At 47.9% G+C, this 72,089-nt stretch overlaps 1 protein-coding gene across 1 annotated transcript; it reads left to right on the top strand.

Moving 5' to 3' along the window:
* Positions 1–14,539: 14,539 nt before the first annotated feature.
* LOC310823786 (regulator of G-protein signaling 17-like) lies at positions 14,540–44,799 on the top strand (the record flags this gene model as incomplete). The annotated part of the gene is made up of 4 exons (XM_083696639.1): positions 14,540–14,646; positions 34,848–34,922; positions 44,277–44,508; positions 44,641–44,799. 4 exons carry the CDS (start codon positions 14,540–14,542, stop codon positions 44,797–44,799), a joined length of 573 nt encoding a protein of 190 aa, XP_083552765.1.
* Between the last annotated feature and the right edge of the window lie 27,290 nt (positions 44,800–72,089).

The following is a 72,089-nucleotide window of genomic DNA, read 5'->3' as shown; positions in this document are numbered from 1 at the left end:
TATGATTTCTATTGGAATTGTTTACTGATTATAGATAAGTACACTGAATATAGGCGAGAGTGATGATGACATTCCTGAGTTTGGCAGACAGCCAATGGTTGGCTAAGTATTAACATTTTCAATGCAAATTACACGACAACTCATCGCATTCACCCCAGTCAGAGCAAACAAAGGCCATTCAATCAATTACAGTCAAAAACATGACAAAAATGTTATTCATTCTCGAATTCTGAAACTAAACTGTTTTATCTGGTTAGGTCTGTTTTAATTTATTCTTCACTTTCAATTATTCACTTTTATTTATTGAGGGTGGTCTTATCAAGGTCAAATCTCTTTGACCTTAAACAGACGTTCAACAGAGAGTTGACCATTTAAAAAAATCAGCCCTTTATATTCAATGTGAGTCATGTTTGAATTTAAAGCAAGGTTTCCATGTGAAGGTTTAGCTGAGACTTTTGGCTATTACTGAGACTTACTATTTCTATTACAAGGCGAATACTTCATAGAAAAATGTTACATTCTAATAGAGGGAGAATAGAGAGAGACAGAGAGATGACCACAGGTCATTCAAACAATGCTACTCACAATTCATGACGTGAACCTCACAACAGGACAAAGAAAAGAGAACAAGCTATTCCCTGACCTCTGCTTTTAGATTATTTTACAACCACAGTATTTAAATTAGGAGCTGTTGTCAAGGAGACCCAACCACCAGTCATGTTATCACTCCTATACTGATGACATCACAGCTCTGATACATTCCACAGAGCTCACAGCCATTTGTCTTCTCGGGGGATGGGGCTCTCAATGTAGGGGACAGAATAGCTCCCCCACAACAATGTAGTTCAAGTGGTCTTCTTACAATGAGACCCCTATTGTGACTGGGTATAGTGACTGGGTCAACATCATTATGGACACGTCACAGAGGCACAGCTGATAAATTTTGTCCAGATGAAACACACTTAGGGTTCCACTGTATGCTTCACAAACGCATAAGTGGTTGATATGAATCTAAATGTAAATTCATGTCAGTAATTACCATGAAATTGAAGGTGCTGTATATTCAAATGGTTTATTCAATACTTCCAGTATGTAATTTTATTTGCTGAGTGGCTCAAAAGGAAGACTGCATACCGGTAGTCATCATTATACACAGGGACACCATCCATGTTAAAATATATCACTACTGCCATTCAGTGGAGGCTGGTGGATGCAGAAATCGGAGGTTGGCTAATTGTAATGCATGGACAGAATGAGACATGGTGTCAAACACACAATACCATTCTTCATTCCATTCCATGCATTATAATGAGCCCATCCTCAGGTTCATCAGTGAGAGAAGGCAACAGGGTTTTGGTGTCTCCTAGTGGACAATTAGATGAAACATTTGTTTCGCAGACTGCTCTAATTTCACTCACAACCTTCCTCCCTTCCTCACACTCTGGAGCAGAGATTATTAGACTAACATGTAGAACCATTATCAATAAATCAGTCAAACTTGTTTTGTATAGCAGCACATTCTGTACATATGAAAATAAATAAATGAAGGCACAAACATGATGGAGAAAAAGGCACAAAAAGGATGTTCTCATCTGTGGTAGATATCTGTCAGAGCTCCACTATATTTCAGATTATTTATGAGAAAAGATCTTATTGTCTTCTATCAAACTTTCATTTGTATTAAAGAGTCATACTCGATGACTGACACTGTTTTGTGATTTATTATGAGCAACTGAATGAAGGAATCATGTTTTTATGTTGGAGTTGTTTATTTTATTGTTTAAGATCAAGTTGAATTTAGTGGGCATTTTTTTACCTCCCTGCATGTGTTGCAAGCAGCAGGAATCACTTTAGGCCTATTTAAGAAAAAAGTTATACCAAAAACACTTTCAACAATAGGAGAATTTGTGATGCTCATAGTGTCATTGTAGCAATATGATTTATTTCACTCTCCACCTATCTACTTGGAATTTACTAATTACATAAGAAAGGGGTAATTCCATAATTGCCTAATTATAACTCGCCTTTTGGATTAATTGACTATTGAATTCAATTATTATTAAATTAACACATGATTTGATATTTTCAAGAATACAAAACGAATTATAAAAAAGTCAAAAGAGTAGTTTTGCCCATCATTGATCATCAGTGACCGAGTATCTATTTTTGTCAGCTTCTTGATGATGCAAACAGTTGCCAAATGTTTCCGTTAACCAAGGACGGTGGCGATCTGATGGATAAAGAAACAGTAAGTGATACAATGTTTCCCCATCTTTGAAAAATGAATGTAGCAACTGGATTCCTTACACACACTGCAGCCCCTGACCAGCGCGAGCTGACAGTGACAGCACGCCTGCGCAGTGTATCCATTAGCTCTCGCTGTCGGTGCTGAAGTTGGGCGGATGGAAGAGAAAATAACAGCGATGGAGATTATACCGCGAGATGCAGATTTATGGTGCGATAAACCAAGCATCAATATAAAACACCTATAAAGTAACCACTATAGAAGACTGACAAACTGAAATAAAACGGTAAGATGATGAATATTCGTTATTGTGTTCGCTAAATTCCCCCACAAGCTAGCATAAGCTATGCTAGTATTCAGTCTGGCAGTAGCGTCTGCCTCTTCGCAGCGAGATAACGGTCTGCAAGAAAAGTGGGTGTTTTTTCATTTTTGAACATTATTGATGCGGCAGTGAGGCTCTCCCACCGTCTTCCTATTTTTTCTTGTCTGTTTGTTTTTACATTATCCTGCGGTGTATTATGAAGACAGAATAGGTCTGTCTTTCCCCGCTGCCTGCAATGACTTAGTTCAGATGCTCACAGCTGCAAGAGAAACCATGCAAAACAGCCCGGCAGCACGGCAGCAGCAGGCAGCGACAGCTAACTGGATGGGAGCGATGTGTTTTAGTAGTAATGAAGCATGTATATAGGCCTCTAAATAGCTAAGAGCATACGGAATAGGCTAGCACGGAAGTGGCATCTGCATTTATCTTCTTAGGTTATGACTGATAGATTTTTGTGGTGGCAGTAGACTTTCCTTAATCATGTGGTGATACACGTTTTTAGCCAGTTTTTTGACAGGCGTCTGCAAATCAGAGGATTTTATTCCAGAACTTGGCACTGATTCTAGGCCCATTAAGTGGCCATCAACCAAATAATTGTATGGGGAATGATAATAATATGATTGTTTTGCCCACTGAATGAACAACGCAATTCTGACAGGCCTGACTTGAAAAAGAAATTCATATCTCAATGGGACTTACCTGGATAAATACAGAATAAATAAATAAATACTGAAGGGGTCTGTTGATCTGATTCTTATTCTGTCAAACAATTGAATACAAGCAATGGTAGAGGCTTGGGTTGAGGCACTGCAATTTATGAAAATGAGACCATATTGTTACTACTAGAGTAATTACAGTGTTTCTACACACAGGTTAAGCTCAATTTAATGTAGACTAGTGTTACCATGTAATACTCCATCCTCATTTTGTGTGATTTTACTAAACCATCAATGGCTAACACAAGGTCAAAGGATACCACTGTAGTTTTTATCCTAGTATGTGTACAACATTGACGTGCAGTATCTCTTTTCTGTTTTTCAGATGTTGTATTATTGCTCCCCTTGAGCATGACACTGCAAATGGCCCATCTGAGTACCTGAGTTCTGCTGAGGATAAGGAGAAGAGAGGAACAGAGAGAAAGAGAGGAACATAGAGAGAGAGAGAGAGAGAGAAAGACAACCTCCTCCTCAGACCTCCTAATTCCCTCATCCCCTCCTCATCCTCAGACACACTCCTACTAGCCTAGCGCTGTACTCCTGCACCCCCACTGGCGCAACCCCTGTTCAACCCCAGTCCAACTTACCTCAGCACCATGATTCTCCTTCCTGGCCTGTCTGTGGAAACTGACTAATTCACATGGTAGGTGTCACTGTCAATGCATGTGACTGTTCTGTGACCCCAACCTGTAAGGGCTGCATTACTGTAAAGGCTGCATGGGCCAAAACCACCCTTGCTCTGGTAGCCGGTTTGTGGCTAGGGCTTTGGCTAGAGGATAGCGGCCTACTCAGGACAGAGGTAACCCTGTGATGACAGGGACATGCAGGACCCGGGCCGGTCTGGGGCTTGGGCTGGAAGCATTACTGCATTACTGTAAGGGCTGCGTCGGACAAAACCACCCTTGCTGTGGTAGCTGTTTTGTGGCTAAGGTTGGGCTGGAAGCCGGTCTGGGTCTTAGGCAGTCAGTGTGGCAGGTTTCTCCCCAGCCTCATAGGTCCCCCGTGGCCCAGGAAAATTGTGGGTCATGTTGCGCTAACCAGGGGTACCCCAGTGTAAGGGGGTTCTCGGGAGCAGTGATCAACAGGAAGTTGAGGGTCTCTGAGTGCTTCTCCCCGACCTGCAGTTGGATGGATTTGGTCTGGGATTCTATTTGGCCAGAACCGATGGGGCGTCTGTCGTGGGCTTGTATCTGCAGCGGGATGAGACATTTCATGCAGGGCATTTGTAATTCTCTGGCGAGGTCCTGATCGATGAAGTTACCTGCGCCCCCGGAGTCAACAAAAGCTGGAATTTGGTGCTGACAGTTGTTCCAGCGAAGAGTCGCGGGCAGTAACAGACGGTGACTAGGTGACTTGGGAGTCAAAGCACAGCTCGTCAGGGTCTCCCTTTGTGCTGACAGGCCTCCACAGTAGAGACAGCAGCCGTCGTGCATGCGCCAGTCTCGTTCCTGTGGGCTCAGGTGTGCGCAGACTCACCGCAGCTTGGAGGTGAAAGGAGAGACGGAGCTACAGGATGGTGGCTGCTGTTCCCACACCACTGTTGCCCAAGGCTCTCCCTGAGAGCAGGGAGATGATGTAAGCGACCTTGGCCCGGTCAGTGTGGAACGAGGATGGCTGCAGGGAACACTGGGTGAGGAACCCCGGGTGGCCGCCATACTACTTGGGGGCCGAGATCTTGGGTTCACGGGGCTGGTTCACTGGAGGATCTCAGATGATGGCTGACGCACTGGGCGCTGAGGCTTTGGCATTGGCCACTCCAGGACCGGGGGTGTGGAGTTGCTGGACGGGGTGGGTAAGTGCCCGGAGTGTGTCTTATTTCTGAGAGTTGTTCCTGATTTCGCCCCAGAAGTACGATCCTGATCCGGCGACGTTCCTGATCCGGTTGATCTCTGCTGGGTCCATGTTGGGGTCTTAGCTTGCTGTGAGGTTGTGTGATGTAGGACCCAGGCGCAGAGAGGAGAGCAGACAAGGGAATGCAGTTGAAAGGCAAATAGGCCACTTTACTGGTAATCCACAGTAGTATACAAAGGAAACACTAGAGAATAACAAAAACCAGGAATACTCAAGACAGCGGAACAAAAGATACAAACTAAAGAAGACTCAAGAGGTTAGAGCACAACGTATGCGATTCCAAGCTAAGACACAGGAACAACAGAAAACGCCCTCTCTTAACCCTCTAGACCCCATAGCAGCCATCAACGGCCGTTCTATATTTTATTAGAACGCCCATGGACGGTTGTCACTTTCACTCATACAATAAAGTAATTTAAACATAAAATACTTAAACCATGGAAAAAACATATGACTCTCTATTTTAACATTTGAGTGGAAAAAACAGATTGTCATAGGAAAAAAAAAGAATCATGTAATGACGATACTGCATCAAAGTTCAAATTTGCTCAGATTCTTCTAAGTGTTTATTTCGGCTGTCGCCGGGGCTATCGTCCCTATCTTCCTGTTTTTGAGACATCAAAGCAAAAGTGAGTAACACATAAGTAAGAGGAAAAGTCAACCTTGCTATTTAAATTGTTGTTGTATGCCTCAGAAATAGCGAAATAGCTAAAATGTGTCACTACTCAAAGGCAACTAGCTACAGTGCATTCGGAAAGTATTCAGACCCCGTCACTTTTTCCACATTTTGTTATGTTACAGCCTTCAATTCATTTTTTACCTTATCAATCGACACACAATACCCCATAATGACGAAGCGAAAACAGTTTTTTAGAAATGTTTGCTAATTTATTAAAAATAAAAAACTGAAATATCACATTTATATAAGTATCCAGACCTTTTGCTATGACACTCGAAATTGAGCTCAGGTACATCCTGTTTCCATTGATCATCCATGAGATGTTTCTACGACTTGATTGGAGTCCACCTGTGGTAAATTCAATTTATTGGACATGATTTGGAACGGCACACACGTCTATATAAGGTCCCACAGTTGACAGTGCATGTCAGAGCAAAAACCAGGCCATGAGGTCGAAGGAATTGTCCGTAGACCTCTGAGACAGGATTGTGTCGAGGCACAGATCTGGGGAAAGGTACAAAAAAATGTCTGCAGTATTGAAGGTCCCCAAGAACACAGTAGCCTCCATTATTCTTAAATGGAAGAAGTTTGGAACCACCAAGACTCTTCCTAGAGCTGGCCACCTGGCCAAACTGAGCAATAGGGGGAGAAGGGCCATTGCCAGGGAGGTGACCAAAAACCCAATGGTCACTCTGACAGAGCTCCAGAGTTCCTCTGTGGAGATGGGAGAACCTTCCAGAAGAACAACCATCTCTGCGGCACTCCACCAATCAGGCCTTTATGGTAGAGTGGCCAGACGGAAGCCACTCCTCAATAAAAAGCACATGACAGCCCGCTTGGAGTTTGCCAAAAGGCACCTAAAGGATTCTCAGACCATGAGAAACAAGATTCTCTTGTCTGATGAAACCAAGATTGAACTCTGTGGCCTGAATTCCAAGCGTCACGTCTGGAGGAAACCAGGCACCACTCATCACCTGGCCAACACCATCCCTACGGTGAAGCATGGTGGTGGCAGCATCATGCTGTGGGGATGTTTTTCAGCAGCAGGGACTGGGAGAGTAGTCAGGATCGAGGGAAAGATGAACAGAGCAAAGTACGGAGAGATCCTTGATGAAAACCTGCTCCAGAGCACTCAGGACCTCAGAGTGGGGCGAAGGTTCACCTTCCAACAGGACAACGACCCTAAGCACACAGCCAAGACAACGCAGGAGTGGCTTCGGGACACAAATCGCTGAATGTCCTTGAGTGGCCCAGCCAGAGCCCGGACTTGAACCTGATCGAACATCTCTGGAGAGACCTGAAAATAGCTGTGCACTGATGCTCCCCATCCAACCTGACAGAGCTTGAGAGGATCTGCAGCGAAGAATGGGAGAAACTCCTCAAATACAGGTGTGCCAAGCTTGTAGCGTCATACCCAAGAAGACTTGAGGCTGTAATTGCTGCCAAAGGTGCTTCATCATACTTCAGTACTGAGTAAAGTGTCTGAATACTTATGTAAATGTGATATTTCAGTTTTTTATTTTTAATAAATTAGTAAACATTTCTAAAAACCTGTTTTGGCTTTGTCATTATGGGTTATTGTGTGTAGATTGATGAGGGAAAAAAAATAATTTAATCCATTTTAGAATAAGGCTGTAACATAACAAAATGTGGAAAAAGTGAAGGGGTCTGAATACTATCTGAATGCACTGTATCTAGCGCTAGCTATCTGACTGCAGAAATAACCATGCAAAAGTTACTGTAAATTAGCAAACGAAAGCAAAATGCAGGTGAAAACCATGACAAGATTACTGTACCTGTCCAGTAGTTTTTTATATTTGAGTCAATAGATTCAAGATTCAAGATTCTTTATTTGTCACGTGCATACAAGTATACAGTGAAATGCAAAAGTGACAGTGCCACAGAGTAGTGCAACAATACAATAAGTTTTAAAATACAATAAAATAAAAATAGAAGTACTAAAAAATATACAGTATGGACAGTATAAACAGTATAAACAATATGAACAGTATAACCGGTAAGCATATGAGTAAGCAATATAAATAGCAGATGGATGACTATGTGTGTGCATATGTGTTAAGATGACAGTGCATGTGTGAGTGTCTTGAGGGGGGCACTGGTGGGGTCATCGTTGACGATTCTGATGGCGTGGGGGAAGAAACTCAGCCTTAGCCTCTCTGTTCTTGCTGCATGACAGCGGAGGCGTTTTCCTGACCGCAGCGGCTGGAACAGTCCATGTTTCGGGTGGTGAGGATCCTTCATAATCCTGCAGGCTCTGGTCCTACACCTCCTGGTGTACAGAACATGGAGAGGGGGGGTTGGAGCTCCCATGGTTTTTTCCGCCAGGCGTACCACCCTTTGCAGAGCTCGCCTGTCCTGGGCCGTGCTGTTACCGTACCAGACGGTGATGTTGCCAGCCAGGATGCTCTCCACAGCTCCAGAGTAGAAGGACTGAAGGATCCTCCGGGAGACTCTGAATTTCCTCAGTTGCCTGAGATGGAACAGGCGCTGCCTTGCCTTACCCACCAGAGAACTGATGTGGGTAGTCCAGGTCAGGTCTTCTGAGATGTGGACTCCCAGGTATTTAAAACTGCTCACCCTGTCCACAGCAGTCCCTCCGATGTCCAGCGGTGTGTAGGCCCTTAGTTTTTGTGCTCTCCCGAAGTCCACAATCAGCTCTTTTGTCTTGGAGACATTCAGGATGAGACAATAATACAGTGTGGTCTGTTATCCAGGGATGTGAGTGTAGGCAGGCAATTTAGGTGAGAGCCATAATGTAGCTGGCTAGCTAGCTAATGTTTGCATCTGAACCCATTGTTAGCCATACCATCTGATAGTGTGGCTAGGATTTATGACAAATTGTGAAGGGGATTCTCATATGAAAATAAAGTTTAGCCTCTCATCTTTAAAAGTAAATTAACTTGTAATTGACATTTATCCTTACATTTTGAGTTATTCAGAAATATAATCATTGAAGGCAAAACCCCAGCAGGTATGTTCTAAAATTCTAGTGGGGGCTAGATGGTTAAGAAGAGGTTAACAATTAGTTGAGATCAGATTCAGATCTGGGGGCGATCTCTGCCGCCCTCTTCTGGCCAGACGGAACTATGACAACCATGTTATCATATGCATCCATACATTGCAGGAAATTCAACTGTCATTTTTTCATGATATTTCTGGATATACAAAAAATATTTGTTCTATTTAAGCTCTTAATTATTTCCTGTATGCCCATATTTAGCCCTCGTACAGGATGCCCTCTCCCTGGGTGAGTATTGGTGGTAGAGGCAGGAGGCGGGTCCAGGTGTGCAGTGTTACTGTTACCTGTGCTATTATCACCTGCAGCTGTCATAGAATGCATTGTTTTGTTATGTTATAGTCTCTTGTTTAGATAATTCATCCAACTAGTGGTGGTTTTGTGGACACAGAATTGTCTCCATTGAAGATACATTTTAGTTTACGATTAGCCTAGGCTTAATATAGGTCCGGGAAACCCTAAATCCTCCATCTTAAATGCCCTCTAGACATGACAACACTTTTTTAAGAATCCTTCTTAAACCCTATCATACAGAAGGGTTTTGTGACAGGTCGTTGGTGCTGAGCCAAATGGTTGAGGTTATTTGTGTTTCCATATGGAGGATCCAGTATTTGCATGTTCTTTCAGTGTTGCGACCGCGTCCCCCCTGGTAGAACAAAGGCCTTCCTCACTGTAGTTTGTATCAATGTGCATGTTTTCCACAGCTGAATAACACCGAGTAACTGGCCAGCGATGCTCAAGTGTTCCACTCACGTTTTGTTCTGTTCAGTCAGAATCTCATGGTAGTTGTGGAAGACTGCTCAGTTTCAGGAGTAGCTTGCATCGAGCATTTAAACTGTAGGTTAAATGATGACCTTGCATGTAAGATTCTTCTTCTTATTTGGCATATTGTGATTTGAGAGCAAAGTGGAGAAGTGAAAAAGTTAAGGAAAATGTAGTCACAATGGAGATTAAATGTTTTAGAGAGGGCAAAGAGGAACTTTCAGTTTCAACCTGAAGTTCAACATCTCATCTGGACTGCTCTAAAGAATCAGTTTATACACTGGGATTTGATGAACCCAGGAGAACTCTTAACTCTGGTTCAGACAAGAAGCACATTTTTTAAAACTTCAAACTTCATCGCTATTCCATCCAACCTCTGGTCTGTGGCTCACACGTTTTCAAATGAAGATTCAAATAATGTCTGGAAAAAGTCTAAGCAATGAATGACGCGTGATGGTAAACATCGACGCGGACGGCGCGGGGGTCTCCGGGCTAGGCTGCAGCGAAATCCCCATCTGCTATCGCTACCTAGCATCTTTCTCCCCATTGTACGCTCCCTAGCAAACAAAATGGATGAGCTACGACTTCGGATCACCTCACAGATAAGGTTTATGGGCTGCAGCATCATGATTTTCACAGAAACATGTCTTAACAACAGTATCCCCGACAGCGTGATTGAGCTAGAGGGACGCAACGTCTGCAGCAGCCTCTGGTAAAATGAGAGGTGGGGGACTGTGCATTTATGCCAACAAAACTTTGTGTACAGACACTGCCATTACTGAGAGTCACTGCTCTGCCAATCTGGAGTACCTGATGATCAAGTGTAGGCCGTTTTGCCTAGAGAGTTTACAGCTATTGTTGTTACTGCAGCCTATATCCCTCCGGATGCTAATGCTAAGTTAGCAATGAAAGAACTCTTTGCTGCTATTAGCAAACAACAAACTGCACACCCGGATGGAGCCTTTATTGTTGGAGGGGATTTCAACCACTCCAACCTAAGAACTATACTCCCAGAATTTCACCAACATGTCTCCTGCCCCACTAGAGGAGACAACACTCTAGATCATGTGTATACAAACATTGCTGAGGCTTACAAAGCCCTTCCCCTCCCGCACTTGGGACAGTCTGATCACCTCTCATTGTTCCTACTCCCGAAGTACACACCACTCATCAAACGTGTGAAACCAACAGTGAGGATAGCCAAAGTCTGGCCAGAGGAAGCGGACTCTACACTACAGCACCAGTTTCAACGGACATTGATTCATATGCTTCTTCTGTTCTGGATTACATCAATTGTCTCCTGGCAAAAAAGGCCCAGTACAGGGTCCCGGTTCTAGCCCTCCTCCAACAGGTAAAAACTCTTAGCCTGAAGGTCACCTACCTAACAGGATTCTAAAAATATATTTTAGGCTAGTGTCGATTAGATTCACTCCGCTGTTAACTGTCTCCGTCCTATAGTCTCCCCTGCTTCCTCTTTCCACACTATGCAAACATACATAACCCGGCAAGACTTGCATAACATGAAAAACCCCTATAGTTAACGACAGCTCTAATCTTAACAAGTGCAAGTTGTTGTGGTCGCGGATGAGTTATTTATCGGTAAGTATACTTTTACCCAAAGGAGATATTAGATATTCCACCAGATGGTAGATATCTCAGAGGCTAGAATAACCATTCAGATCCTATAATGCACTATAAGTCTAAAATATTACGTAGCAAGGAGGGTATAATATCTTAGGTGACGAAAAGGTTCTTAAATAAATTGAGTAAAACTGTTGCTTTAATTGCAGGTTAGATCTTTATTTAGGCTTAAAGCATTACAGCATAGCAAAAATCATCAAAAAGGTTACAGACAGTATGATAAAAAATGATACAAATTGTAAAAATGTAAAAAGTAGAAAATAATAAAAATCCTACCACTTTCCCTACTCTGTCTGTTCTTACTTGGATATGAATTTGGAGAGGACCCAGTGGTGTCCCGTTGAACGGAACCAGCTCCTCGATAAGCCCCGGCAGTGTTAAGGGATTGGCAGACGTGCCAATTTCTTCCCTGAGCATACAAATGAAAAATGTCTTAGTCACAACCACAGCCTCAAACAACTAAGGGCAATGCCTAGTGCTGAGAGAGGAACAGCGGCTGAGATTTCAGAGTATGTCGGGGGAGCTCCTTCCTTAACAGTCACCAGGCTGCGGGACCTTGTGCCAGGAATTAATCGGAGTGGGCTCCGGCAATGGACAATCTCTCGGAATGGACTCTAAGAGACTCAGAGACTAAGTCTGTACCCGGTCTTTGGTCTCGACATGCTCCCTTGCATAGGTCTTCAGGTTTTAACGCTCCTCAGCGGGGAATGACCAATGTAGTGCTCCGGAGAGCTCCTTATATACTTTATTCCGACCCAACTCCTCCTATGGCCTCCCCTGGACGTATCAGCATCCAATGCGGTCATGGTGGTTTAGGTACTTTCCATGCGGGGTTCTCCCTTGGACTGGTCCGAGTTCGACTGAGGACACCATGCGCTGAGTAAGTTCACTTGAGGACTCTCTGCAGAACTCTGCAGGCCCCACAGGAAATTATTATCATTCAGGGGTCGAGGGGTATTGACTTGGCAATCGGATCCATCACCTCCGCGTCCAGTTCTGGCATCTCCAGCTGCGGTAGGCTCATCTCATCAATGAGGTCAAGGATGTCGACCCCGTTGATCATGTCCACGGACGTGGGTAGGACGCTCAGTAGCATGTCCCCGTTTCTGGATCAAGGGTTGGCATTGGAACATCCTGTTGCTCGGGTACATCATCCTTTGGTTCTGCAGGGAATAGGTTGAAGATGGAATTGTGCTGAGGGGCATCTGCAGCCGCGGTGAGCCCCAGCGGGTTTGGGATGAACTGGTCAAATGCAGCCACAGCTTGGAACATTGGCTCTGGTATGGATTCCTCGGGTTGTGCGGAGGTCGCTTGGTCTACTATCTCCCAACCAGGTGGTTCTGGAAGCCCACAGCAGATGAGACAATCACACTCCACGTGTGGAGTGTCGTCAGTTGGACTGGACAGGCTGGTAAGGAAAGCTGGCCCTGTTGTGGGAGCTGAACTGGAGAGCATCACTTCAGTAATGGAAAAAAGAACTCTGAGCAAACTGCTCACCATCATGAACAATGAAGGTCACCCACTGTACCACACCATCATCCAGCAGAAGAGCTTGATCAGCTGGAGGCTACGAGCACTGACAAGCAAAACTGACAGACTGACTAAATCATTTGTCCCCAGAGCCATACAACTTTACAATATGTCAATCAAGGGCAAAGAGATGGACTTCTCTGCATAACCTCCACCCTCTGTATCACATCATCATGTCACTGTTTCACCTCATTTAACTACCTCCCTCCACCAGCCTGGACTAAATGCACTTTAAAAATAGTCCATATTTATGTAGCCCGTATTTAGTTTTTAGTATTTAATGCTATAATTGCACTGTCTGCCTTACCTTTTTGCACCTCACCTAACTGCAAAGACATTTACAACTGCACCTCGCCTGTATACAATACTGCTAATGTTGTATGTTGTATGTGTATGTTATGTGTGATACCCCTATGTCTGTACGCTACTTGGAACCTGAATTTCCCCCTGGGATAAATAAAGTTTCTATCTATCTATCTATCTATCTAACAACCTGGCCCTCAACACTAAGAAGACCAAGGAGCTCATTGTGGAATACAGGAAAGCTAAGGCCTGCAGACACACCCCCATCTACATCAATGGGATGGAGGTGGAGCGTGTCTCCAGCTTCAAGTTCCTGGGTGTCCACATCTCCGAGGACCTCTGTTGGACCCTCAACTCTTCCACCCTGGTCAAAAAAGCGCAGCAGCGTCTATACTTTCTGAGGAGACTGAAGAAAGCCCATCTGTCTCCTAGGATCCAGGTCAACTTCATCGAGAGCATTCTGACAAACTGCATCACAGTGTGGTATGGCAGCTGCTCTCTCTCCGACCGAAGGCCCTGCAACGGGTGGTGAAAACCGCCCAGTACATCACCGGTGCCCAACTCCCTGCCATCGAGGTCCTCCAGCGCAGGCGGTGTCTGCGGAGGGCGCGAGGCAACAGTAGGGACACCTCTCACCCCAGCCATGGACTGTTTGCCCTCCTCCCATCCGGGAGGCGGTACAGGAGTCTCCGTTCCCGCACCAGCAGGTTCAGGAACAGCTTCTTCCCTGCAGCTGTTACTCTGCTGAACTCAGAATCCCAGCTAATCTAATCTCATCTCATGTACTGGAAACACTGCTGTAGAACTAGTGGGTGATATCCTCCTTTCGAGTCTGAGAAATTGCACTGCAACATACAGCAAATACAGCACCTAGATATCAAACCTAAAATAACAATCGTTGTCAGTAATCCCGTAGTGGTCAGTATAATTTTAGTAGCCAGGCGGTTGTGTGCTTGGCTTGCATTGGTCCTCGTCATCATTGGGGACCAGTATGACATAATTCTCTGTATGCAGTCACATACTGTATTTGCACCTGGATGTAGAAACAATTATAGGCTATTTCAGGACATTCATTTTTGTAAGAATCCTGCCCTCGCTGTGTTCTCTATTTGTTTGTTTTTATATTGGGGCATCTTGAGGCTAGACACTCGATTCAGAGCAGCATACAGTATACCACACAACATCTTCTGCTCATGTGTGAAGACATGTGAAACCCTACACATCCCTCTGTGTGTGTGTGTTGCTCACTCACAGTAGAGAGGATTTGGCTCGTTACCTTGGAAATTACCTTCCGAACATGTCATCAGTGTTTTGACATGATGACTATGAGGAGGAGTGAGTCTGTGACCAGTGTGTCTGGGTGTTTATTCCATTCACAGCCCTGTATTATAGACCTTTATAACCAGTGTGCTATGTGTTTGTTCCATAGCCTCGAAGTCTAAGTGGAGTTGAGATGAGGAAACGGCAGCAGCCTCACATTGAAGGACCTCCCCGTGCCCCCGGCCACCCCTGGCCCAACACCTGCTGCCTCTGCTGGTGTGGCTGCTGTAAATGCCTCTGGTACGTCTCTGTAGGTCTACAACATCTTTGATATAGCTGTTATGCGCCTCTGGTACACATCTCTGTTCTGAAGGCCTCTAGTAGGTCTCACCATCTTTGGTGTGGCTGTTGGAAAAATGGTTTTAAATGCCTCTGGTGGATTCCCAAACATCTTTGGTGTAAATGCCTCTTGTCAATCCAACATCTTTGGGCCTATTGGGCCTATGCTGTTGTGAGGCTTTTGCAATGTGAACGGAACAATGTAAATTTGATCTCTATGTTCTTACTGGTTCCTGTTTGCGTATGATGTCATGAGTATTGATAACTGTTTACTGTTTATTTGCATCAGAGCAATGACGTTTAGGATTTCAGAACGGACACTGTAGCCGTTGCAAATTGTTGCAAATTCCAAACAGGAGGTACAGTGTTATTATAGTGAATTTAAATGTTCTACATAACTTGTATGTTGTCATAATTGTATTATGACAATACATTGAATTTATATAGCCCTTTTTTTAGGAACCAGTGACTAGAAGCCAATGCAAGGAGGAGAGGCTGTGAGGCCCTTGTGAATAAAACCAGGTTATGGAAGTCACCACACCACCGCCGCCACCGCCAGTGCTAGGCTCTCCCTCCTAAGCCTGGGCCAGTACTAGGCTGCCTGCTGTCCTTATCTCCTCTGTGAAGAGCCTATTTCCATGGTTTCATCACATGCAAACTGCTGTAAAGAACATGGTGTATATTTAGCATGGGGAGAGCCTGTGGCTAGCTAACTCAGCTACACCAACACAATGGAGGACTTTGATGGAGGAAGAGAGAGGAAGCTGATATCCACCACTGTGGGGTAAAAATAGACCTTCAGTAGGCCTGCAGTGGAGCTAGGAGGAAGACTTGTACTGTAGGGTTTTGGTTGAAGATATGGAGGATTATCAGGGTTGAAATGTATAGGACAGCTGTTTGAAGGGCTTAATTAAATTGATTTCTGTAAAATCAATTCTGTATGCAGTAGCATGTAATTAACAGTTTATCCTCACGACACATCAAGACAAAGAGAGCGAATCTGTCTCTAAACATTCTGTTTTATACCTGACTTCCAACTACAGTATTTAAACTAAGAGCTTTTTTCAAGGGAACCAATCAGACCTCCATCCTAGTCATATGACACCTCAGCATCAACACATTGGTGGTTGATGGATGACCTAAAGGTCACTAAGTCAATAGATCAAATTGCTGCTAGAGTGTAGCTTCTGTCACATCAAGGTTTTTTTTTTATTTGATGGACCACATATAGGTCAATAGGTTAATCTTCATGTTAGGGGGGACATCTGCATAGCAGCTCTGCCCAAGGAAGGGCTGACACAGCAGGCTGCTGCCTCCTCAGCACGATCAGCAGTTTGTGTGTGTGTGTGTGTGTGTGTTTGTGTGTGTGTGTCACAAAGGCACAGCAAACCCCCTGGGGCCATTCAATGACCACATAAGCCTAAACCATACACACAGAGCAATCTGTTTCAAGGGGTGTGTCTTCATTATCTGGGTGTTAACTTTTTTTTTTCTGGTTAGAAATAGAGGACTGTCAGAGCAAAGTCTTGTATCAAGTCTCTCTCATAGCAGTATGATACGATCTGACAGACTAGAACCTATAATGGAGTGTGCACAAAATGGCGCGAGCATTGTAATTTCCACCTCTGTGGTATCACGAGTCATTTTCCGCAACCTCGTGAAAGGCTAACTTCGTCAGAGTATTATACACAGCGTAACGTCATCAGGACTAATTTACAGAGATGTTGTTTTCCCACATGAAGTAGCGCAAGATTATCAACTCGCCTCATCCGATGATTTTCTACTCGATGGTATGGCCTGCGCTAAGTCCATTCAAGATCTGCTGTACGTTCCCAAACGGTACCGGGGAGTAACCGGTGAAGATGCTGAGGAGGGGACCGTTACATTATCAAACGCTACTGCACCGATGTCATCACCCTGTGTTAATGTGTCACCTATACATTCAGGGGATGAGAGCCCCCTGCGACATGTTGTAATTAACGAATGGGACAGCCCCGGTCATAGTTCTATGGAGAGTCTCAACATCCATGAGGAAAGCAGTTACAGCTCTGATCCCCAACCCCTCGAGTGAAGAAGAGGAACAACAGCCGAAAGAGGAGGTTGAGACGGGGGCTGCGGGAGAGGAGGCGGAGATGGGGGCTGCGGGGGAGGAGGAAGAGGAGAAAAAAGTAGAGAAGACTGTGGTGGGGGAAGAAATTATGCCGGCATCTCCATCTCCAACACGTGTGTTTCCATCGCAGCCGCTTACACCACCACCTCTACCTCCTCCTCCTCCGGTACCCACCTGCGCTTATGCGCAAGCGTAGAAAGGAGATTACACGGAGACCTCCAGGCTGGTTGAGCAAAAGGATCAGGACGGGGCCACGGACCCCCGATACAGATGAGGCTTGAGAGGTCCGTGTTTGCGTAAACAAACACTCTCATTTGGGGGCCCAATTGAGTGTGTCTGCAGATCACCGTACATAATACGTACGGGAACATTGTAAGGTTGATACCCAAGTTGCGTTCTTTTCTACCCAGGACCGGGAGATGGAACCTCAAGTGGTATGGACTCCTGCAGAACTTTACCATCTAACACTCGCAAATGCAAAAGAATTTTGTGACCTTTTCAAACTCAGAGCCACAACGCAGCAACGCAGATCCTACACAGCCAACAAATGATTACACAGACAGGTTTTTCTACTCCCAAGAAGGATACTGCATACTCTAATCAACGCAAGAGGTGTACAGTGCTGGGAGAAGATGCTGATTTGTTGCGTAAGGTTTCAATCGAAATTCTGCCCCAGCCTGTCGGTTATGCAGGTGCACCGGCACGCAACTATCCCGAAACCCGAGTGCTGAGACTCGAAGAAAACTATTATGAACGTCCAAATCTGTTATTGTATACGCCATGGCTGAGATACATGCTGCTTTTTACGGAAACATTGATAAACAACAGTTGCGAAGTGTTCTGCAGGCCCTCAGATGCCAGATTTTTCCACAGAGAACTCATTGATCTTCTCGAGCAACTTATACCGGGTATATATGGATATATTTATATGATATATTGATAATATTATTCAAGCCATTTTCATTTTTTCAATTATTCAAAATTTATATTTTTCAGATACTTCCGATAGCATGTGTACACAGTGTCTGGAGTTATACAGCAAGGCCTTGCTCGATCCAAGTCAACGGAAGAATCGGATGTGGGGACAAAGATATTGTCAAAGGGTAATTATTGAGTCCTGAGAATGATTTGATATGAAGATGAACAGGTTATGATTATTATTATTAATATTATCTTTCATTCTTATCTTTCTAATACATTTGGGATTGAGTGGTGAAGCCTGTTCTCCAGTCTAAGTAAGTTAATTGAATCTTGTTTAAAAGTAGCTGTTGTATTTTACTGTGGCTATCCTGCCTTAAGCTCTGGGACCTAGTTTCTATTGAAAGCCATCTGTTTGAAGCCAATTGCTGTCAATCTCCTGTGGGAGGGCCTGAACCTACTCTGCAAGGTATTCTAACTCCTGCTCACCTTGGACCAGGACTAATACATTTGGGATTGAGTGGTGAAACCTGTCTGGTCGTTAACTGATCGTTAGGTGGGAGGGGCTGCTACCCTGCTAGTCACCAGCAATTACAGAATCTGCATTTCTATCCTGACGGTCACAGAGCAACAGCCTCCTGACACGAAGACGAAGGAGTCAATCTGTGGAGTCCATCGAGGAAGGCCAAACTACTAAGTATTTTTATTCTATTCGTTTATTTTTTCACTACTCTGAGTGTATTGAGCGCTACCTACATCTTGGATTGCCCACAAACCCTCTCTCTATATCAGCAAATATCACACTGTGCTTTCTCCCCATTCCTGTTATTTCATCCCTCAGGAGGACACATCGACTCTACACCTCCCCTCGCAACCATTCCAATCTAATCTACCCACCATGCTCAACTGACCACGACCTCACCGTCGCAGGAGGACTTTGGAACTGCCAGTCAGCGGTCCGGAAAGCAGAGGCTATCTCAGCTTATGCCTGCTTCATGTCTCTCCACTTCCTTGCCCTCACAGAGACATGGATTACACCGGAAAACACAGCTACTCCGGCAGCCCTCTCTGATGCCTACTCCTTTTCTCATTCCCCTAGACTCTCTAGTCCTCAGCTTGGCCACTTCTTAGATGACATGGATGTCCTTCTCAGCTTCTTCCCCGAGGACGGTATACCGCTCTTACTACTGGGTGACTTCAACATCCAGTCAGAGAAGCTTCACTCGTCTGGAGTACTTGACCTCTCCTCCTTCGGCCTTACCCTATCCCACTCTGCCTGCCTTATGAGTCGGAGGAATCAGCTCAACCTTGTCTTCACCAGATCCTCCCATACTTCCAACCTTACTGTTATCCCTCTTCCAGTTTCTGATCATCATTTTGTATCCTTCTCCCTTCCCCTCAAATCCACCCCCTCCCAGTCAGTCTCTACCCACACTGTGTCCTCTCGTCGCAACCTGCGTACCATCTCCCTCACCGCTCTCTTTTTTTCTGTCTTATCTTCCCTCCCCTCTGTTGAATCCTTTTCCCTTCAATCCACTGATGCAGCCACCTCCACCCTCCTGTCCACTCTTTCCTCATCCTTCGACTCTCTCTGTCCACAGACCTCAAGGCCAGCACGATCCTCTCCACGTGCTCCTTGGCTCTCTGAAACCCTGCAAGCTTGTAGAGTAGGGCTCCGGGCAGCTGAGAGGAAATGGAGAAAAACCGGCCTCCCTGATGACCTAAAACCTTATCTCTCTCTCCTCCTCAACTACACCTCATCTGCATCAGCTGCTAAAGCTTCTTACTACCATTCCAAAATTCAATCCTCTGCCTCTGACCCAAGGAAACTGTTCTCCACATTTTCCTCACTCCTCAACCCTCCTCCTCCCTCCTCCCTGTCTGCGGATGACTGTCACCTACTTTGAAAAGAAGGTTGATGACATTAGCAGCTCTTTCTCTCTACCTCTCGTCAACAGTGCTACCTCTCCTCCCAAACCCACTGCGCTACACTCGGTCTCTGGTTTATCAGCTTTTTCTCCCCTCTCCCCTGATGATATTCTAAAACTGGTCACATCCAAGCGGGCAACCACCTGCCCCCTCGATCCTATCCCCTCCCCCTTTCTTCAATCCATCTCCAAAGACCTCCTTCTGTTCCTTACCACCATAATCAATTCCTCTCTATCCACAGGATCTGTCCCAGCTGCCTTTAAGACAGCCAGAGTCAAGCCTCTTCTCAAGAAACCAACTCTTGACCCATCTGCTGTCCATAACTACAGACCGGTATCCCTTCTCTCCTTTATATCTAAAACCCTTGAACGTGCTGTCTCTAACCAACTGTCTCACTACCTCCTTCAGAACAACCTCCTTGACCCTCACCAATCCGGCTTTAAGGCTGGGCACTCTACTGAGACTGCTCTCCTTGCTGTCACGGAGGCCCTCCACTCTGCTCGAGCTTCCTCCCTCTCCTCTGTTCTCATTCTTCTGGACCTGTCTGCTGCATTCGACACAGTAAACCACACGATCCTTCTCTCCACCCTCTCAGAACTGGGCATCGCTGGCTCTGCACTCTCCTGGCTTGTGTCCTACCTTGCCGATTGCTCTTACCAGGTGACGTGGAGAAGATCGCTGTCCTCTCCACGCATGAGCCCTCACCACTGGGGTCCCCCAGAGCTCTGTCCTAGGGCCCTTACTGTTCTCCCTCTGTACCAAATCTCTTGGCTCGGTAATTTCCTCACATGGTTTCTCCTACCACTGCTACGCAGACGACACTCAACTCTTTCTCTCTTTTCCCCCCTCCTGACTCACAGGTGGCAACACGTGTCTCTGCCTGTCTTGCAGACATTTCCGCTTGGATGTCAGCCCACCACCTCAAGCTCAACCTTAACAAGACTGAGCTGCTCTTCCTCCCGGGGAAAGCCTGCCCTCTCCAAGACTTCTCCATCACAGTAGAGAACTCTACTGTGACCTCCTCCCAGACAGCCAAGAACCTTGGGGTGATCCTTGACAACCACTTATCCTGTGTGGCAAACATCACAGCGACAGCACACTCCTGTAGATTCTTCCTCTACAACATCAGAAGGATACGTCTTCTCTCGCCTTGACAACTGCAACGCACTCTTGGCCGGGCTCCCTGCCTCTGCCCTCAGGCCTCTGCAGCTCATCCAGAATGCTGCCGCCCGTCTGGTGTTCAATCTCCCCAAATTCTCCCATGTCCCCCCCCTCCTTCACACCCTTCACTGGCTCCCGGTAGCAGCTCGCATCAGATTCAAGACCCTGGTGCTCGCCTACCGGGCAGCAAAGGGAACAGCCCCTCCCTACTTGCAAGCAATGGTCAGCTGCCCGATCACTCCGCTCTTCCACCTCGGCTGGCCGCCTGGCACCGCCGCCTCTACGTAGATACAGCAGCCACACTACTCGGTCACGGCTTTTCACTGCCCTGGCGCCTCGCTGGTGGAACGAGCTTCCCACTGCTGTCATGACTGCAGAGTCACTACCTATCTTCCGCCGTAGATTGAAGACCCATCTCTTCAGTCTACATCTTAACTGTCCCTCCAAAATACCTCTTCATCCCCACTACCCCCCTGTGCAAGTTTCTCTCCTGTAAATAAATACATTTAAAAAAAATCTTCCTTTCTTCAAGCATTGTGACTGCCAATAGCCCCAGGTCCTAACATAAATACATTTTTCTTATGATGACTGATGGATAGATGATTCACTTAGTCAAATGTATTTGTTGTAAGTCGCTTTGGATAAAGGCGCCTGCTAAATGCCGTAAATGTAAATGAAGAAGTTGTACGTCACATAACAGCGCAATTCCTCAATTCTCTTCTCTCTATCAAGTTGATAAAAGAATGCTCAGGCTGCAACTTTCAGCATCCCTTGGTGTGAAGACATTCCTGTTCACATTCACCTGCAGGACAAACGGTCGCGAGGCTCTTGGACACACACGTGAATTTCGTTTCCATAGCGGTGCCTATCATCCAACAGATTGTGATCCGGTTTGGGTTTTTCCAGACCAGAGCAAGAATCGAGTCTATCGTCACGGAGGTGGTATTTTCCAGCATCCAGCGATGTCGACAGAGATCTATTGCATTTAACCATATCCCTCACACTGCCAGAGCAACGTTATATTTCTTAAACGAGTCCCCGACCTTTTTGTTGTAAAACTCTGACTTAGTACTTGGTGGAGAAACCCTTGCTGGCAAGCACAGAAGTCAGACGTTTCTTGTAGTTGGTCACCAGGTTTGCACACATCTCAGGAGGGATTTTGGTCCACTCCTCTTTACAGATCCTCTCCAAATCCTGAAGGTTTCAAGGCTTTTGCTTAGCAACTCGAACCTTCAGCTCCCTCCACACATTTTCTATAGGATTAAGGTCTGGAGACTAGCTAGGCCACTCCATGACCTTAGTGTGCTTCTTCTTGAGCCACTCCTTTGTTGCCTTGGCTGTATGTTTTGGGTCATTGTCATGCTGGAAGACCCATCCACGACCCATCCTCAGTGCTCTGGCTGAGGGAAGGAGGGTCTCATCCAAGATCTTATGGTACATGGCCCCGTCTATTGGCCCCTCAATGCGGTGAAGTCGTCCTGTACCCTTAGCAGAGAAACAACCCCAAAGCATAATGTTTCCACCTCCGTGTTTGACAGTGGGGATGGTGTTCTTGGGATTGTAGCATTCAGCATTTCTCTCCCTCCAAACACGAAGAGTTGAATTTATGCCAAAGAGTTCAATTTTGGTCTCATCTGACCACATCATCTTCTCCCAAGCCTTCTCTGAATCATTTAGGTGTTCATTGGCAAACTTCAGATGGGCCTGTACATGTGCCTTCTTGAGCAGGGGGACCTTGCGGGCACTGCAGGATTTCAATCCGTTACGGTGTAGTGTGTTACCAATGGTTTTCTTGGTGACTGTGGTCCCAGCTGCCTTGAGATCATTACCAAGCTCCTCCCGTGTAGTTCTGGGCTGATCCCTCACCCTTCTCATGATCATTCTTACCCCACGAGGCGAGATCTTGCATGGAGCTCCAGGCCGAGGGCGATTGATGGTTATTTTGTATTTCTTCCATTTTCTAATAATTGCACCAACAGTTGTCTTCTCACCAAGCTTCTTGCTGATGGTCTTGTAGCCCATCCCAGCCTTGTGCAGGTCTACAACTCTTACCCTGATGTCCTTTGAATGTTCTTTGGTCTTGCCCATGGTGGTGGAGAGGTTGGAATGGAAGAGATTGATTCTATTGACAGGGTCTTTTATACCCATAACAAGCAGAGATTAGGAGTACTTTTCCTAAAGTGACAGGACTAATCTGTGTGCCTCATGGGCATATAACCGGTCTGTATGAGCCAGAATTCTTGCTGGTTTGTAGGGGATCAAATACTTATTTCCTTCGATCAAATGCAAATTAATTTATAACTTTATATAATATGTTTTTCTGGACTTTTTTTTTTGATATTCTGTGTCTATTTGTTAAAATAAAAGTACCATAAAAATTATAGATCGGTCATTTCTTTGTAATCGGGCAAACTAACAAAATCAGCAGGGGATCAAATAATTATTTCCCCCACTGTATATACTGCTCTCTCTCTCTCTCTCTCTACTCTCCGACCCCTGTACACACAGACACAAAATGGTGATTATTATTGTTTATTTTGTCTTTTTCATGCTTACAAAAGAATAATTCAATATATATTGAATACGTGTTCGCAAAAAACACTTATGAATAAAAGAAACGATTGAAAGTATACTTTTTCAAGACTGAATACAAAACTAAAAGTGTACAATACATGCGTGAAAGCATTAAGCGAGCAGTTGAATACGTGTGTTTGCAAAAACAAAAAATGGCTTATGAATACAAGAAACGTTTGAATACGCATACAAGTTAGACACCCACCGAGCTCTCGCACTCCCTCGTACAGAGGATGTGAGGTGTCTGAAGGTTCAATAGGTCCGGCTGCAAGCATGGCCGAATCTGTAATTAATGCACCATATTGAGTCATTAGGAAATTGAAAAGCTCCACACCTCTACTTGTGACTGAAAAAACTATCATAGACTATGACCGGTTGAGCTAATGACACGCAAACACAATTGTGTAAAATAATTTCACAATCCTTTTGAACAGACTCTCAATCTATCTGTTCGGAGGGGGGGTCTAGGGCCCACTTGACAAACTTTTAACATCACCCGCTTGACGAAGGAGCTAACCTGGTCCAGAAAGGCTAATTGAAAGCGTTGAATAATCTCTTGCTCTGGCAGTGTGAGGGATATGGTTAAATGCAATAGATCTCTGTCGACATCGCTGGATGCTGGAAAATACCACCTCCGTGACGATAGACTCGATTCTTGCTCTGGTCTGGAAAAACCCAAACCGGATCACAATCTGTTGGATGATAGGCACCGCTATGGAAACGAAATTCACGTGTGTGTCCAAGAGCCTCGCGACCGTTTGTCCTGCAGGTGAATGTGAACAGGAATGTCTTCACACCAAGGGATGCTGAAAGTTGCAGCCTGAGCATTCTTTTATCAACTTGATAGAGAGAAGAGAATTGAGGAATTGCGCTGTTATGTGACGTACAACTTCTTCATTTACATTTACGGCATTTAGCAGGCGCCTTTATCCAAAGCGACTTACAACAAATACATTTGACTAAGTGAATCATCTATCCATCAGTCATCATAAGAAAAATGTATTTATGTTAGGACCTGGGGCTATTGGCAGTCACAATGCTTGAAGAAAGGAAGATTTTTTTTAAATGTATTTATTTACAGGAGAGAAACTTGCACAGGGGGGTAGTGGGGATGAAGAGGTATTTTGGAGGGACAGTTAAGATGTAGACTGAAGAGATGGGTCTTCAATCTACGGCGGAAGATAGGTAGTGACTCTGCAGTCATGACAGCAGTGGGAAGCTCGTTCCACCAGCGAGGCGCCAGGGCAGTGAAAAGCCGTGACCGAGTAGTGTGGCTGCTGTATCTACGTAGAGGCGGCGGTGCCAGGCGGCCAGCCGAGGTGGAAGAGCGGAGTGATCGGGCAGCTGACCATTGCTTGCAAGTAGGGAGGGGCTGTTCCCTTTGCTGCCCGGTAGGCGAGCACCAGGGTCTTGAATCTGATGCGAGCTGCTACCGGGAGCCAGTGAAGGGTGTGAAGGAGGGGGGGGACATGGGAGAATTTGGGGAGATTGAACACCAGACGGGCGGCAGCATTCTGGATGAGCTGCAGAGGCCTGAGGGCAGAGGCAGGGAGCCCGGCCAAGAGTGCGTTGCAGTTGTCAAGGCGAGAGAAGACGTATCCTTCTGATGTTGTAGAGGAAGAATCTACAGGAGTGTGCTGTCGCTGTGATGTTTGCCACACAGGATAAGTGGTTGTCAAGGATCACCCCAAGGTTCTTGGCTGTCTGGGAGGAGGTCACAGTAGAGTTCTCTACTGTGATGGAGAAGTCTTGGAGAGGGCAGGCTTTCCCCGGGAGGAAGAGCAGCTCAGTCTTGTTAAGGTTGAGCTTGAGGTGGTGGGCTGACATCCAAGCGGAAATGTCTGCAAGACAGGCAGAGACACGTGTTGCCACCTGTGAGTCAGGAGGGGGGAAAAGAGAGAAAGAGTTGAGTGTCGTCTGCGTAGCAGTGGTAGGAGAAACCATGTGAGGAAATTACCGAGCCAAGAGATTTGGTACAGAGGGAGAACAGTAAGGGCCCTAGGACAGAGCTCTGGGGGACCCCAGTGGTGAGGGCTCATGCGTGGAGAGGACAGCGATCTTCTCCACGTCACCTGGTAAGAGCAATCGGCAAGGTAGGACACAAGCCAGGAGAGTGCAGAGCCAGCGATGCCCAGTTCTGAGAGGGTGGAGAGAAGGATCGTGTGGTTTACTGTGTCGAATGCAGCAGACAGGTCCAGAAGAATGAGAACAGAGGAGAGGGAGGAAGCTCGAGCAGAGTGGAGGGCCTCCGTGACAGCAAGGAGAGCAGTCTCAGTAGAGTGCCCAGCCTTAAAGCCGGATTGGTGAGGGTCAAGGAGGTTGTTCTGAAGGAGGTAGTGAGACAGTTGGTTAGAGACAGCACGTTCAAGGGTTTTAGATATAAAGGAGAGAAGGGATACCGGTCTGTAGTTATGGACAGCAGATGGGTCAAGAGTTGGTTTCTTGAGAAGAGGCTTGACTCTGGCTGTCTTAAAGGCAGCTGGGACAGATCCTGTGGATAGAGAGGAATTGATTATGGTGGTAAGGAACAGAAGGAGGTCTTTGGAGATGGATTGAAGAAAGGGGGAGGGGATAGGATCGAGGGGGCAGGTGGTTGCCCGCTTGGATGTGACCAGTTTTAGAATATCATCAGGGGAGAGGGGAGAAAAAGCTGATAAACCAGAGACCGAGTGTAGCGCAGTGGGTTTGGGAGGAGAGGTAGCACTGTTGACGAGAGGTAGAGAGAAAGAGCTGCTAATGTCATCAACCTTCTTTTCAAAGTAGGTGACAGTCATCCGCAGACAGGGAGGAGGGAGGAGGAGGGTTGAGGAGTGAGGAAAATGTGGAGAACAGTTTCCTTGGGTCAGAGGCAGAGGATTGAATTTTGGAATGGTAGTAAGAAGCTTTAGCAGCTGATGCAGATGAGGTGTAGTTGAGGAGGAGAGAGAGATAAGGTTTTAGGTCATCAGGGAGGCCGGTTTTTCTCCATTTCCTCTCAGCTGCCCGGAGCCCTACTCTACAAGCTTGCAGGGTTTCAGAGAGCCAAGGAGCACGTGGAGAGGATCGTGCTGGCCTTGAGGTCTGTGGACAGAGAGAGTCGAAGGATGAGGAAAGAGTGGACAGGAGGGTGGAGGTGGCTGCATCAGTGGATTGAAGGGAAAAGGATTCAACAGAGGGGAGGGAAGATAAGACAGAAAAAAAGAGAGCGGTGAGGGAGATGGTACGCAGGTTGCGACGAGAGGACACAGTGTGGGTAGAGACTGACTGGGAGGGGGTGGATTTGAGGGGAAGGGAGAAGGATACAAAATGATGATCAGAAACTGGAAGAGGGATAACAGTAAGGTTGGAAGTATGGGAGGATCTGGTGAAGACAAGGTTGAGCTGATTCCTCCGACTCATAAGGCAGGCAGAGTGGGATAGGGTAAGGCCGAAGGAGGAGAGGTCAAGTACTCCAGACGAGTGAAGCTTCTCTGACTGGATGTTGAAGTCACCCAGTAGTAAGAGCGGTATACCGTCCTCGGGGAAGAAGCTGAGAAGGACATCCATGTCATCTAAGAAGTGGCCAAGCTGAGGACTAGAGAGTCTAGGGGAATGAGAAAAGGAGTAGGCATCAGAGAGGGCTGCCGGAGTAGCTGTGTTTTCCGGTGTAATCCATGTCTCTGTGAGGGCAAGGAAGTGGAGAGACATGAAGCAGGCATAAGCTGAGATAGCCTCTGCTTTCCGGACCGCTGACTGGCAGTTCCAAAGTCCTCCTGCGACGGTGAGGTCGTGGTCAGTTGAGCATGGTGGGTAGATTAGATTGGAATGGTTGCGAGGGGAGGTGTAGAGTCGATGTGTCCTCCTGAGGGATGAAATAACAGGAATGGGGAGAAAGCACAGTGTGATATTTGCTGATATAGAGAGAGGGTTTGTGGGCAATCCAAGATGTAGGTAGCGCTCAATACACTCAGAGTAGTGAAAAAATAAACGAATAGAATAAAAATACTTAGTAGTTTGGCCTTCCTCGATGGACTCCACAGATTGACTCCTTCGTCTTCGTGTCAGGAGGCTGTTGCTCTGTGACCGTCAGGATAGAAATGCAGATTCTGTAATTGCTGGTGACTAGCAGGGTAGCAGCCCCTCCCACCTAACGATCAGTTAACGACCAGACAGGTTTCACCACTCAATCCCAAATGTATTAGTCCTGGTCCAAGGTGAGCAGGAGTTAGAATACCTTGCAGAGTAGGTTCAGGCCCTCCCACAGGAGATTGACAGCAATTGGCTTCAAACAGATGGCTTTCAATAGAAACTAGGTCCCAGAGCTTAAGGCAGGATAGCCACAGTAAAATACAACAGCTACTTTTAAACAAGATTCAATTAACTTACTTAGACTGGAGAACAGGCTTCACCACTCAATCCCAAATGTATTAGAAAGATAAGAATGAAAGATAATATTAATAATAATAATCATAACCTGTTCATCTTCATATCAAATCATTCTCAGGACTCAATAATTACCCTTTGACAATATCTTTGTCCCCACATCCAATTCTTCCGTTGACTTGGATCGAGCAAGGCCTTGCTGTATAACTCCAGACACTGTGTACACATGCTATCGGAAGTATCTGAAAAATATAAATTTTGAATAATTGAAAAAATGAAAATGGCTTGAATAATATTATCAATATATCATATAAATATATCCATATATACCCGGTATAAGTTGCTCGAGAAGATCAATGAGTTCTCTGTGGAAAAATCTGGCATCTGAGGGCCTGCAGAACACTTCGCAACTGTTGTTTATCAATGTTTCCGTAAAAAGCAGCATGTATCTCAGCCATGGCGTATACAATAACAGATTTGGACGTTCATAATAGTTTTCTTCGAGTCTCAGCACTCGGGTTTCGGGATAGTTGCGTGCCGGTGCACCTGCATAACCGACAGGCTGGGGCAGAATTTCGATTGAAACCTTACGCAACAAATCAGCATCTTCTCCCAGCACTGTACACCTCTTGCGTTGATTAGAGTATGCAGTATCCTTCTTGGGAGTAGAAAAACCTGTCTGTGTAATCATTTGTTGGCTGTGTAGGATCTGCGTTGCTGCGTTGTGGCTCTGAGTTTGAAAAGGTCACAAAATTCTTTTGCATTTGCGAGTGTTAGATGGTAAAGTTCTGCAGGAGTCCATACCACTTGAGGTTCCATCTCCCGGTCCTGGGTAGAAAAGAACGCAACTTGGGTATCAACCTTACAATGTTCCCGTACGTATTATGTACGGTGATCTGCAGACACACTCAATTGGGCCCCCAAATGAGAGTGTTTGTTTACGCAAACACGGACCTCTCAAGCCTCATCTGTATCGGGGGTCCGTGGCCCCGTCCTGATCCTTTTGCTCAACCAGCCTGGAGGTCTCCGTGTAAGCTCCTTTCTACGCTTGCGCATAAGCGCAGGTGGGTACCGCGGGAATGGATGGGGGGATCTGGGGGTGCGGTAGCCGTTATGACGTCTAGGAATGGGGCGTCTTTGATGCTGGAGATCTCGGAGTAAGTGTTGGGGAAAGATATGGAAAGTAGTCTGGTGGTGGTGATAGAGGAGAGGGCGGACGAAAAGGAGGTAGAGGAGAGCTGGGTGTTGAAGGTGGAGGAGGAGGAGGAGGTAGAGGTGGTGGTGGTGTAAGCGGCTGCGATGGAAACACACGTGTTGGAGATGGAGGACATCGGAGATGGAGATGCCGGCATAATTTCTTCCCCCACCACAGTCTTCTCTACTTTGTTCTCCTCTTCCACCACCACCTCTGCCTCCTCCTCCTCCTCCCCCGCAGCCCCCATCTCCGCCTCCTCTCCGGCAGCCCCTGTCTCGACCTCCTCTTTCGGCTGTTGTTCCTCTTCTTCACTCGAGGGGTCGGGGATCAGAGCTGTAACTGCTTTCCTCATGGATGTTGAGACTCTCCATAGAACTATGACCGGGGCTGTCCCATTCGTTAATTACGACACGTCGCAGGGGGCTCTCATCCCCTGAATGTATAGGTGACACATTAACACAGGGTGATGACATCGGTGTTGTAGCGTTTGATAATGTTAACGGTCCCCTCCTCCTCCTCACCATCTTCACCAGTTACTCCCCGGTACCGTTGTGTCAAATTAACACGGGGTGATGACATCGGTGCAGTAGCGTTTGATAATGTAACGGTCCCCTCTTCAGCATCTTTGGGAACGTACAGCAGATCTTGAATGGACTTAGCACAGGCCATATCATACCACAGAGGTGGAAATTACAACGCTCGCGCCATTTCGTGTACTCCTCCATTATAGGTTCTAGCCCGTGAAATCGTATCATACTGCTATGAGAGAGACTTGATACAAGACTTTGCTCTGACAGCCCTCAATTTCTAACCAGAAAAAAAAAGTTAACACCCAGATAATGAACACCCTTGGAACAGATTGCTCTGTGTGTATGGTTTAGGCTTATGTGGTCATTGAATGGCCACAGGGGGTTTGCTGTGCCTTTGTGCCAGCTGTGAGACGTTGTGGGTGTCTTACTCATAAAAAAAAAGTTAACACTCGGCATAAACACATTCACTCCTTTCTACAATCACCCATTGAGTCCTGTTACACACACACACACAGGAGGCAGCAGCCTGCTGTGTCACACGCACGCGCACACACACACACACACACACACACACACACACACAGACAATTGCTGATCGTGCTGAGGAGGCAGCAGCCTGCTGTGTCAGCCCTCCCTTGGGCAGAGCTGCTATGCAGATGTCCCCCCAAACATTAAGATTAACCTATTATGATAAACCTATTGGCCTATATGTGGTTGTAACGATGTCCGTTTATACACAGAGGCAGACGCAGCGTTACGGTAAGGGAATCTCTCCCGTTTATTCATATAGGTCGTCAATTGTCCTTTTGGCTTTCCAGCCTCCTTGATGATTACTCGGCGACTTTGCAGTCGTCTCTTTTCTCTCTCTCTCGTTCCGCCGTTCCCAGCTCACCTCGCCTACTGAAATGGCAGAAGCACACACATCTTAAACATTCGCCGGCGAGACTTAATTTGCAGCAGGTGTGCAACAAAAGTCTCGCCGACACAACCCCGGCCACGGTCCTGTAGCTCCCTCTACAGGCCGAACGCTGCATGTCCCCCCACATACCCCCACCGCCCGACACAGGCCGGGGAACCGACGGCCGACGACCTACTCCCCCCCCCCTGCACGGGAGAGGAAGTCTGCCACGACCATCTGCGCACCCGGTCTGTGCACGACGGAAAAGTTGAAGGGCTGCAACGCGAGGTACCACCGGGTGATCCTCGCGTTTACATCCTTCATGCGGTGGAGCCACTGGAGGGGGGCATGGTCGGAGTAGAGGGTGAAGGCGCGACCCAGCAGGTAGTAGCGGAGGGTGCCGACCGCCCACTTGATGGCCAGGCACTCCTTCTCCACGGTGCTGTACCGGCCCTCCCTCTCCGACAGCTTGCGGCTCAGGTACAGCACCGGCCGGTCGGCCCCCTCCACGCGCTGGGTCAGTACTGCTCCCAGCCCTCTATCCGACGCGTCCGTCTGTAGGGAGAAAGGGAGGTTAAAATCAGGCGCATACAGGACCGTTTCTCCACAAAGAGCCCCCTTAAGGGCCTCGAACGACCCCTGGCACTGGCCCGACCATTGGACCGGATCCGGGGCACCCTTCCGGGTGAGGTCCGTCAAGGGACTGGCCAGCTCCGAAAACCCTGGTACGAACTGGCGGTAATATCCCGCCAGCCCCAGGAAGGCCCTCACCTCCTTCTTTGTCTTGGGCCGGGGAGAGGCGGCGATGGCCGCAGTCTTTTCAATCTGCGGCCGCACCTCCCCCCGTCCCAAGTGGTACCCCAGATACCGGATCTCCCTCCGCCCGATCACGCACTTTTTCGGGTTGGCCGTCAGCCCCGCCTGCCTCAGGGACCGCAGAACAGCAGCCACACTCCGCACATGCTGCGGCCAGGTGTCACTGTGAATGACAATGTCATCTAGGTAGGCCGCAGCATAGGCGGCGTGCGGCCGCAGAATACGGTCCATGAGGCGCTGAAAAGTGGCTGGGGCTCCGAACAACCCGAAAGGGAGCACGGTGAACTGGAATAACCCGAGCGGAGTGGAGAATGCCGTTTTCTCCCGGGACACCGGCGAGAGTTGAATCTGCCAGTATCCCTTCGTGCAATCCAATGTCGTGAAGTACCTGGCCGTACCAAGCCGGTCCAAGAGCTCGTCGACCCGGGGCATCGGATAGGCATCGAACTTGGAGACCGCATTAACCCGTCTATAATCCACACAGAACCGTATAGCCCCATCTGGCTTGTTGACAAGCACGATGGGGCTACACCAATCACTGCGGGACTCCTCGACCACACCCAGCTCCAGCATGGCTTCCAACTCCGTGCACACAACGTTTCGTTAGGGACGCGTGCGCACCGTTAAACCCGGCTGCGTTTCTATATGGTGGTCGATGAGCGTAGTCCGACCGGGCAGGGGAGAGAACACGTCAGCGAACTTAAGCTGCAAATCTGCAACGTCCGCGGCCTGGCTAGCAGAGAGATGGTTATCAATATCGACCGGAGTGCTAACTTTCGATTTTGGGACTTCCGGACCGAACTCCTCTCTCTCCGGAATTACCGTAGCCAGAGCAACCGTGACCACGTCGTTCCATTTTTTTAGGAGATTGACGTGATACACCTGCAAGCTATCCCCCCGGTCCGAGCGTACAACCTCATAATCCACGTCCCCCATGCGACGTGTGACCACAAACGGTCCTTGCCACTTCGCGAGTAATTTCGTGCTGGAGGTGGGTAACAGTACGAGCACCTTGTCTCCCGGTGTAAACTCTCGTAGGGTAGACCCCCTGTCATACAGGCGTTTCTGACGCTCCTGGGCTTGCAGCAAATGCTCACGTGAGATAGCCCCTAGGGCGTGGAGCTTTGTGCGCAAGTCGAGGACGTACTGGATCTCACTCTTACTGTCGCTAGACCCTTCCTCCCAATTTTCTTTAAACAGGTCTAGGACACCCCGGGGCTTACGCCCGTAGAGTAATTCAAACGGGGAAAACCCGGTGGAAGCTTGGGGAACTTCCCGCACCGCAAACAACAGGGGATCTAGCCATTTATGCCAATTCCGACTATCCTCGTGGACAAACTTCCGGATCATTGACTTCAAGGTCCGATTGAACCGCTCACAAAGGCCGTCAGTGGCCGGGTGGTAAACACTGGTTCGAATCGCCTTGATATTCAACAAGCCATACAGTTCCTTGAGGGTGCGTGACATAAAATTAGTGCCCTGATCGGTGAGAATCTCTTTCGGGATTCCCACGCGGGAGATGACTTGAAACAATGCTTGCGCTACACTCTTGGCAGAGATATTGCGCAGAGGTATTGCCTCGGGGTATCGGGTGGCGTAATCTATCAAGACCAACACAAATCGATAACCCTGTGTGCTCCGTTCAAATGGCCCGATAATATCCATCGCAATGCGGTCGAACGGGTTCTCGACCAATGGTAAGGGCCGCAAGGGGGCCCGTGGAATGGCCGGGGGATTTACTAACTGACATTCCCGACAGGAAGCGCACCACCTACGCACCTCTGCCCGAATCCCCGGCCAATAAAATCGAGCCATTATACGGTGCAGTGTTTTGTCATACCCTAGATGGCCCGCCATGGGGTTGAAATGAGCCGCCTGGAAGACCATTTCGCGGCGGCTGCGGGGAACCAGCAACTGGGTTACTTCCTCCTGACTATGTGAGTCACGACTTACTCGATATAACCTGTCGCTGATAATCGCAAAATAGGGGTGGGCGCGCACTGTGTCTGGCCGTATCAAAGTACCATCAATTGCTATCACTTGGTCAAAGGCTGATCTGAGGGTCTCGTCACGAGACTGCTCGAGGGGGAAGTCGCCTAGCAGCGGATAGTTCGGCGAGGAAGTCTCGGGGTGAGGCGCCCCCGCCGGCTCCGGCTCCCCGGCAGTGTCGCGAGGCGCCGCCTCGGCACAGAGCACATTACACGCCACACACCTCCCTAGCTGTCGTGCACGCATCCCGGTAGCCCTCTTTACCGCTTGAGGAAACCCCTCCCAATCCACACCTAGAATCAGGGGATGCGTGAGGCGTGGGCTAACCGCCGCCTGTACTCTATGGTTTTTCCCCTCAAAATGAATTTCGATAGCGACCACCGGATATTCGTGAATGTCCCCATGCACACACCTCACCCGCACCCTCGATGCCTTCAACAATGCCCCCGGCCGAACCAGGCGCTCCTGGATCATGGACTGCATGCAGCCCGAATCCAAGAATGCCTGGTGCGTATCATGTTGTATCCTTACCGGAATACGATACGCCGCTCCTGGTCCGGGGGGAGGGCCCGGTATGTCGCCGATGCGGACGACCCGTCCCACGTCCATCGCCCGACACTCGGCCTGCACGTGGCCCGGCCGTCCGCACCGCCAACACACCCCCCCTGTCGCTCGAGGTGCTCCCTGTGGGGCCGGGGTCGGTTCCGGATAGGTGCGCCCCTGCCATCTCGTCCTCGGGGCGGGCGCCGGCCTCTCTCCTTCTGCTCCCCCGGCTCCTCCTGGGCGTTGGCCCCCCCCCCCTTGCCGCGGGGCCGGGGTTGGTCGTTGTGGCCCCCGCGGTGGGAGGGAGAGATGGTCCTCGGCCTGTCCGACGGCGGTCTGGAGGTCCTGGGGGCGGTGGTACTGGACCTTGGGGGGACCCCGTGCCGCTCCGGTCCCCGGCGCCGGCCCGCCGACCCTGGTGAAGTCCTGAAGGAGGGCACTGTCCGTGATCCTCGCCGCCGTTAGTTCCTCCAGCGTCGTCTGCTGGGTCTGCTGCAGGGCCGTCTGCTGCTCGAGGACAAGCGCTATCCTCGACATTGCCGCTGCTAACGCCTCCATTCTGCCTTCCCTCTGTGTCCCAGGTTGGGCGCCAATGTAACGATGTCCGTTTATACACAGAGGCAGACGCAGCGTTACGGTAAGGGAATCTCTCCCGTTTATTCATATAGTTCGTCAATTGTCCTTTTGGCTTTCCAGCCTCCTTGATGATTACTCGGCGACTTTGCAGTCGTCTCTTTTCTCTCTCTCTCGTTCCGCCGTTCCCAGCTCACCTCGCCTACTGAAATGGCAGAAGCACACACATCTTAAACATTCGCCAGCGAGACTTAATTTGCAGCAGGTGTGCAACAAAAGTCTCGCCGACACAACCCCGGCCACGGTCCTGTAGCTCCCTCTACAGGCCGAACGCTGCATGTCCCCCCACAGTGGTCCATCAAATAAAAAAAAACATTGATGCGACAGAAGCTACACTCTAGCAACAATTTGACCTATTGACCTGGTGACCTTTAGTGACCTTTAGGTCATCCATCAGAGTAAAAGCCTTTGATGTGAAAGAAACTACCTCCTATATACGACTCACAGTCCTTTGGCCCATCGGGGGAAAGGTCATTTGAAGAAAAGGGGGGCAGAATTAATGTCTCCCCCTTCAATCTCTTGCAGGAGCGAAGACAGGCTTGAGCACAGTGAACGACAGACATGCACCAAGATGGACAGTATTGAAGCTAGAGAAGAACAGTAAGTTCATCAGCAACCCTGGTTTTCTACAGATTATTTTCCATACGGTATTACATACCATTTTTGCCTCTTAACAGCTTGAAAAGTCAATGGTCATATCATATCAATGGTCATATCAATGGTCAATGGTCAATGTATTTAACTAAATTACTTACCTATTACTTACATCGAAACTACACGACAGTCAGTTACTGAAAGATGAGTAGTCCATATCACTAACTGAAACTGAAGAATAGAGGATGGATTAAGAATACAAACACACATTTATTCCCAAATACAACTTCAGACAGTTATGGACATGATGAAGCGAACTCAACAAGTGGTCACGTGACCAACTAACACAAGTTAACATTACGTTATATCTGACTCCAAAAGATATTTCATGGTTAATAATGATTGATAATGTTAATTGCTCATCCCTGTGTGACAGACAATCTATCATATCGGATTGTTAACGATGCGTATGAACATGGACACTCATGGGAGGACCTGGTCACGATTATGTCGTGCTGTGTTAACAGAACCTTTATCTCGCGCACAACATCACATTAATGCACATAGGAAGAATGAGAATAGAGTATCAACAAATTAACCAATTTAACAGTTTCAAAGCAACATATGACCACATTTTAACCATACATTTAACGTGTGTCAAGGACAGCACGGGAGATTCAAGATTCAAGATTCTTTATTTGTCACGTGCATACAAGTATACAGTGAAATGCAAAAGTGACAGTGCCACAGAGTAGTGCAACAATACAATAAGTTTTAAAATAGAATAAAATAAAATAAAATAGAAGTACAGTCATGAGAAAAAGTTAGGACACCCCCCAAAATATTAAGTTATTCTCTTAAAAATATGGACATATCAATATGTTATCTTCTTTCTAACAATGTCTATAGATAAAGGGGATGTAATTGAACAAAAAACTATGAAAATGTAACTTTGTAATCATTTATTTAACGAAAAATTAACAATAATGCCAATTCCTACTGAGGAAAAAGTTAGGACACCCTATGCCCTAATAGCTAGTATTGCCCCCCTTGGCTGAAATAACCTCAATTAGACGTTTCTTATAACTGTCTACAGGTCTCTGACATCAATTGGGAGAAAGTTTTTCCCACTCCTCCTTGCAGAATTCTTTCAGCTGTGTGATGTTCGAGGGGTGTCTTGCATGCACAGCCAGTTTCAAATCAATCCACAGCATCTCAATAAGATTAAGATCCGGGCTTTGACTTGACCATTCCAGAACTCTCAATTTATTTTTCTTGAGTCATTCCTTGGTAGATTTACTGGAATGTTTTGGGTCATTGTCATGTTGCATGGTCCACATCTGCTTCAGCTTCAACTTTCGAACAGATGGTCTCACATTTTCCTCAAGCACCCTCTGATACAATACAAAATTCATAGTGGATTCTATGATGGTGAGCTGACCAGGCCCTGCTGCAGAAAAGCAGCCCCAAACCATGACATTTCCACCCCCATGCTTCACAGTTGGTATGAGGTTCTTGTTCTCAAATGCTGTCTTGGTTTTGCGCCAAACATGTCTACTCTTACTGTGCCCAAATAGTTCAACTTTGGATTCATCTGTCCAAAGCACATTGTTCCAGAAGTTCTGGTCTTTCTCTAGGTGTTCTCTGGCAAACTTTAGTCTTGCCCTGATGTTTTTTTTTGACAGCAGGGGTTTCCTCCTTGCACACCTCCCATGTAATGCAAACTTGTTCAGTCTCTTTCTTATGGTGGATGCATGTACTTTGACATCAATTGTGGCAAGAGATACCTGTAGGTCTCGTGATGACATTCTGGGATTGTTGGAGACTTCTTTAAGCATCTTTCGGTCAGCTCTTAGGCTGAACTTGCTTGGGCGGCCTGACCTGGCCATGTTGGTGGTGGTTTTAAATGTTCTCCACTTGTAAATTATTTTCCGTACAGTGGAATGGCCAATTTCGAATAGTTTGGAGATCTTTTTATATCCCTTCCCAGACTCATATGCATCTACAATTTTTCTTCTGAAGGCCTCAGAGAGCTCTTTTGATCTCGCCATGGTGATGCAACTCACTTCAACAATCAAGAGCAAACCAAACTAAATATCTGAGGCTTAAATAGGACAGGCTCCTCCAAAATCCTCTGTAACGATGTTCTAATCATTTGCACCTGATGTGGTGCTCTTTATTATAATTTTAGGCATTTTAAGTGGAACTAAATGTGGGGGTGTCCTAACTTTTTCCTCACAAGAAGATTGCATTTCTATTAATTACATTTTACCAATCATTTTTTAAATAATTTGTTTCAGTTGTATTTGTTTAGTTATATTACCTCAATTTTTCAATATTGTTCAAATGAATATCAAATGTCCATATGTTTGAATATGTTGAAGAAGACAAAGGTTTTCATAGGGTGTCCTAATTTTTTCTCATGACTGTACATCAGCCTTGGCTAAGGTGTATAGAGCCACTGGTGGTCAACTCTCAATCTACCGTGACAGCATAACTCGGCCATCAACATGAACCCCGCGGAGTCACCAGCACCCTCCTCAGAGGCCGAGCAAATCCCATCGGCACTGACGAACCAAGGAGCGCTGCTGGGTGCGCACCAGGACCAGCTCCGGCACCTCACCGACTCGGTGGGAATACTTCTTGACTCTGTGCGCCGCCTGGAGAATCGATTGCCAGGACCCTCACCAGCCCCAACGCCGACTGCTCTGCCGGGGCCACAACGAAACCCCCAGACACCAGGCCCTGAACCCAAGATCCCTGCCCCTCAACGCTATGATGGTCGCTCGGGTGGGTGCAAGCCATTTTTGACCCAGTGCTCACTGATTTTTAAACTCCAGCCCTATTCCTTTGCCACAGAAGACTCCAAGGTCGCCTATATCATCACCTTGCTGTCTGATCGGGCCCTACACTGGGCCACAGCCCTAGTGGAGAAGGATTCCCCGATCTGCGACAGTCTGGATGTATTCACCCATACACTCCGTCAAGTCTTCGACCATCCCGTAAGTGGGCGTGAGGCCGCCAGACGAATCCTAGACCTACGTCAGGGATCACAGACGGTGGTCGACTACGCCATTCAGTTCAGGACCCTAGCTGAGGAGACTGGATGGGAAGAAGAGGCCATGATCTCAACCTTTTACCATGGACTAGCAGAAGACATCAAGGATGAGCTGTCTACTCGAGATTGGGGCGATGGCCTGGAGGCACTTATCACCCTTGCCATCCGTATTGACAACCGCCGACTGGAGCGCCTAAGAGAACGAGGTGGCAAGAGCCTGGCGTCCAGTGGCCTGTATCCCCCAATCCTGTCACCCGCAGTTCCTCACCCACCTCCGCCTCCAATGCCCAGGGCTGCAGGGAAAAGCCAGGCCTCCTCAGGGAGCTGGGAAACCCTGAGGAGCGGAGCCGTACTCCCGTCCAGGTCAGTGTCTGGCCTACATTTGCATGTGACACTTAGATGGGGGGATCCTCAGACCAGGCAAGCACAGGTTAATGCCCTTGTTGATTCTGGAGCTGCAGAGAACTTTTTAGACTTATCGTGGGCCTTAAAATTGCAATTACCCATTGAGTTAAACCCTTCTCCACGAATGGTGCAGGCCATTGATGGGAAACCGATTGGCACTGGCAAACTAACCTACCGTACTAAGCCTGTTCAGCTATGTATTGAGGACCACTGTGAGACTATCCAATTTCAGTTACTTGACTCACCAATGGATCCTGTGATTCTCGGCTATCCCTGGTTGTGTAAGCATGAACCTCAGTTCTCTTGGTCCACAGGCTCTTTAACTCTCTGGGGTCCTAACTGTGTCCTCTCTTGTCTCAGAGCTCAGAAGGTGTGTTACGCCCAAATAGAGGAATTCCCTGTGTCCGATCAGCTCCAGAGTAGCGTGGACCCCAGACCCCGGTTAGAGATACCGGGATTACCAGAGCAATACAGAGATCTGTCTATGGTTTTCAGCAAGGCCAAAGCCTCAGTGCTACCACCACATCGACCCTATGACTGTGCCATCGATCTGCTGCCTGGTACTATGCCACCTAGGGGCAGACTATATTCCCTCTCTCCCCCTGAGAAAATGGCCATGGATGAGTACATCAGGGATGCACTAAAGACTGGCTTTATCAGGCCGTCTAGATCTCCTGCAGCGGCAAGTTTCTTTTTCGTAGGAAAGAAGGACGGTGGACTCCGTCCCTGCATAGACTACAGAGGCCTTAACAAGATTACCATCAAGGATCGGTATCCTCTTCCCTTGATGTCGTCCGCCTTTGAACAGCTGCGCAACGCTACCATCTTCACTAAGCTGGACCTGCGTAGCGCCTACAATCTGGTGCATATGAGGGAAGGGGATGAATGGAAGACCGCATTCATCACCCCTAGTGGCCACTACGAATACCTGGTGATGCCCTTTGGGTTGGCCAACAGTCCAGCGGTGTTTCAGGCGTTTATAAATGACGTTTTACGAGACATGTTAAACCAATTTGTGTTTGTTTATTTGGACGACATCTTAATCTTTTCTCGTTCCCAGAGTCTCCATGTCCAACACGTTCGAGAGGTCCTGAAGAGACTGTACGAAAACAGCCTGTTTGTGAAATGGGAGAAATGTGAGTTCCATGTCACTCAGGCCTCCTTCCTGGGGTTGGTCATATCTCAGGAGGGTGTTCACATGGATCCCACCAAGGTGCAGGCCGTTTTGGACTGGGCCCAACCAGCAACCCTTAAGCAGGTACAACGTTTTTTAGCCTTTGCTAACTTTTATCGCCGCTTCATTAGGAGCTTCAGTTCGGTGGCGGCGCCACTCACTGCCCTTACCAAGGGGTCCCCAGCAAGGATCAAATGGACAGCAGAGGCACAGAGAGCATTCAACACCTTAAAGAAGCACTTTGTGACTGCCCCCATTCTGCGCCATCCAGACCCGGCCCAGCCGTTTGTGGTGGAAGTGGATGCCTCTGATGTCGGAGTGGGAGCAATTCTTTCACAGAGGTCAGTGGAAGATGGTAGACTTCACCCATGTGCCTTTTTCTCACGCCGCTTGACCTCATCCGAAAGGAATTATGCGGTAGGAGACAAGGAACTATTGGCCGTCAAGTTGGCACTTGAGGAATGGCGCCACTGGTTGGAGGGGGCGGAACACCCCTTCCAGGTCTGGACAGACCACAAGAACCTGTCCTACATCCAAGAGGCCAAACGACTGAACCCGCGGCAAGCAAGGTGGGCACTATTCTTTAGCCGTTTTAACTTTGTGCTCTCTTACAGACCCGGGTCGAAGAACACAAAGGCAGATGCCCTCTCCCGCCAGTTTGACCTCTCTGAAAGGGATCGTACTCCAGAGCCCATCCTTCCAGCCTCCTGCATCGTGGCGCCAGTACAGTTTGCCGTTGAGGACACGGTCCGCCTGGCCCTCGAGTCCGAGACTTGCCCCCCTGAGGCCCCTGAAGGCTGTCTCTTCGTACCAAGCTCAACCAGGTCACGGGTCTTACAATGGGGCCATTCCACACGACTGACAGGCCATGCAGGCGTGCAGCGCACCTTTGAGTTTATTCGGCGAAAGTTTTGGTGGCCTAAGATGCGAGGGGATGTCAAGACCTTTGTGGACGCGTGTTCAGTCTGCGCACAGCACAAATCCAGCAACCAACGACCTGCAGGTCTCCTACTGCCGCTGCCCATTCCAAGGCGACCATGGTCCCACGTCTCCATGGATTTTATAACAGGCCTGCCAACCTCCAGGGGTAATACGGTAATTCTTGTGGTGGTAGACCGGTTCTCTAAGGCAGCACATTTCATAGCACTCCCTAAGCTGCCATCTGCTAGTGAGACCGCCGATCTCGTCCTCCAGCATGTGGTGAAGATTCATGGCGTTCCTTCAGATATCGTCTCTGACCGGGGACCTCAGTTCGCGTCTCGTTTTTGGAAGGCCTTTTGGTCTCTCTTTGATGCCTCGGTCAGCCTCTCTTCGGGATTTCACCCTCAGTCCAATGGCCAAACTGAGCGGGTGAATCAGGATCTGGAGAAATATTTAAGATGTTTTGTGTCCTCCAACCCAGACAGATGGAGCCAATTTCTGATGTGGGCAGAGCTGTCATACAACACCCTCCAGCGGTCATCTACTGGTATGTCTCCATTCGAGTGTCAATTTGGCTTTAAACCTCCTCTGTTCCCCAGTCAGCAGGACTCCGTGGCGGTCCCATCTGCTGAGGCATTCGTGTCCCGCTGCAGGAAAGTCTGGAAACGGGCTCGCATGGCCTTAAGCCAGTCCACATCGCGCCACCAGAGGCAGGCCAACCGACACAGGAGACCGGTTCCACAGTTGAGACCGGGTCAACGAGTATGGTTGTCCGCCAAGGACCTCCCATTGAGAGTGGATTCTCGGAAGCTTGCTCCACGTTACATCGGACCGTTCCGCATCATTCGGAGAGTGAATCCGGTCGCTTACCAGCTGGAGCTCCCAAGATCCATGAAGGTGAACCCGGTGTTTCATGTATCCTTGTTGAAGCCAGTGATTACCTCTCCTCCGTCCCCCCCCTCCCCCACCCCGTCTCATAGGTGGAGGTATGGCTTATTCCGTCAAGCGGCTGTTAGACTCAAGACGTGTTGGACGGGGACTACAATACCTTGTAGACTGGGAAGGCTATGGCCCAGAAGAGAGGAGTTGGGTTCCTTCACGACACGTCCTGCACCGAGGCCTTGTTCAAGACTTTCATCGAAGTCGACCAGATCGCCCTGGGCCGCCGGGAGTCGGCCGTAGAGGAGGGGGTCCTGTCACGAGGCTGTCCAACCAGCAGATGGCGACAGAGAGCACTTCCAGGCGGACCAAGAGGAAGTAACTAGGAGATGCCCATATTTGGTCCTTCCTGCCCTAGGGACTCACCTGCAACCTATGACAGGAGTGATTGTGTTTTGTGTTTATGTTTCTCACCTGTGTTTTACTCGTTAGCCCTTATTAGTTGTAGTATTTTAAGACCTCTGTTAGCAGTGCCTCCTTGCCGAGTTATGAACGTTTATGCCTGAGACAGTTTTGCTGCCTATTGTAAAGATCCCTAAGTTTTTGAGTAAAAGCCTTGGACCTCCCTACTGCCTCTGACTCTGCATTTTTGGGGTTTTGCCTGGTTACCATCAGCCTTGGCTAAGGTGTATAGAGCCACTGGTGGTCAACTCTCAATCTACTGTGACAGAATATGGTAGTGAACACAGGAGCTAGCTGGTTAGCACAGGTCTTAAGTACTCTTCCAGGAATGCCATCCGGGCCAGCAGCTTTCCTAGTGTTCACCTTCAGCAGAGCCCTCCTCACGTCGTGTTCTGTCACGGAGAGTGCTTGCTCTGCCCCAGCGTGTGAACTCCCATCAGCCGCGCTAGCCAGCACTCTGACGTTGTTGTTGTTAGCTGGCGTGCTAGCGGTGGTGTTGCCAGCCTCAAACCGTGCATAAAAAGAGTTCAGGTCTTCGGCTAGGGAGGCATCTGCACTTCCGGTTGAGGGGAGTGTGTGCTGATAGTCTGTAATAGATCGTAGTCCTCGCCATAGGCCCCTGGTGTCTTTGTTCTCCATCTGCGCCTGCATTTTGTCTGCATATCTCCTCTTGGTGGCTTTCACCGCCCTCCGCAGATTGTAGGACTCCGCTATATACTCCTCCATGCCGCCGGATGCCAGACCAGAGTTGTAAGCAGCGGTGCGGGCTCTCAGAGCGGCGCGGATGGAACTGTCGACCCAGGGTTTCTGGTTGGGGTAGATCTTTACCGTCCTAGTTGGTACAATGTTATCGGCTAATGTAGAGATGAAGTCCAAGACAGTCTCTGTAAACTCGCTGACATCGCTGGAACTTGATTGAAACATATCCCAGTCGACGTCACTCAGCGCGTCTTGTAACACGGCCTCTGATTGGTCGGACCACCGCTTTCCCTCCCTCTTCACGACCACTACCTGTTGGATCCTCTGTTTGTAAACAGGCATCAACAGAATGGCGGAGTGGTCTGATTTCCCAAAGGGAGGGAAGGAAACAGCTTTGTACCCATTCTTAAACTGAGTATAACAATGGTCTAAAGTTCTATCTCCCCTGGTGGCACACTTGATGTGTTGACGGAAGTTAGGCATAACTTTTTTAAGGTTAGCCCTGTTGAAATCACCTGTTACTACCATCGCCGCCTCAGGGTGGTTGCTCTGATGCCGGCACAGCGTATCATGTAGGGTCGATAGCGCTGCCTCGGTGTTGGCCTGTGGTGGAATGTAGACGGCTGTGATGATTGAGCTGAACTCCCGGGGAAGGTAGAATGGGATGGTCAGATGCTCCAGGTCTGCCGAGCAGGTCTGAGAAAGCGTCGTTACGTTGATAGGGTTACACCAGTTGTTGGTCATGAAGCAAACTCCACCACCCTTGGATTTGCCGGACTCCTCCGTTCTATCCGCCTGGAAAACAGAGAAGGACTCAGAAGGGCAGATGACTCGGTCCGGTACCAATGAGGTAAGCCATGTCTCTGTTAGACAAAGGATGTTACAGTCTCTTACGTCTCGCTGGAAAGTAATCCTCGCCCTGAGATCATCCATCTTGTTCTCCAGAGACTGGACATTAGCAAGAAGTATGCTAGGCAGAAGTGGACGGTGGGCCTGAGCTCTCAGCCGATTCCGAATGCCTCCCCGCTTTCCCCGGTGTTTCCTCCTCTTTTTTGGCGCACATCCTCTCACGGGAGCTCTCACAACAATTTTTTCAGGAGACTGGTGGCCATGGGCCTAACTCGAGTAACTCAAAGGACATCTTGCTGTCCTTGTCCTTAAATATCACCCTGACAATCGGGCATAGGCCTGAGAGCCAGTTGGCCTATACTATAGACATTACAATCGGAAAATAATTGACAAGAGGCGAGGTGCGATTTCTTCAGGATGTCCGCCAGGCATGCTCAAAGCTGGCACCATCAATCCGTCTGCAAAACTGCTGAAAAGCTCTGAAATCACTGAGAAAGTGAGGGAATAAATATTGGGACATTTAAAGTTCAAGGGCTGGAATAATAGTTACATTCCTATTTTTTTGTTTTGTAAGGGGAAATGTAGTGAAAGTAGCTCACTACACTGCTACATGGCAAAAAAAGTTGTTAACTACTGAAAACACTACGAAGATTTGAATTTAGTTCAATTACCACCAAGCTACTGCAAAATGTAGTTAAATTAATAGTTGAGCTACATGTCGTGGAACTACTCCCCAACACTGGTTACAGCATGTTACTGAAAGAGTCCTTCTATCATTTGAAAACAGCTTGGACTTGGATACACTGCAGTGTATTGCTCCTCTAGAAGATGATAGTCGTCTCTATTCAGTTGAGTGTGGATATTCTGGGAGAGTGTAAACTTGTTGTTGTTGTTCCTACTACCATCTGTTTAGGCACCCTAGTCTAGACGAGGTCGTTTCCTGGGCCCACAGCTTCGAGATGATGATGCGGTCCTCGGAAGGCCGGGACATCTTCCGGGAATTCCTGCGTTCGGAGTACAGCGAAGAGAACCTGCTGTTCTGGCTGGCCTGTGAGGATCTGAAGATGGAGACCAACCCCGCGACCGTCGACGAGAAGGCCAGGATCATTTACGAAGACTACGTCTCCATCCTATCACCAAGAGAGGTAGGTGGGAACACGTTGTTGTTGTTGTTGTTTTTGTGTCACTGTGAGAAGTGATAGGAGGATATTATTACTTGCCCCTGTCTCCTAACATGTCCGTCCGTCCGTCCGTCAACCCCCCCCCCCCCCCCCCAGGTGAGCCTGGACTCGCGGGTGAGAGAGGGCATCAACCTGAGTCTTGCGGAGCCCAGCAACCTGATGTATGAGGAGGCACAGCTACAGATCTACACTCTGATGCACCGGGACTCCTACCCCCGCTTCCTCAACTCCTCCATTTACAGAGAGCTGCTGTAGACCAAGAGGCACTGCCTGGACACCTAGAGAGGCCAGCCTCCCTCGTACCAATACCTACACCCCCCACCAACGCTACAACATGGTGCCAGAACCTGGTTTGATATCTCCTTTTTTGAAAAAAAAAAAGAACAGAAAAAAAACTGGCAGTTAAGCAATTTTCCTGTGTCTGCTCTGCTCTAGGCCGCGACCCTGGCGGTTGGTTCCTGGTTGACGGTCAACAAGAGGAGCGACCATGTTAGTGGACCCTGACCGACAAAGAGAAACAAAAAAGGACAAACCCCCTGTTCCTGTAATGTACTGTCAAGAGCTCTCCTCCTCTTTACTCTTTCTCCCTCTCCTTTCATTCTCTTTTTATCTCCCTCTCTCTCCTTCTTTCTGTTTTCTCTCAGATTCTGTCCCAAGCCTCAGACATTTCTACAATCCAAATATGATGCCATTTTTTACGACGATCGTAGGGCTTGACCTTGACTTGACCTTCACTTGACCATGGCTTGACCATGGCAAGCAGGAGTCACAGACTTTGCATGTATTAAGGTTATGGAAAACTCACTCTAGCTTGACATTATTAGTCGTGGTCTGCAAATTCTTCTTGAACATGAAATATGTGTATTTTTCCTCTGTTCCAGGGATCTTCACTCTGTCGCGCTCTTGATGTTAACTTGAAGGGAAAAGAGATTTGCCAATTTAGCTTACAGAGTGGTGCAGCAACAGTGTCATCCGCCCGCCCATCCGAGCACTTTCCTACTTTACATATATACTGAAATGTATGCACTCACTGCAATGTAAGTCGCTTTGGATAAAAGCGTCAGCTAAATGGCATACATACATACAATTCTAAAGCTGGGAGAAGTAAGGGCTAGAATTGTGGTTGGGCAGCTAAATGTATTATAAAACATTAACTTTCCACTGAACAATGCCTTTGTGTGAAAAAGGCTGCTAGTTTCTGGAGACAAGATTCAAGATCAAGATTCAAGATTTCTTTATTTGTCACGTGCATACAAGTATACAGTGAAATGCAAAAGTGACAGTGCCACAGAGTAGTGCAACAACACAATAAGTTTTAAAATACAATAAAATAAAAATAGAAGTACTAAAAAATATACAGTATGGACAGTATAAACAATATGAACAGTATAGCCAGTAAGCAATATAAATAGCAGATGGATGATTATGTGTGTGCATATGTGTTAGAATGACAGTGCATGTGTGAGTGACTTGAGGGGGGCACTGGTGGGGTCATCGTTGACAATTCTGATGGCATGGGGGAAGAAACTCAGTCTTAGCCTCTCTGTTTTTGCTGCATGACAGCGGAGGCGTTTTCCTGACGGCAGCGGCTGGAACAGTCCATGTTTCGGGTGGTGAGGGTCCTTCATACAACCATAGGTTATAACACACAGTCCGTCCCTCCCGTCCTGCCTATAACCTACCCACCCCCGTCCTACCCAAAACCTACCTAGGACCTACAGTACCCACCCCCATCCTACCCTGACCTGAGAGAAGCACAGGTGCGGTAGAGGTTGATTGAGGTTGAAGAAGAGGTTGGAATCATTGCTGGAGAAAAGAAAATCAAACATTCTGTTTAAAGAGAACTGTTCACTTTTTGTTTTCTATTACATATAATATGTACAGTAGTATATATAGTAATCACAATACCTTGTTTTTGAAGGTGAAGTATGAGATGGTTGTATAGTTCTGATGTCTAGCTGAGGGGTCTGATATTACAGAGAAATTAAGTTGAGCAGCACAACACCCTTGGTTGTCAAGCTATAGCTAGTTCTGAACTGACTGTGCTGGTACTGTGTAAGTACTGTGTCAATACCAACTCCCTAGAATCCAGCTCTAGAATCTGCTAGGTGACATCAGACATGGCTTTACTGAGGTGGCGTTGGAAATGTGAGTCTAACTTGGCAGGGGAGACAGGAGTTTGGGTCTACAACATAGAGCTCTTTGTCTATAGAAGACTTTCTGTGGTACCCAGCTGGCTAGGGGAGTACAGTTATGATGCTACAAAAGTTATGATGCTACAAAAACTAAAAAATTGATGCAGAGCGGATGCAAGCTTAATGCACCATCAGTGGCAGGGCACATTCCAGAGATGTATTTCATTGCAAGGGTTCTTGTTACAAGTGCGAATGAGCTTGGCACGACATATAATTGTAGTGGAAACTGTTGGCCGTCTGTAGTTCATGCTCTCTCAGCCCTATAGCTCGTCAATACAGACTTTAGAGACAAGTGTTTTTCTTTTTTGTCCTAGAATTGCCAGCATGCATTAATGAATATATTTGTGCCATACAGATACACATTGACTTATCAAAACATTTTGACTAGGGTCTTGTTAAAATGTCCCATGAACATTTAAAGTATATTATATTCAAGGACTTTTTAAAAAAATAAAATAAAATGTGACATTTAGGATTTAATGCAGGCGTTTTTCACCTGTTGATGTCTAGACATCAGTGCATGAGTATTAAATACAGTATATTTTGACGAGGAAGAGTACTAGTAAGTATGATCACCAAAGCTGTACGAGGGGTTGGTAGATGTTTAACCTCTGTGACGGCCGCCGGGGTGTGCGGGCGCGTCACGGACCCAAACACAGTGTAAGCAGAGAGATCCACACCAGAATTACAGTCAAAAATATTTATTCGATTAGCGGGGAGAGGGAAATGATAGAGAGAGGGTGGGGTTGAGAAGGCGTCGTGTCGTGCACGGGCCCCGCAGGAGATCCGTCGTCGGGAAGATAGCAGGGGGTTTCGGTACACGGTGGGTGGTCCTCTTACGTTCCAGGTCGGGGCGGCAGCAGGGTAGTCAGACAGGCGAAGGTTGGCAACGTAGCGGGCTCTCGGACGGTCTCGGGGTCGGGCTTCAAAGGGGGCTCTCATATGGTCAGGGATCGTACACAGGTCGACGGTGACTTGGCTTACTCTCGCTCTCATACACTACTCCGTGGTTCGCCTTAGCAACTCCTCCTCTCTGGGTGCTCCGTGGGCTCCTTTTGTCCCGTCTCTGCTGCTCCTGCTGATGCCCTTCACCTGTGCCTTGATGGGCAGGAACTCCATGTATGGGCATACGGTGCTTATCTCTACGGGTTGCAGCTGTGGCCCCTTGGGGTGCAGGAACTCCATACATGGTCCTGCCAACGACAACACGGGGCAAGAGAGGGACAGCAGAAACAGCAGAGACAAAGCGAGGCGAGATATACACTCCACTTACCACCGTCCCACACTCGCGCATGGGCTTAGGCACGGGGCGGGCGCCACATATCCCCCTCCTGAGCTCCGACCTCGCGGGAGGGGCGGCCCAGCCTCCTAGTGCGTCCCGCCGTGAGAGAGCGTCGGCGTTCCCATGCGCGGCCCCTGCTCGGTGGACCACGTCGAAGGAGAAGGGTTGAAGGGAGAGGAACCAGCGGGTGACCCGGGCGTTGCTGTCTTTGTTCCTCGCCATCCAGACCAGTGGTGCGTGATCGGTGACCAGGGTGAACTGCCGCCCCAGTAGGTAATACCGGAGGGACTCCAGAGCCCATTTAATGGCCAGGCATTCTTTCTCTATCGTTGAGTAATTTTTCTCTCTTGGGAACAATTTACGGCTGATATACATGATGGGATGTTCCTCGCCTTCTCTTAGCTGGGAAAGGACGGCACCCACCCCGGTCTCCGATGCGTCCGTCTGTACCACCAGCGGCTGTTGGAAGTCCGGGGTCACCAACACTGGGTCCGTGCAGAGGGCCTCCTTCAGCCCTGCGAACGCCTGTTCCGCCTCCGGCGTCCATTCGACCCGATCCGGCATGCGCGCGCGGGTGAGGTCGGTGAGGGGTCCTGCCAGGGAAGAGAAGTGGGGAACAAAGCGCCGATAATAGCTGGCAAGTCCTACGAAAACCCGTACCTGTTTCTTTGTCTGGGGGCGGGGCCACCCGCGGATCGCCTCGACTTTCCCTACCTGGGGCTTGACACACCCTCTCCCGATCGTGAACCCCAGGTAGTTTGCTTCTTGGAGGCCGAGCCGACACTTGGCTGGGTTTGCGGTGAGCCCCGCCTCTCGTAGGGCTTGCAGCACAGCCTCCATCTGTTTCAGGTGGGCCCCCCACTCCTCTCCGTGGATGATGATGTCAATGTAGGCGGCCGCATATTCGCGGTGGGGACGGAGCACGTGATCCATGAGCCTCTGGAATGTGGCCGGCGCCCCGTGAAGCCCGAACGGTAGCTGTACGAACTGAAATAGTCCGTCCGGGGTGGAGAACGCAGTTTTCTCTCTGGCCTCAGGTGCGAGGGGCACCTGCCAATACCCTTTAGTGAGGTCCAGGGTGGTGATGTACCGGGCCCTGCCCAGCCTCTCGATCAGCTCGTCGACCCGTGGCATTGGGTAGGCATCAAACTGCGAGACCGCGTTGAGCTGGCGAAAGTCATTACAGAAGCGAATGCTCCCGTCGGGCTTGGGCACCAGCACGATGGGGCTGCTCCAGGCGCTCCGCGACCGCTCTATGATGCCAGCCTCCAGCATCGCCTGCACCTCCTGGTTTATGGCCGTCCGTCGGGCCTCGGGGATACGGTAGGGCCTGAGTTTTACCGTTTTCCCTGGGGTTGTTATGATGGGGTGGGTGATCAGGGTGGTGCGCCCGGCGGTGGAGGAGAAGACGTCGCGGTGCCTGGCGACCACCTCGGTCAGGTCGTGTCGTTGTCGTTCGGTCAGCTGCTCCCCGAATGGCACGTCCTCCGACTTGGGTTTCTGTGTGGAGAGGGGGTTTGACACAGACAGCATGGCGGCGGGGGCCACCCATTTCTTTAATAAATTCACATGATAAATCTTGGTGGGCTGCCGCCTTCCCGGCTGTCTTACCCGGTAGTTGACTGGTCCTACCTTCTCCATCACCTCGTACGGCCCGTTCCACTTTGCCAGGAACTTGCACTCGGAGGTAGGTACCAGGACAAGGACCTTGTCTCCCGTCACAAACTCCCTCGGCTGCGTCCCCCTGTTGTAGGTTCGGGCCTGTGCGGTCTGGGCCGCCTCCATGTGTTCCCTTACCAGGGGCCACAGGGTGGCCATCCGTTCCCGGAGCTCTTCCACGTGCTCGACCATCGTGCGGTGGGGGGATGGCTGGCGCTCCCAGGCCTCCTTAGCCAGGTCTAGCAGTCCTCGGGGCCGTCTCCCGTACAGCAGCTCGAAGGGTGAAAACCCCGTGGAAGCCTGGGGCACCTCCCGTATGGAAAACATCAGGAAGGGGAGGAGCTGGTCCCAATTCCTCCCATCCAACTCCATCACCTTTTTTAACATCTGTTTTAGTGTCTGATTGAACCTTTCCACTAAGCCGTCTGTTTGGGGGTGGTATACTGAAGTGCGAATTTGCTTTATGCGCAGGAGTCGACACACATCCTTCATAATCTTTGACATAAAGGGGGTGCCCTGGTCAGTTAAGATCTCGTCGGGGATGCCGACCCGCGTGAACATTACCACCAGCTCCTTGGCGATACCCTTGGTGGCCATGGTGCGGAGGGGAATGGCCTCGGGGTACCGGGTTGCGTAGTCCACTATCACCAAGATGTACTGGTACCCACTGCTGCTCTTGGGGAGGGGCCCGACCAGGTCCATCGCAATGCGGCTGAAAGGAACAGAGATAATAGGGAGGGGGATTAAGGGGCTTCGTACATGGGGACGGGGCGCCACCATTTGGCACTCGGGGCACTGCCGACAGTGAGTCTCCACCGCTTTCTTTACTCCGGGCCAGTAGAACCGTGCCTGAATCCGATCCAGGGTTTTCGCTACCCCCAGGTGCGCTCCCAGGAGGTGGGTGTGGGCCATCTGGAGAACTGAGGGAATATAGGCTTTGGGCACCACTAGCTGTTCCTGTCTGGCCCCGTTAGTCATGTTCATACGATACATTAGACTGTTCTTAATGGCAAAATGTGGGTTTGGCAAGTCCCTTACCCCGTCCATCCGTTGCCCATCAACCACGCTCACCTGCTGCAGCACGCTGGCTAGGTTGCGGTCCTCCATCTGAGCTGTCCCGAACCTCCCCTTCAGGCGGGCGGGCAGTGGGGCGGCGTCGGAATCCTCCAGGAACATCCCCATTAAGTCGGCGCCATCGTCAGGGGAGGGTGAGTCGCTGTCCGTGACGACGGCTTGGGTCTCAGCGAAGGCCCGTTCTGCGGCGGCGCTGCCGGTGCCCTCGGAGATGGGGTCCGTGGAGTCTCCCGCTCCCTCCTCGTTCACGGTGCACAGTTTGGGCGGTCGTGGGGTTCTCTTCCCTCGGTGGGCCCCCCGGGCCGGGTCTTCTCGGGTCATGTGGCTCCACAGTTCCTGGAATAGGGGAGTGTCCCTCCCGATCAGCACCTCCACGGGCAGGCACCTCCAGGGGACGACTCCGACCGTCCCCTGGAAGACGCCCCGGGTGGTTTGGAGCCGGACGTGTGCAGTGGGGTAATGCCTGGTCTCCCCATGGATGCAGGTTACGGCGAGGGTTTCGGGTAGGTAGGGCCGTTGGGTGTACTGGGGCCGGGCGAGCGTCACCGCGCTACCCGAGTCCAGGAGCGCCGTGGCGTCCTGCCCATTGATGCGCACCGGGGTGATCGGGGGTGTTCCCGTCGGCTGAGCCCAACAGGCCGTCAGGAGCCCGCAGGGACGTCCGGGGTCGCTCGCCGAGGGCATGGACGCCTCCTGGGCGTGGGGGCAGGCCCAGGACAGATGACCCCCCTCACCACAGGAGAAACAGCGTCTCCGGTCGGCCGTCGCCTCCGGGCGACTCGTCGGTAACAGGGGCGGGATTCTTTTCGGTGTCCGGGCCACCCTCATCACGCCCTGGGCGGCCTGGTAGCCTTCCACCAGGGATACCAGCTGCTCGGCGCTCTGGGGGTTGTTCTGGCACGCATACCTCCGGGCCTCGTGGGGCAGCGTCCTCATATATCGGTCCATGACCACCCTCTCCACCGGCCCCAGGGAAGGGGGGTCAGATACCAACCACTTGTTGGCCACCCGAGTCAGTTCGTGCATCTGGGCCCGGGGGGAAGCGGCCGGGTCGAAGGTCCACTCGTGGAGCTGTTGGGCCCGGGTCAAAAGGGTGTGGCCGAGCCGCTTGACGATCTCCGTCTTCAAGGTTGGGTATGGCACAAGCCCGCCCGCGCAGAGGTCCTGATAGCAACTTTGGGCCATGCCCGACAGAAATGGCGCCACCAGGCCTGTCCATTGATCAGGGGCCCAGCCTTCCCTCTGTGCTGTCCTCTCGAACATCTGGAGGTACGCCTCCACATCGTCGTCCCCCGTTTGTTTGACCAGGAATTGGGCCGGAGTGGCGGACTTGTGCTGGCCCTGGGCCAGCAGGCCGGCGACGAGCTCCTCATGGCGGACTTGCTGCTTGACATTGAGGTCCACGAGCTGCGCTATCAGCTCCTGGAAATCCGTACCAGTGGCCATGGCGGGGTCTGGACTGGTTTCCCGGTGCTTGGCCCCCTGGTGTCTCTGCGGTTCACTGCGTTTGGGTCCCGGGTCGTTATGCCCGCATTCTCCACCAACTGTGACGGCCGCCGGGGTGTGCGGGCGCGTCACGGACCCAAACACAGTGTAAGCAGAGAGATCCACACCAGAATTACAGTCAAAAATATTTATTCGATTAGCGGGGAGAGGGAAATGATAGAGAGAGGGTGGGGTTGAGAAGGCGTCGTGTCGTGCACGGGCCCCGCAGGAGATCCGTCGTCGGGAAGATAGCAGGGGGTTTCGGTACACGGTGGGTGGTCCTCTTACGTTCCAGGTCGGGGCGGCAGCAGGGTAGTCAGACAGGCGAAGGTTGGCAACGTAGCGGGCTCTCGGACGGTCTCGGGGTCGGGCTTCAAAGGGGGCTCTCATATGGTCAGGGATCGTACACAGGTCGACGGTGACTTGGCTTACTCTCGCTCTCATACACTACTCCGTGGTTCGCCTTAGCAACTCCTCCTCTCTGGGTGCTCCGTGGGCTCCTTTTGTCCCGTCTCTGCTGCTCCTGCTGATGCCCTTCACCTGTGCCTTGATGGGCAGGAACTCCATGTATGGGCATACGGTGCTTATCTCTACGGGTTGCAGCTGTGGCCCCTTGGGGCGCAGGAACTCCATACATGGTCCTGCCAACGACAACACGGGGCAAGAGAGGGACAGCAGAAACAGCAGAGACAAAGCGAGGCGAGATATACACTCCACTTACCACCGTCCCACACTCGCGCATGGGCTTAGGCACGGGGCGGGCGCCACACCTCGTTGTGACTAACTGTGGGTCATGATATTGAAGTGTCCATTGAAGTGTTGAACCAGTGCCACTCTTCTGTATGAACATAATGTTGCCACCAGTTTAATTACCTGAAATCTACGTGCCAAGGCCAGTTAGTTTATTCAAGTAAGGGTTTGAAAAGCCCTCAGATTATTGATGAAGTGCCATTGGGTTTTTTCACATTTATCCACTTCTAGATATTCCACTGGCAATACCATGTTTTGCATATACAGTGCATGCACCCTTGTGGTCAGAGAGGATACCTGTTATGTAGCACCGTTCATGACAAATCACATTGAAGTTTGACAGAAAAATAACCCTGATCGGTGGCAATGCTCTTTTAGCTCTGGAACTTCAGAATGTTTGATAATCATGGTGCAATTCAACCAAGTTTACATGTAGACGGTGAGCAATCGTCCTGGAGAGACCAGCGAAACAATTCAGTTTTAGGCCTTCAATCAGAAATATTTGACAATGAATGTCACTGGGGGCGGAGAGCCATTTTTGCAGGTTCCTTTCTACCATGCTCTCTCTTTATAGGCGAAGCTCAGACTAAAAGATGATTTTAACTCAATGGAAAGAAATGGTTGTTAATTGTTTTTACTGTCATTTCATCAAGGATTTCTACAAGCAATGGTGTGAAGCGACATAGCTTCATAATCTGTTTGAATTGTGCATTTTTCAATTCTGAGTGAATGGCTATGAAATGTGTTGGCCGGGGTTTTATAGATAAAGAGTTTTAAAGGTTGAAGTGTCAGTTGAGCTGTAGTTTGAAAAGCGCTGTCGGCCTTATCTCCATGGTTTCTCCTTTAAGAGTCTCACTAGGGTTCTCACTACCTCTCATGTCCATGTCTTTATCTCACATCTAGTCGTCAGTGATGTACAACTAGTTTTTTAGACCTACTTGAAGCCTAACACTGTAAACAAAAATGTGCACAGAAAATATCATTTTTTGAGGGGGTTTAGAACGACTTAGCCTAATTTAACTTTTTTGTTTGTTTGTTTGTTTAATTGTGTTCAGCTGAAATAGAATTTTAGATTATCTATAATGAATTCAGGAAATACACTGTTTAAAGGGCTAATCTCATTTTGCCTATGCAAATATGTTAGTGTTGACGTGTAGGGGAGGGTATACGCAAGCTAACTTCCCAGCTAAGTTGGATGGGTTTACATTGCCCTTTGCTGATACTCTTCAATCTTATTCAGCAAAAATGTAAGCTTATTTTTGTTTCTATTTGGATATAATATAACAAGTAATATACAGAGAATATAGTATATGCCTTTATGATGAAAAAAGAAAACACTGATACTACAAATAAATGTGTGTGTTGTCTGATCTGTGGCTGTGTGCTGACCTTGGTTAGATGACACTATAATATACATAGGCCTACACCTGCTGGCTAGCCTGGAACCAGACTAAATGGTGTTTCCTCTAACTTCCCTTAATATCAGTCTGGAGTCTAGACCTGCTCTTATAGGGAGGCATTGGGACCGGCTAGAACATCTCTGGTCCAATCAGAGCCAGCGTCCTGTCAGAGAGTACAGTATAGGCAGGTTTAACCACAGGTGATCCAATCGCTGACAAATTCATTTCGCATGATGCCACTAATAGATACAAATGATTTCAATAATTGAGGTCCAGACTAATAACAGGGAGGTGAAATTAAGCCAACATCAGTCTAGTTCCAGGCTACCTGTAAGCAAGACTTCTTCATACCTAGTGGTTTCATACTGCATCTATCATAAACACTGTGTTTCCTTCAGAGCCATTATTATTATTATTATTGTTGTGAACAATATTGTTGTTTTCAATCCCACCATTTTGAGCTTTGAAAAAACATGTTATCAAAGGACAGACTCTTTCTTTTCTTGTCGTTTTCAAGAATGCTTCTTAGTCACGTTCACAAAGGTTGAAGGGGCTATCACAGGCACGCTAACAGTAACAACAACAAAGATGTTAAAATCACAAGAACAGAAATATCTACCTTGCTTTCCACCTCCTGTAGGCTAGTCCTGTGCTTTAGGCCTTTCTGTCAGGCATGGTAACATGGTTACGCTAGACTGACACAACTCCTGATAGGACATCAATCACAGCAGCCAGGTTGTCATTGTGATATATAGTATAGTATATTCCCTCCGTACGACTGTAGTTACACAACAGGACACTGAGATTGAGCTTTGTGCTATCATCACTAACATTACACATATCTGACTACATAGATGAACTTAAGCAACAATTCTGTGCCATGATTACAACAGGAGACCTGAAACAGAAACATTCTACATGGCACCACATCTTTATTTGGCCACGGCTTCATAAAAAAATCACTGTATAACAACATGATGGTGCTGTAGCTGTTACTTCAGTAATTACAATGTTATTATACAGGTATTGGACCAGCTTCATGTGAAGTGTAGCCGAAATAGATATACATTTATTTTACACTCACTGAACAGGTAGGTAGCCCCATGGTTCAGGATGAAGCTGGTGTGTGTGCAGGCAATAGTTGTGGAAACAAAAATTCTGCTTCAGCCTCAATTGAATGTGGCCCAAAATCTTTGTCCATTAGATCACAGTCACCTCTTGGGCTTTTTTATCAGAACTATTAGTCAGCTCTTATCTTCATGTAGTTACATTTGACGTCCTTCAGCAGAGAGACTGCACTACAGATTGAGAAGATCATCCGTTGTTTCATCAACGGTCTTCAGACATGCTTCTTGCCTCCGATGGTTAACCTTGAAAAAACAAAAGTGGAAGGAAATTCTATTTGGAATTCCTGTGTAGAACTCTCTGTCAGTCCTAGCACTCAGAATGCTTCACCCATTGGACAGACAATGTTCAACCTGTTTGTGCCCAGTGGGTATTCTCTACCCATATTTCCCTCTCATCCACAGTTTTAAGATCTATTCTAGAACATTGATTATACAGTATTTATAATATCGGAATTTACCAAAGAAACAATATCTTCAACCAAAGGAGACTATTGGTCAGTATCATCTTCACAGTCCCATAGAGTATAAGGCAGATCATGATCTTTAAGGAGCCGATGTTCAGTTGGTCTGTCCCATACTGCTACACTCAGCTATACAACTTTCCTGAAATGTTTAATTGTTTATGCTGATACAGCCCCCTACCCCTGTCCCGTCCCTGTCCCAGATAGTGAAGTATCCTGATAGTGATTGTAAACAAGTCCTAAACACAGAGGCGGTGTCGGTGATAGGGAAATCTCCCGTTTATTCAGAAAGTTTGTTTCAATGGTTCGTTGGGACTTTCCAGTCCCCGTTTTCCAGCCCTTCTCCTCCCGAAAGCAGAGGCACACACATCTTAAAACCTTTCGTTAGCGAGGCTTCATTCGCAACACCTGCGCAATCAGCCTCGCCTCCGAACCCTGGCCACGGTCCTGTAGCTCCCTCTACAGGCCGAACGCTGCATGTCCCTCCACATACCCCCACCGCCCGACACAGGCCGGGGACACGACGGCCGACAACCTACTCCCCCCCCCCTGCACGGGAGAGGAAGTCTGCCACGACCATCTGCGCCCCCGGTCTGTGCACGACCGAAAAGTTGAAGGGCTGCAACGCGAGATACCACCGGGTGATCCTCGCGTTCACATCCTTCATGCGGTGGAGCCACTGGAGGGGAGCATGGTCGGAGTAGAGGGTGAAAGCGCGACCCAGCAGGTAGTAGCGGAGGGCGCCGACCGCCCATTTGATGGCCAGGCACTCCTTCTCCACCATGCTGTACCGGCCCTCCCTCTCCGATAGTTTGCGGCTCAGGTACAGCACCGGCCGGTCAGCCCCCTCCACCCGCTGGGTCAGCACTGCTCCCAGGCCTCTATCCGACGCGTCCGTCTGTAGGGAGAAAGGGAGGTTAAAATCAGGCGCATACAGGACCGTTTCTCCACAAAGAGCTCCCTTAAGGGCCTCGAACGACCCCTGGCACTGGCCCGACCATTGGACCGGATCCGGGGCACCCTTCCGGGTGAGGTCCGTCAAGGGACTGGCCAGCTCTGAAAATCCCAGCACGAACTGCCGGTAATAGCCAGCCAGCCCCAGGAAGGCCCTCACCTCCTTCTTCGTCTTGGGCCGCGGAGTCTTTTCAATCTGCGGCCGCACCTCCCCCCGACCCAAGTGGTACCCCAGATACCGGATCTCCCTCCGCCCGATCACGCACTTCTTCGGGTTGGCCGTCAGCCCCGCCTGCCTCAGGGACCGCAGAACAGCAGCCACACTCTGCACATGCTGCGCCCAGGTGTCACTGTGAATGACAATGTCATCCAGGTAGGCCGCAGCATAGGCAGAGTGCGGCCGCAGAATGCGGTCCATGAGGCGCTGAAAAGTGGCTGGGGCTCCAAACAACCCGAAAGGGAGCACCGTGAACTGGAATAGCCCGAGCGGAGTGGAGAATGCAATTTTCTCCCGGGATACCGGCGAGAGTGGAATCTGCCAGTATCCCTTCGTGCAATCCAACGTCGTGAAATATTTGGCCGTGCCCAGCCGGCATGGTGAAAGAAGAGGTTCTAGCATCGGGTAGGCATCGAACTTGGAGACCGCATTAACCCGTCTATAATCCACACAGAACCGTATAGCCCCATCCGGCTTGTTGACAAGCACGATGGGGCTACTGCGGGACTCACTGCGGGACTCCTCGACCACACCCAGCTCCAGCATGGCTTCCAATTCTCGGCACACAATGTCTCGTTTGTGTACTGGTAACCTATAGGGACGCGTGCGCACCGTTAAACCCGGTGGGCAGCGAGCTGCGCCTCCCCTGACAGGAGGGGCAGCAGATGGTACGCCCATTCGCTGTCCGGCCACCCCGAGATCCTCGCCGTCCCTTCGAACACCGCGAGGAACGCCTCCAGGTCGTCCAGGTCCCCCATTTTCTGGAGGTGGACCTTGGGGGGGACCTTGTGCCGACCCGGGCGCCGGCCCCGCCTTGATGGCCCCGACGAGCTCCCGGAGGAGGGTACGGTCCTCAGCCCTCGCCGTCGCCATCTCCTCCACCGCGGCCTGGTGCTCCTGCTGCAGGTGGGCCTGCTGTTCGAGGATCCTCGTCATCTCGGCAATGGCCGCACTTAGTGTCTCCATTTCCTCTGTGTCCCAGGTTGGCGCCAATGTAAACAAGTCCTAAACACAGAGGCGGTGTCGGTGATAGGGAAATCTCCCGTTTATTCAGAATGTTTGTTTCAATGGTTCGTTGGGACTTTCCAGTCCCCGCTTTCCAGCCCTTCTCCTCCCGAAAGCAGAGGCACACACATCTTAAAACCTTTCGTTAGTGAGGCTTCATTCGCAACACCTGCGCAATCAGCCTCGCCTCCGAACCCTGGCCACGGTCCTGTAGCTCCCTCTACAGGCCGAACGCTGCATGTCCCTCCACAGTGATAAGATGAGATGTACAGTACATAATATATAAATATATATACTTACTGCACATCATCTATTTTATATACAGTATACCTCCTCTTGCTGCACATTCTTTACATCCCTTACCTCCCTTACCTGAGAGCAAGCTGTTGGTCCAGACAGAGAAACCAATCACTGGTTCCTGATTGGTCTAGCTCAAATGTAATAAGGCCGTTCTCTAGTACATGATTGATCCAGACGGAGAAACCAACATTGGACAAAGGCGCCTCTTTCACACTGGTTAGGCAATCACACAAATATGTATTGATTTAGATGCTAGAACCTCTTCTTTCACCATGCCTTTGTAGAAAGATACCATGAAGAAACCATTGGGTGAAACCTAAACAACTATTTAAAGGTCACTTGAGTGATTGAAAGTGATTATATTTTACATTTAGCATGCTTTTGCTAAATAAAATAATAATTCAGTTATTTACCATAAACAATACTATATAAGTATGTATTAGTAGTACTGCAGTATGCAGACAATTAGTAACATTCAAACTCTTTTGAGAGATTGTTTAAACTTCTAGTATGTTTCACTAATATTGACAATATGAATATTGAAGGCTTTTTGAGTGTACTCTCATTCATTGCCTGAATGACTTAAATGCTCTTTATATTAACAAGATTAGGTTATGGTTGGTCAGTTCAGACAAGAATTCAGTTACATGACTTACTGAATAATTTCAATATACAAGAGGCCATTTTGTCAAACAAGTGTTTGGAAACTTTGAATTCAACCTTTTTGAGAGTATCAAGACACAGAGATTGTTGGGTGACAACCATTTAAGATTTTGAAGGTAACAACATCTCTTTTGAGGCTTGTTGTCAAGGCAAGTCAATGGTATGAATGCAGGTCTAATTTGTTGTTGATATTCATGTAATAACTTATCTGCCTGTTATGAGACTTTGTTGTCTGTCAAATAATCTTGCAATGGGATAGAAATAACATGTTTGAGATAACATGTCAATATTTAGAGGTGCTTCATATATTCAAGCGAGAGAGAGAGTGAGTGACCATTGACCAATGATATTCAAGTGTCAAACTGAAAGTGGACAATCAAAGTGACTTTTGCAGCAACAGACCCTCACAGACTTTGAAACTCTCTGTGCCGTCATTTTCTACTTTCTTCTTGATGAAACTTGGTTGTGAAAATCTCATCCAGTTCCAGAATTCCAGGGAGTTTGTGTGGAGTTGCCAAACATTCTACTCTTGCCGAGAGACACTTTTCTCTGCTAGAATGTGCTAAAAACATTGACGGGGGGGGGGGGATGGCGGGGATGGCCTGCACCATTTCTACACATGTAGGGGACAAGGAACTGGCTTAATGGTGTTGTCTCTTGCACTCAAATGTTTGTAACAAATACAAACCAGTTTGTCATAAACACATATTCTATTCACCTCATTGTCGTTGGTTTGTCTCACCCTGTTTTTGAGGGAGCTAAAGGTTAATCTTCATTTAACTTCTTTCCCTCAAATTAAAATGTCATGTGACACCAGTGGACATTCTGTAATGTTTCAGAGAAAGCCTTTGCTCCCAACCTAAAAACAATTGAGGATTTTTTTTTTTGTATATGTAATATCAAAAAAATATATCAGGTAATACTGAAATTGTAACTTTTGTCTTGAAAAAATGCAAAAAAAAACGTTTTTTTAATTGTTTTGTATTTTTTTGGTCTATACTTCATTTATGGCTGTTTTATAAGACAGTGTTTATTAATGTTTAACTAACATATGGATCGCCTCTCTGTTAGCACTGGTCAAACTGTGGTAAGCATTTGGATGTGAAGTTGAGTCTTTTTCTTTATTTACACAACAACAACTTGCATAAGAGAAAATTCCAACCTATTGTAACTGCCCTTGAATATCTGTGTGATTTAAATAGTGCTGCTAGAGAAATAAATACATTCTAAATGTAACATCTTACAATAAACTGTTTTTAGACTTTTTCCCAAATGTGATTGTGAGTTATTCAGACCATGTGGTGAATGGTAGTGTGTGTGTGTGTGTGTGTGTGTGTGTGTGTGTGTGTGTGAGTGTGTGCGCGTGCATGCAGTATTACACAGAATCAGTCTTCCTGGTATTAGAATTGGTATTCTTGGTATTACAGAACCTCAGTATGATTGTTATAGGGTTTCATGGGGAACTCGTGTGTTGTTGATGAGGGACAGTCATGCCATCTTATGAGCCCTACGGTATTACTGTAAATCAACCTCGTCATAAAGACACTGGTTGGTCGAGGAATATAGCAACATGTTGCATTCCATTCTCTGACTAACAAGAGAAGCTTATGTGGTACATGGATAGATGTTTGTGATTCTTATAGCTGCTTGTGATTAAGTACCTGGTACAATATCTCTTTCCAGTAACACTGACACAATAACAGAACTTCCAATCATGCCACAAATTGAAACCATTTCCATCAATATTTCTTGAAAGCGACCATAGATTCTTGAATTACTCAAGGCTAAAAACGTGTTTCAAGCACCAATGAGTTCGTTTTTTTATTGGGACACTGAGTGCATGGTGATAAATGAACATCATCAGCTCATTTGTCACACACCAGCTCTCCTCTCCTTCAGACCAGTGCTCAATTTATGGTACTCCAACACAGAAGTGGCTCTTGTTTATGTGACTGGGTTCGAACGTGGGTCTCGCAAGACTGTGTTAGCCCACTAAGCTAAAGCCAAGCCATGGAATTATGTCAAGGTTTCAGAAAAGGTTATTCATCACTTGAGGGCAAGTTCCAAACCACCTCTGTTACACTGACTTAAGATGCGTACACACTACACAATATTCGCCCCGAATTCCTTCGTCATGACGTCAAAAGAACTTCCTAGGAAGTTTGGGACAAATCAGGGAAAAAATTTGGGTAATGTGAAAGGTTCTCTGAACGCGTTTGATGGGCTCAATATGCGATGACCGAACAATATCAAACGCGTGTTTGATACCATTCCTCATTCCACCAACCTATGCCTCATTTCCACTCTACCCCAACCAGAAACTCTGGGTCGACAGTTCCATCCGCGCCGCTCTGAGAGCCCGCACCGCTGCTTACAACTCCGGCCTGGCATCCGGCAGCATGGAGGAGTATAAAGCGGAGTCCTACAAACTGCGGAGGGCGGTGAAAGCCCGTCAAGAGGAGATATGCAGACATAATGCAGGCGCAGATGGAGAACAATGACACCAGGGGCCTATGGCGAAGACTACGGTCTATTACGGACTACCGGAACACACCCCCCTCAACCGGAAGTGCAGATGCCTCTCTAGCCGAAGACCTGAACTCTTTTTATGCACGGTTTGAGGCTGGCAACACCATCGCTAGCGCGCCGGCTAACAACAACAACGTCAAAGTGCTGGCTAGCGCGGCTGATGGGAGTTCACACGCTGGGGCAGAGCAAGCACTCTCCGTGACGGAACACGACGTGAGTAGGGCTCTGCTGAAGGTGAGTACTAGGAAAGCTGCTGGCCCGGATGGCATACCTGGGAGAGTACTTAAGACCTGTGCTAACCAGCTAGCTCCTGTGTTCACTACCATATTCAAAATCATTGGCTAATTCAGTAGTTCCCACCTGTTTTAAAAGATCCTCCATCGTCCCTGTGCCCAAGATCACCTCCCCAGCCTGCTTGAATGACTACAGACCCGTGGCTCTAACCTCAGTGGTCATGAAGTGCTTTGAGAGGCTGATTAAGGAATGCATCTGCTCCTCCCTCCCTCCGACCTTGGACCCACTGCAGTTCGCATACAGACCAAACCGATCCACGGACGATGCAGTCTCCCAGGTCCTCCACACCACTCTATCTCACCTTGACAGTCAGAAGGGGGGCTATGTGAGAATGCTGTTTATAGACTACAGCTCAGCATTCAATACTTTGGTTTAGGACTGAACATTCCCCTGTGTGCCTGGATCCTGGACTTCCTGACGGCCAGGCCACAGGTGGTCAGGGTGGGTAGACACACCTCCAGCATACTCACCCTGAGCACAGGGTCCCCCCAGGGCTGCGTCCTTAGCCCCCTCCTCTACTCCCTGTACACCCACGACTGTGTGGCTAAGTCCAGCGACAACTCCATCATCAAGTCTGCGGACGACACAGTTGTGGTGGGGCTGATCTCAGATAACAATGAGGAAGCCTACCTGGACGAGGTGTCGGACCTGTCACTCTGGTGTCAGGAGAATAGCCTCATCCTGAATGTCTCCAAAACAAAGGAGCTGATTGTGGACTTCAGGAGAGCACAACATCCAAGGACCTACACGCCGCTGGACATCGGTGGGACTACTGTGGACAGGGTGAGCAGTTTTAAATACCTGGGAGTCCACATCACAGAAGACCTGACCTGGACTACCCACATCAGTACACTGGTGGGAAAGGCAAGGCAACGCCTGTTCCATCTCAGGCAGCTGAGGAAATTCAAAGTCTCTCGGAGGATCCTTCAGTCCTTCTACTCTGGAGCTGTGGAGAGCATCCTGGCTGGCAACATCACCGTCTGGTATGGTAACAGCACGGCCCAGGACAGGCGAGCTCTGCAAAGGGTGGTACGCCTGGCAGAAAAGACCATGGGAGCTCCAACCCCCCCTCTCCATGTCCTGTACACCAGGAGGTGTAGGACCAGAGCCTGCAGGATAATGAAGGACCCTCACCACCCGAAAAAAACGGACTGTTCCAGCTGCTGCGGTCAGGCAAACGCTTCGCTGTCATGCAGCAAGAACGGAGAGACTAAGACTGAGTTTCTTCCCCTATGCCATCAGGATCATCAACGATGACCCCACCAGTGCCCCCCTCAAGTCACTCACACACTCATTGACATCATAACACATATGCACACACATAATCATCCATTGCAGACTCATCCTCCACTGTAATTATCTGTACCGTCAACCTGTCATTGCCATTGTATATTGCCATTCCATTGCGTACATTGCTTCACCGCTGTTTATACTGCTGATACTGTTTATACTGTTTATATTTTTTTAGTACTTCTATTTTATTTTATTCTATTTTAAAACTTATTGTTGCACTACTCTGTGGCACTGTCACTTTTGCATTTCACTGTATACTTGTATGCACGTGACAAATAAAGAATCTTGAATCTTGAATCTTGTATAAGCAAACATTAGCAACAAGAATTAGCAAACAAAACCACTAAAAGCACTTGTCAAAATTGTCCCCAAAGAGATTTGAACACGCAAAGTTATAATTGCAAGTCCCCCCCCCCCCCCGGTCAATATTTGCATATGCAGGTTATGATACAGGGCTGGCAGGAGAGGTGGGGACATGGGTTGGAGGGGAGGAGGGCATGAAAGAAGGAAGGGGATGAGGATACCTGTGAGAAGATGGATGCGATGGAAGTGTTGAAGGATAGCTGGCTGTTGGACAGAAGCTGGACCAGTCCATGGGCGGAGCCTGACACCTGCCCGCTGTCCAGGATGTGCCCTGATTGGCTGGTGACGGGAGGGCGTTGGCTCTGGGGCTGGACTGACTGGCTCCTGTACTCTCTCCTGGCTGAATCTACACAAAAGATCAGACAGAGGGAACCCAGCGGCTGGTCACATGACGAGTTGATCATGTTCCTCAGGGTCTGTTTGGAGTTCTGGATGCTTCCGTGTTCAGGGTTCCGGTTCCCACAACCCCCTCACACACTCCTTATTCATCTGGGGAGGGGAGGGAGGGGACGGGGTAAGGAGAAAGATATTACTGATAACTGGATACAGGGTCATTCCATGTCAAATCAACAAGCCATGACACCCACCATCTCAGATTGTTCTGAAATTTTCTGTAGTTACAAACAGATGAGATAAGCATTCCTGCAACACTATTTTGTAGAAATAGAGTTTAATCTCTGAGAAATAAGCTAATTGATTATACCCAAATTGGCCATTTTCATTTTCTGGGAATTCATAAAATATTCAGTAGAATTCAAACCCCAAATCCGATTTGGACCAAAGTCCAACCTCACAAGACATGAGGAATCCAAAACAATGGCCAAAAGTCACCCATTAACCCTCCAAATCCCTGCATTAGAAGATTGTATCGGGTCACGATCCGCACGTAACAGCTGGAAGCCGGGCAGCTGTACAGCGGAGTCCGGTGTAGATTCAATCAGCCACGATTCCGTGAAACACAAAACAGAAGAGAGAGAAAAGTCTCTATTTGTCCTGATAAAAAGACGCAATTCGTCCATTTTGTTGCACAGTGAGCGGACATTTGAGGAGTATTCCCGGTAGAGGCGAGCGTAATCCTCTCTCCCTGAAGCGCACCAGAGCCGCGGTGCGCTTACCTCTCCATCTCCGCCTCACTGCTTGGCCAAGGGCCAGAGCACCTTTGACCAGAATGTCCAGTAAATCCACAGATGAGGCAAGAAAGTTGGGACATAAATCAGATGGTGTTGAGTCCCTGAAGTATCTCGTCCCTCGTGAAAATAATCAGAGTGGAATCACAATTAACGACCAAAACAAACAAAGAAGTGCGCACCAACACACCGTGGCAGCCGTAGGAGGCGCCATCTTGATTCACTTAACCAACTTGACTGTTGGTTCCAGTGAAAACTTTGAACCTCATCTTGAATCACAAACTTATCTTCTTTTGGCTCTACACTCCAAAAGTTTGGTTTTGAAATCAAACAATTACTATGATGTTAAAGTAGAGATTCACCTTTTATGTGATGGTATTTGTGTACATAATGGTCTCATCAGTCACAAGTAACACTTTTTATGCATAGTCCCTCTATTTCAGGGTACCCAAAATGAATGGGACAGATTGATCAAATGTCCAAATTAAGCACTCATGTTTAGTATTTGGTTGACAATCCTTTGCATGCAATAGCCTTAAGTCTGCGACCCATTGACCCCACCAGACAGTCGGTATCTTCTCTGGTGATGATCTGCCAGGCCTGTACTGCAGCCATCTTCAGTTGTTTTGAGGTATTTTTTGCCTAAAATCTTATCAGGAAATGAAATGCATTTTCAATTGGATTTAAATCTGAAGATTGACTTGGCCAGAACTGTACACTTTTTGGCCCTGAAAAACTCCCTAGTGCTAAGGCAGTATGTTTTGAATGATTGTCTTACTGTATTGCACTCGAGCAGACACGATGTTTCTGTACACTTCAGAATACGTTCTGCTGCTGCCGTCTGCAGTTTCATCATCAATAAAGACAAGTTAGACAGTGGCAGCTATATATGCCCAAACCATAGCACCCCCTCCACCATCTTTCACAGATGAGGCAGTATGCTGTAATATTCATCTTATCTGTCCACAAGACCCTTTTCCAGACCTCTGCAGGCTTTTCAGGCGCTTTTTAGCAAACCAACTAGTGGTTTGCACCTTGCAGTGAAGCCTCTGTAGTTTGGCTGGTGACGTATTCTGTGGATTGTAGTCTCTGATACATTCACGTCTACCTCCCGGAGAGTGTTCTTGATCAGTGGGACAGTTGTTTTGGGGTTTTTCTTTATTATGGTGAGCATTCTCCTGCTGTATTCTACTGCTGACTCCGGGCGGATGTGGCAAGGCCTGCAGCACATCACAGACTACAGGACCACCACCAACACCATCAGCTCCACAGACAGCCTGCCGGATGACCTAAATATCTTCTACACCCGCTTTGAGACCTCCAGCCACAGCACAGAGAGGAGGCACACACACACCGGGACCACCCGACCCCCCTCCCCTCCACTAACCATCTCATCAGGCCAGGTAAACAAAGCCCTGAGGAAGATCAACCCCCGCAAGGCAGCAGGACCAGACAACATCCCTGGGCGGGCTCTCAGAGCATGTGCCAATGAGCTGGCTGATGTTCTCACCTCCATCTTCAACCTTTCCCTCACTCACAGCACTGTTCCCTCCTGCTTCAAGACTACAACCATCGTCCCCCTTCCCAAGAAGAGCCAACATGCCTGCCTGAATGATTACAGGCCAGTAGCACTCACTCCAATCATCATTAAGTGTTTTGAGAGAGTGGTACTGGCACACATTAAGAGCAGCATACCGGACACCCTAGACTCCCTGCAGTATCCCCTACCGGCCCAACAGGTCCACCTCAGACGCTATCGCTGCTGTCCTCCAGTATTCCCTCTCCCACCTGGAAAACAAAGACTCCTACATCAGGACGCTCTTTGTAGACTACAGCTCCGCTTTTAATATGGTCATCCCCCACAGACTCATCCACAAAATGTCCACACTTGGCCTGCACCCCACCCTCTGTGACTGGCTCCTAGACTTTTTGACTGGCAGGCCCCAGTCTGTCAGGATTGGTAATAGGACTTCAGCCAGCATTATTACAAATGTTGGCACTCCACAGGGATGCGTCCTCAGCCCCATCCTCTACACCCTGTTCACCCACGACTGTGTCGCCTCCCACAAGGACAACATCATCCTAAAGTTTGCGGACAACACCGCAGTGATAGGATGCATCACTGGCGGGGACGAAGCGGCTTACAGGAGGGAGGTGGCCAGTCTGGTAGCATGGTGTGAGGACAACAACCTCACCCTCAATACGGACAAGACCAAGGAGATGATAGTGGACATGAGGAAGAAGAGGGGACCTCATCGGCCACTGTACATCCGGGAACTCGAAGTAGAGAGGGTGAGCAGCTTCAAATACCACATCAGCGAGGACCTCACCTGGACACTTAACGCCACACAGCTGGTTAAGAAGGCCCAACAGCGGCTGTACTTTCTGAGGAGGCTGAGGAGGTTTGGCATGTCGCCCAAGATCCTCAGCAACTTCTACAGCTGCATTGTTGAGAGCATCCTAACCAGCTGTATCACTGTGTGGTACGGCAGCACTACTGCTATGGACCGCAGACGCCTGCAGAGAGTGGTGAAGACCGCTGAGAAAATCACCAGGACTCCACTGCCCTCTCTGCAGAGCATCTACCACCGCAGAGTCCACAGGAGAGCCGCCTCCATCCTCAAGGACCCCACCCACCCCCAGCACGGACTGTTCACACTTCTACCCTCAGGCCGGAGGTACAGAAGTGTTAAATGCAGGACTACCAGACTAAAGAACTCCTTCTTTCCCACTGCCATCAGACTCCTAAACAACGCATAGGAGATTATAATCATTGACTACCTCATATAACTGTACTACCTCATATAACTGAACCCGACTGTCATTTTCAGTTTGCACATGCATAATTGCACTGTTTACATTTGCACTGTTTTATTATTATTATTGTTGCTTTTTTATTATCACATGCTGCCTTAAATGTTGTTATCTTGTACATTTTGTTTAGTATATATTGTATATGTTTTAGTATTGTACATTTTACATTGGTTGGCATTCTACGGACAGCAAAGCAAGAATTTCATTGTACAGGGAAACGTGTTTTCTACTGTGCATATGATAATAAACACTTTGAATCTTGAATCTTGAATTCTTCTGTCATCCACTGTAGAAGTCTTCCTTGGTCTACCAGTCTGTTTACGATTGCTGAGGTCACCAGTGCTTTTTTTTTTTTCTTCTATGATGTTCCAAACTGTTGACTTTGGCAAGCCTAAGGTTTTGGCGATGTTTATGGGGCTTTATTGGGGGCTAAAAAAGGCTCCCTTGACTTTCATTGACACAGCTTTGGTCCTCATGATGACAGATACCAATAGCAGACTCCAAAGGCAAACACAAAGCCGAGAACAAATACTAGACATTGACAGCTCTCTTATGCCTGCACAAATGATGTGACGGAACACACCTGACGAACCAGAAACACCTGTCAAGCCAATAGTCCCATCACTTTTGGGTACCCTGAGAAAGGGGGACTATGGATAAAAAGTGTTGTAATTTCTGAATGGTGAAACATTGTACAGAGAATCTGTACTTTAACCTCATGGTAATTGTTTGATTTAAAATCCAAACTTTTGGAGTGTAGAGCCAAAAGAAGAAAAAATGCTTCACTGTCCCATTACTTACGCAGGGCACTGTATATTGTGCTTGTGCCTTTGCAATGTATGAATGGACAGTGAGGGCATCCAACTTCTCTAACAATAATGTCAGAAAATCACTCATGGGCAATGTGCATGTTACTAATTCAGCTCTATCAACACTTGTCCATTGTTGAAACGGGACCTCATCTTCAGTTTCATCCATTTCCTCATCAGTGTCTACAGAGCGTTGAAGCTGCTGTTTGAGGTAACTTCTGACCTGGTGTAGTCAAGGTCAGTTGTTACATCCATGCACCATGCATATCGCGTTCTCTCGGTCACAAACCATAAGGTCTATGAGTTTGTGGTCCTTGTCCAGTTTGATTGCATTGAGCATTACATTCACATTCTGGTGTATTGTACATACGCACAGAGAACATGTTCCAGATGAGCCGACAGGCACACAATGCTTTGGCTGCAGAAAAGCCAATTTTCTGTTTTGGATATTTGTTTTTATAAGTTGCATACAGTAGAGAATATAGTATTCACCTTCTGTCAAAAGGTGATGACGTCACATGAATTTAATCATCAAAAATAATACTTGAAAATTATAAGTCCCGCCCCTTTGGGGCGGATGTGGTGGGCTGTTGATGCTTGCACAATGAGGCGTGGGTGAGAGGCCAAGGTGTTCTGCTGATTGTGAAATTAGATGTAGGAACTTGACAGTTTTATGGGGTGGGTGTTGTTGTTTGCCCAATGCGACGTTGGTGAGAGGCCAAGGTGTTCTGCTGTTTGTGAAATTAGTTTTAGCAACTTGACAGTTTTTTTGAGGATGTGGTCACCCCCATAGGATATAGAAGCATTAGAATGGATTAGGGGCGTTTTCTCTTTCTAGGAACCCAGGGGCCCTGAACTGTCTGAAGACCAACCAAGGGCCAGCTAAAGTTTGCCACTGATAAGATCATGTGTTTCCCGGGCAAAAAGGTGTATATATATATGACCCTGAGAGCTGGTCACAAAGGCCCAAAGACAAAGGCCCAAAGGCATCTGATCGATCTCTCTCCACCATGGAGGTGCAATTGTGTGGAAATGGCTGTGTGTTCTACCTCTTGTTACCTGTTCAACTGTTATGGTAACATCACACTGCTGGTCATTTCCTCATAATTACACGTGATATATCTATCTGATAGGCATCGCTTGAGTCTTGCATTGAGGTTCAACGTTTTTCAACGTTTGCCATGTGGGACAGTGAACCTGCATTCTGTAATCCTAGTTTTTGTAAGCTATCCTGAAGCATGTTCTAAATGTTTTTTCAAGAAAAAAGTGGCTTGAAAGTCTTGGGATCTTTAGCATTGAGCTGTAAGACCAAATTGTTAGGAAAGTATTTGTTGGTCGTACAAAGCTTTTGGCTTTTTCCTTTTTTTTCTACATGCCAATGGAACAGCATTTTTAGCACCTTTTTTTTATTTGAGATGGATATGGGAAGTTTAGAAACCAATGCTGGATAACAATACAATCTGACTTAAAGAAGCGTATTGCATATCTTTGAATATAGACATGTTGCATATGTAGGTATGTTCGCAAGTAATATGTCAGTAAAGAAAAGGGTAATGAAAGTCATAGCAGCTCACCACCAAAAATCTGAATTTGACTATGGGTATTGTCTCTTATTTTAACCCTTGGCTTGACATTTTAAATGTACAACATGTACCGCTATATTCCCATAGACACATATAGAGTTCATGAAAAGTATCACTAATTTGGATCGTTATCTCACAATTTGTTATTTAGGTCGATTTTTAGGACAGAACTTGAGTTGATGTTATTATTGTGGGAACTCAAATCAGTCACTCAGCTTTTTCTATTGGCTACCCTCATCAATGCAGAATATGTGCTTGTCCAATGAAATGTGAATGTTCTCGTTTCAGTACGCTGAACGCTTCATCTTTCACTCCACCGTTTCCTAAATCATTTTACCTCATATCCTTTGTTCATCCTAAATTTGTTTCTAATACTGCTTATTCATGTTTTAAGTTACCTATTTATACCAGCACCTTAGATTACCAGACCTGTACAACATTTGATAACAATGTTATTTTTGCACTAAAATAAAATGACTTTTGGAGCTATTGCTTGAGTTGAGTCTAGTGTGTTTCAGATGGTTGGACGTTCAGATTGTTCTGTTTTAGAGAGGAGAGGTGATGAGGGCAGGTGGATGTTCATCATGAAGCTTACTTTGTTTAATACCAGGCTAGTTTGTCGGGTGAGACCACACCAACTCATTGCATAGCTTGTTAACCAACTGGTCCCGGATACACGTAATGTACGTGCACTACTAATTCAGAAATTAATTTTTACACCCATTGGTCGAGAGGGATACTAACTAGCCAACTAGCATGCAGTGGGTGATATTACAGAGAATAATGCCTTTAATGTTTTATTACAGAAATAACTGCCAATAGGTTGTCATTGAATCTCCCCCCATAAAATGTTGCTGTTCATTAGTTATGATCTCAGTTTTGAGCTATGGTGAAGCGTAACAGTGCATATGCAAAACATTGTGAAACTGACATTTATTTTGACTTTTGTTGGACATTCAATATGTAGGCTAGGCTATATCTTACTGGTTGTTTGTAGTCTGTCTGTCTATCTCTAGTGTATGGAAAGTATCCAGCAAATTGGTTCTTCGATGAATATGTGTAGGCCTAGTACTTGTTTCTGTGGTCACCGAAACTACAGCATTTATAGAGAAGTCAAGCTGCAAAAATGCATCATGGAATGTTGCCACTGGCCATGCAGGTAGAACTAGTTACATATCAGGATGTAGTTGAATTATCTGTCAACCTGTACATTTTTCATCGTTGGGGGACACAGTTTATCTGAAGCTAATCTATTTCCAGTGAATGGATATGTTCATGGGTGTGTGTGTTGTCATTCCAATGAGGGATAAGTGCTTAATTTGAGAGTGACCTGAACAATAGCAAGCCCAGGATGTAAATAATGAAATCACATTTAAATCATACATGCACCATTTCTAGTCTAGTACTTGCATAAAAACTAGGCTTAAGGGTGCCCTCTGATCAGATCTTGACAGTTTTTAGGGAAAAGGCACATTTAATTGCGAAAGAGTATGGTTATGAGGGGTCTGTTTTGTTTAACTAAATGGCATATCATCATGGATATCATAGACCAATTCAGCTCACCAGTAGGCACATTTCACGTGCCTCTGTTGCTTGAATGCAACAATTGAATTGGATTCAATTGGATTGTCTGTTGATCTTTTTTCATCATGCTTAATCGAGTTGTTGGGAGTGTTTTAGAGATTGTTTAACGTCGTCATTGCTCGGCTTTACCCTTTGTTGGTTTGTATGACTTCTTCAACTGGTCCCTACATGGATGTCTCAGTTCAGTTGTCAATCTCCATTCAAAATGGGCTAAGAATAGTATAGATGGATGCCTTTTCCATATGACCCATATTTCTCTGTGTTGCAGAAGGACATTCAAGCAAACAATGTTAATAACAAAATGAAACGTGAATCTGGGTTTGCACTATTGTAGGCCTATAGCCTACTGCTGACCATCTAAACATCTCCTAAAAGTATAATGTCAGATATATAGGCACAGTAATGCCTCTCTTTGCCTTTCTCCTATCTTCCCCTGAAGAGCTAACCTCCCCTTATAGTAGAGTATAACTTATTTTCTTAATTCAAAGGTAACAATAGGGAACACTGAATGTACTGAAAGCCAGAGTGTTGATATACTTTCAGAAATGACGTATCCACCTGTAATATGCGTATTATG

This window comes from Argentina silus, assembly GCF_951799395.1.
Source record: "Argentina silus genome assembly, chromosome: Y".
Classification (NCBI taxonomy): domain Eukaryota; kingdom Metazoa; phylum Chordata; class Actinopteri; order Argentiniformes; family Argentinidae; genus Argentina; species Argentina silus.
The sequence above is the reverse complement of the archived record's forward strand: the minus strand, read 5'-3'. Positions and strand labels throughout refer to the sequence as shown.